At 41.0% G+C, this 72,089-nt stretch overlaps 1 protein-coding gene across 2 annotated transcripts; it reads left to right on the top strand.

The window, feature by feature from the left end:
• The first annotated feature begins 46,771 nt into the window (after positions 1-46,771).
• On the top strand, positions 46,772-70,228 carry CLDN18 (claudin 18). Of its 2 annotated transcripts, XM_003895060.5 has the most exons (5): positions 46,772-47,233; positions 60,164-60,328; positions 61,154-61,271; positions 66,373-66,483; positions 67,541-70,228. In XM_003895060.5, the coding sequence occupies exons 1-5, from the start codon at positions 47,014-47,016 to the stop codon at positions 67,710-67,712; spliced, it is 786 nt and encodes a 261-aa protein (XP_003895109.1). In that variant the 5' UTR covers positions 46,772-47,013; the 3' UTR covers positions 67,713-70,228. The 2 variants fall into 2 exon arrangements, with proteins under 2 accessions (XP_003895109.1, XP_017811347.1); XM_017955858.3 differs by lacking the exon at positions 61,154-61,271 and having other exon boundaries at positions 47,011-47,233.
• The last annotated feature ends 1,861 nt before the right edge of the window (positions 70,229-72,089 follow it).

Below are 72,089 nucleotides of genomic sequence, written 5' to 3'. Positions count from 1 at the left end.
AAACTAACTACATAGGCTCAATAAGTATAAAAAGTTATAAAATTGCAAACAAAATTAAAGAATCTATAATCACACCTGGAAATGTTAACACAGCTCTATCAAAAAGAATAAATCAAGCAAATTAAAATATTATAAGAATAAAGAACAACAAAATTAGCACGTTGATCTAATCAATATAAAGAAGGATTTTGAACCCATAAAATAAATAGTACTTTTTTTTCACAAATTCAAATGCAACATTTCCTTTAAAAATTATTTTTTGCAGCCATAAAAAAGGATGAGTTCGTGTCCTTTGTAGGGACGTGGATGCAGCTGAAAAACCATCATTCTCAGCAAACTATCGCAAGAACAGGAAACCAAATGTTCTCACTCATAGGTGGGAATTGAACAATGAGATCACTTGGACACAGGAAGGGGATCATCACACACCGGGTCCTATTGTGGGGCGGGGGAGGAAGGGATAGCATTAGGAGATATACCTAATGTAAATGACAAGTTAATGGGTGCAGCACACCAACATGGCACATGTATACATATGTAACAAACCTGCACGTTGTGCACATGTACCCTAGAACTTCAAGTATAATAAAAAATAAAATTAAATTAAAAAATAAATAAATAAAAATTATTTTTTTAACTTGGCCTTGACCTTATATTAGATAACAGAAGTCTCAAGTAATTTCAAAATCAATGCAATGAATTGATTTAAATAAACAATTATTTCTATTTATATTATATTTATAATTTATATTATGTTTATAATTTATATTGTATATAATTTTATATATAATAATTATATATAATATATTTATATCATAATTTATAATATATATAATATATATTATATTTATATCAAAATTTATTAAATAAATAAATAATGATTTTAATGAAATAAAATCAATGCAATGAAGACAATTCAAGCCTGTAATCCCAGCACTTTGGGAGGCCGAGACGGGCGGATCACGAGGTCAGGAGATCGAGACCATCCTGGCTGACACGGTGAAACCCCGTCTCTACTAAAAAAATACAAAAAACTAGCCGGGCGAGGTGGCGGGCGCCTGTAGTCCCAGCTACTCGGGAGGCTGAGGCAGGAGAATGGCGTGAACCCGGGAGGCGGAGCTTGCAGTGAGCCGAGATCCGGCCACTGCACTCCAGCCTGGGCGACAGAGCGAGACTCCGTCTGAAAAAAAAAAAAAAAAAAAAAAAGAAAGATATAATACAATTAAATCAGAAATGAACAATAAGTTGATAACATTTAAAATATGTAATATTAAAATATGTAAAGTGTGTGTATATATACAAATGCATCACTAAATTTATTGTTTAAAGAGGAAATTCACAATGGAAATGAAAAAACTGTTTAGAACTAAACAACAATAAATGTACTACCTGGAAAATTAGTAGGATAGAGCTGAATTACTACTGAGAGGTTCATTTAAAACCTTAGATGTATTTTTTTTAATTACAAGAAAATTCAAGTATATACAAAAGTAGAGAAGAGAGTATAATGAACCTTTATGTACCTATCATCCAGCTTCAACCATTATCAGCATTTGATCATCCTGGAATATTTTGAAGCAAAATATATCATACATTTCATCTATAAATACTTTGGTATATATCTCTAAAAGATATGCATCTCTCTTTTTTAACCAAACAGCAATTCTATCATCACAACTAAAACAACTAATAATAATTCCTTTATAATTTTTATACAGCTTGTTTGAATCAGGATTCCAAACAAGGTCTGGTTATTATATTTGGCTTGTATGTCTTTTAGGTATCCTTTAATCTATAGATTTTACTCCCTCTTGTTTTTTTTTTTTTTTCTCCTTGCTAATTGTTTGTTGAAAAAGCCTGCTGTTTTTCATGTGGAATTTCCCAGTCTGGATTTTACTGGTTCCATCCCCTTGGGGTCATTTAACATGTTGCTTGGTTTCCAGTGCTTCCCATACACTATTATTTAGATGCTGAAATCTGATTCAATCAAGGTTTAAATTTTTGGCTAGAATATTTCATAGGTGGTGGTGTGTACTTCCCAAGGCATCAAATCAGGAGGCTTTAGCAGGCATTAAGGATTATTGCCTACCTTCGTATATTCACTGAGGACTGCAAAGGGATGGTATCCTAAACATACCATTCTTTGTTTATCAACTAAACTTATTCTAAAGAGAACTTTCCCTCAACTACTTAGTTACTCCTAGGAAGAGTTTATATAGGAAAAGCAGGATAAATACTGACAATTTCCCTTTGTAATGGGTTTCTTAATAATGAGTTAATACCCTAATACCAAAGATTACCATGAGGGATATTTTAGTATCATTATGGGCTCATGGATTTTAATATACATGATGCATTTCAATTCTCAGATATTATTCTTTTTGATGGTCATATTGTCCCATTTTTGGCCAGTGAGAATGAACCTCTTTAATTAGGCTTCAGAGTCCTATTGTTATGACCCTGGTAGTCTTTGATAGCTCCTTTGTTATCTATTGTGACAGATGTTCTGGGCTCATTTTGTATAGTTTCTGCCCCCGATCTCAACTCAGCCGTTCTTGAAGTAGTCCTAGTTTCTTCCAATGGGAATAATAGAGAGATGTACTTTTTAATTGGCAGATTGGAAATAAATTAATTATGTGATCATTTCAAAAAGCTGGAAACAGAAATTTTTGTAAAAGAACTATAAGAAAATAATAAAGGGCAGAAATTAAGAGCTAAAAGGTGGCTCCTTGCAAACACTAATAAAATGAGTTTAACAATAACAAAATAGATAAGCCTTTAACAAGACTGAGCAAGTGAAAAGGCAGAAATAAGCAATGTTATGGGCAGAGGGGAAGGACAAAGCTACATCTACAGTTGAGATTAAAAATCATAAATTAATATTATAAATGAATTTATCTCAATACATTAGTAAGTATACATATTAGAAAAGTTCCTAGGAAAAATCTAAAAACAAAAAACTGAAGAAAAATAGAAAGCCTGAATAAACCAAAAAACCATGAAAGAAATTAAATTGGAAATCAAAAGACTCTTCCACACTTCCAAAGACCCAGAGCCAGGAGACTCTTTTAAATGTTAATGGGACCATTGCTTGTCCATTGTTACATACCAGTGACTAGAAGTGGGCCTGGCACATAGTCAGCACTCAATAAATGTGCACCAAATAAATGATCTTGATCACACACAAACTGCTCCAAAGAATAGGAAAAGATGAAAAGATAAAAATCAACTCAGGGAGGGGGTAAGCATACCCTTAGTGGAAAGACATGGAAGGAAAGAAGGGAGAGAGGAAGACAGGGAGGGCAGAAACTACAGGTCGATCTCATTTATAAAAGTGGATGAAAAAATCTTAGGTAAAATATTATCAAACTGAATTCAACAGTTTATCATGACAATGTAGGGCATATCCCAGGAATGCAAAGAAAGTAATATAATATACCATGGCACGAGACCGAATAAGAAGGACTGTGTGGTCATCTCAATAACTACAGAGAAAGAACTGATGAAGGTCAATCTTTTCAGAATTAAAAATAACTTCTAGCAAATTAGAAAGAGAAATAATTTATTTAACCTTAGACAGGCGTTTATCAAAACCTAAAGCAAATAATATACTTAATAATGAAACATTAGAGGTTGTCCCTTTAAAACAAGAACAAGGAAAAAATGCCCACATCATTGCTTCTATTCACTGTTTTGTTGAATGCAAGCAATTCATTTCTAATACACATATAAAAGTTGAAAAGAAGAAACAAAACTGTCTTTATTTGCAAATAAGATAATTTAGCAAGCTCGCTAGAGACAAAATTTATATACAAAAATCAACTGAAGTTCTATACAACAGTAATAATCAATTGAAAAAGATAATAGAGAAAAATTCCATTCACAACACAAAAATGTAAAAATCTGTAAGGAGCCTTGTAATAAATAGATGTGCTTTGTGGGAAAAAGATATTAAATTTTATTAAAGTACATGAAAGAAGATCTGAATAAATAGAGATACTCCAGATTCACAGACAAAAAGACTTAATCTCAGAAAGATGTCAAATCCTCCCCAAAGTAACCTATAAGTTTAATGTTTTTCCAATCAATATTCAATCAGTATCCCAACAGGGGTCTTATTTATGGATTTTGACAAGCTCATCCTTAAATTCACAGAGAAGAGTAAAAACACAAGAAAATGGACAACTGATTTGAAGAAAAGGAACAGGTGCATGGGTAAGGAAAGAAGGAACCATGGGGCAGGACTGGGGAGGGAGGTCCTTGTCCTACCATGTATCCAATTTTCTATGAAGTCATTATCGTTAAGGAAGAGTGGTACTGATGCTAAGACAGACAAGTAAATCCAGCTCTGTCACATCTTAGGTATGTAAACAGGAACAAAATTCTTAGCCTCTCTGAACAACTTCTCTAATCCCATCTGAAAACTTAGCTTGTGAAACATCTACATCGTAGGTCTGTTATATAAACTCTAAAATAACTGATGTAAACTGGTCAGTTTAGTAGGAAATAGTAGAGACATTTTCAAAAGGCAGATATATAACTGAAAATCAAAAATAGTGATTAAGCTATAACAAGCTTTCTCAAAAATACTAACAGGGAAAAATGCACTTCCAAATATTTCAGCTTCTCTCAGTCATCAGGGCCCTATTTGCTCTGCTGCCAGCCCTGCATGGCCTATATATTAAAGAAAAAAAAAAAATCCAGAGTCTCTTAACCCAGCTCCCTGCTTGCTGCTAGGTGTTGACTACCATTCTTGTTTCTCATGCTGGTCTGCACCAAGTTCAATTCCTCACTCTCCTCTGAATCCAGAGGTTCTCATAGGTTTCTTTGTCTTGAGCACTCCCTACCTACCCAAACACATAAAACTCAGTAGAAACCTGGGTCCTTTCCCCTGACCCTGGCTACAATTCACACAAGAAGGATAACACGCAGCTCATCTGTCCTGTGGCTATGGGCCAATCAAATGTTCAAGCGATCTAACTTTAATGAGAAATATAATAGTAGGAGGTATTACATGAAATCTTCAACACTGGTCATAGGTAATTTGATTTGATTTGCTTTTTTCCTTAGGTTTATTTCCCAAATTTTCTATTCTTCTACAATTAACATATTGTATAAGCATAAATGTTAAGGGTACTTTGGAGAAATAAACAATAGCAGGTGACATTTTATTTTCTTTTTAAAAAGGGAAAAATATATTGCTATAGTACATCTCTTCCTTGCAAGGAGGGGCCATAAGTTTTGTCTGAGTTACTTGGACAGGGTCTGGTCCATAGTACAGGCTCAAGATTTCATTACAGCGATCGCCTTCCATTTCCTTAGACATAATTTTCCTTCCTTGTGCTATAACTGGGTCAGAGAAACCAGGACATTATTACTAAGGAACAAGAATTATAAATTTTTTTTTAATTGTGCGATTCTAAAACTCATTACATGCAACATGCATTCCTTCAACAGCACGGAACAACACTGACGTCATTAACTCAGAAGAACCAGTTAAAATAAGAGTCCAAGGTTGGCCAGTATCAGGATAACAATTAACACCTTCCACTGCTTCTCTGAACCCAAGAATCGCTTCCACAAACCTGGTGCTCACTAAAGTGGGTGAGCAGAGCTCCATAAAATAGTCCTGATTGGAACCTCTAGACCCTAAAGATTCCCAGCTCTTTTCTCCACCACCACACACACAACTGTGATGTCTCCATGAGGGTCATAGTCCCAAGAAGCTGCTCTGATTATGGCTGGCACCAAGATAAAATAAGCCATGGTATAAGCATCATTCCTAACAATTCCTTTCTCTACTCCTCAAGAAAGAACACTGAAGGCAAATGGATTTACAAGGAAAACCCTGAAACTGCTCTAGTTTTTAAACAAAGCAAATTGCTCAAAATGTCACACTTTTCTTAGAGTAACTCATTACTGTCACAAGACCACAGCTGAGGTTGCTGCTCTAAATATTGGACCTCAGGCAGCAGCTTTTCTAGTGACACTACCTTACGATGACAAGGACACCTTTCTCTTCTCAGTAGTCACAAATTTCTCGGGCCACCCCAAGGAGAGCCTGGAACTGTCTGTCTCCTCCGCACCCATGAGGTGATGGTGATGGTGGTGATCACTTCCAACAGGCACTGCAAATTTTATTGCTTGTTAACTTTCATCACAATGTCTAAATTTAATATAACTAATTCCAAAGGCTGGAAATCAAAATCCTATCTGGATTGAGTTTAGGGTTTCCTGGCAAAAGAGGCAACAGGAATCTTTTAGTTCAGTGGCACTTTTAAAAAGAAGTTTAATTGAAGTCTGAAATGTTGCATAAATGGAAGATATAAGTTTTAATTGAAAAATAATTATAACCACTTAATCATTTTTAAATGAGGGCTGTAATTGCAGTCAGCGCACAATAGCCACATACAGACACTGAGATTTCCGCAATAAAGCAGGGATGGTACAGCTTGATTTGCTAATAGCACTTCCACTTCTCCTCCCTTTTGTCTCAAAGATTAATTCAGGCAAGGGCTATTAGTGCTGTTAATTGGTTCTGCAATTTAGACCTTGTGCCTGTGAATGAATGACTGATGCAGTCGCTCAGCCAATAAATGGGAGCACTTCGTCAATGCTCCCCATTGTCCAGCAGGGCATCATCCCGGCCGCTCAGGCTTCCTCCCACCAGTCCTTGGGGACAAAAGGCCCAGCGTCTCTTCTAGGTCACAGCTTCAGCAGGACCTGTGATAGGTGAAGATGCCTTTGAAATGAGGCTGACTTATCAAATCTAATGGATATTCAACTAGCGCTCTTCCCTTCTTACCAGAAGGAAGATTTTTTTTTACTCTCCTCTCACTGTTATGAGGCTGTGAAGGAATAGGAGGCCCAGTTGTTTTGAAGCTTGGCAAAAGGAAGCACCAACTGTAACATTAGCTTGAAGATAAATATACCCCAGAGCTCAGGGAGAAAACCTTCTTTAATTGCTGCAGTGCCTTCTTGGCATGGGCACCACACCCCAGGGAGGCCTTGGAGAGTTATCAGGCCCAATGGGGAACCATACTGATTGTGCCTCCCACTGAGGACTTTCAAGATAATTGCATGCTGACACACCACCAAAGAGGCATCCTGATTGAAGACTCACACTCACAGCGGTCATTTGCAAAGCCACATTGGATTTCACCATTCAGAAAAATTTCCATTGCTCCGAGAGAGCACCTCCTCTACAATAGCAGGCCCCTCTCTCTCTGTCACAGATATTCAGATCAGTGCTTTTGCAGAATTAAGATATTTAGAATCAGTGGCCTATTTGCCATTTGAGGTTTCTGGAGCAGCCTCAGGCCAGGAATTGTCGAAGATGAGGGTAGTATGGAAGGCCCCAAACAAAAGCATTGTGGAGGGAGTGAAAAAGACTCTGTGACCCACTTGACAATGAACGTGGACGTCCCCTGAATTATGTGCAGACTGTGTGCTGGAGCTACAAATTCATGCCTCTGCCCAGGTGGCATCCATGTTCGGTTTGGATCCCATTCACAGAGTGATTCTTCTCTCTAAAATAAGAGTTTAAAATCTCTTCTTTTCATGCAAGAAAAACTGCACCATACAGAAAGAAGACCCAGTGTTCAGATGACAGCAAGAAGGAAAATCACACTGATGCACAGCAGATAAGCCCCCAAATCAGGGCTTATTCCGGGAGGGTTCTTGGCTTTGCCCAGGAAAGAATTCAAGGGTGAGCCAGTGGTATCAGACAGCAACTTTTATTGAAGCAGCAGTGTACAGCAGCAGCAGAGGTACTGCTCCTTGCAGAGCAGGGCTACCCTGTAGGCAGTGTGCCCAGAGTAGCGAACAGCTCAAAGGCAGTTCTGCAGTCATATTTACACCCACCTTTAATTTCATGCAAATAACAGGGCAGATATGCAGACATTTCTAAGCAAAGGGTGGTAACTTCTGGGTTGTCAGGTCATTGCCAGGGAAAGGGACAGTAACTTCTGAGTGTTGCCATGGCAATGGTAAACTGACTTGCCACACTGGTGGGCATGTCTTATGGAAAGCTATTTCCACCCTGTCCCTGTTTTAACTAGTCCTCTATTTGGCCCAGCGTCCGAGTCCTGCATCCTACCTGCCTCAACAGCACCAAGAAGCAGTTTCTATTGAACAAGTAACTGAGTACTAATCATCAACTACAAACTCAGATGTTTAAGAAAATAACTCTTCATTTAATAATTGAGGATTATTTTTACCTTGAGCCCTTTTCACTCAATGACAGAAACTGGGCCTTCTGCTCATGTTTTTCTGAGGTTGAATCCAAGTTCAGGAGCTTACATGGTACCAAGGCATCAAGGATGAATCATCTGTGGATACTTTAAAAGCCGTGATTAAATTCACTCAAAGTTAGTCTGCTTTTCATGATCATTTTGCAGCATTTCTATATACTGCCCATGATAAATATTCCTCTCCAAAATATATTTTGTTAGTTTAATGTCTAAACAATTGCTGTGGTAAGTTTCAAATTAGTACATTGCTACTATTCCCCTTTGAATATTTTCTACAGAGAAGCTAATTCAGAAAGTTCCCAGCTGTCCAGTTGGTCCCAACACACTGGGTCTTAGCTACATACATTTGTTTCAAGAACAAGTTCCTCAGGGTTGAGAATCATTCATGTTTGCTTCAGGCACAGTTTACTATCTCCAGCTCCTGTGGTACTACATATTTCTGCATTTAATCAAAAGATTTGAAATAAGCAATGATAGCATGGTTACTGTAAAGACAAAGAACAGAGTGTCACTTCAATTCTGTCATTCTATGAGACAACTTGGAGTTTTTCTTGTGTTTAAATTGTAAAAGAATGCAGATTGCAGTGTAATTTTTCCTTTAAAAAATCCTAGTATATGTACAAAGCAATAGTTCATTACTTTTCTCCTTTCTGTATGATATTTTTATTTTTATTTTTTGTTTACCTTCATTACTATACAGAGAAGTTTAATAAAAGAAAAATTTAACTGTCTATATTTCTTCTTTGGCCATTATTATGATTTGCTTCATTTTATGATTATTACTGAAGATAATGTGGTCGTATAGAGGGAGGAAATATGAACAATCCTGTCGGATTGTCAAATATAGCCAGATACACCATAGTTAGATGGGACATGTTGAGGTGTGGCTGTGTTTTGGTTACTCTGACTTAAAGGACCTTTTGCCATCTAAGAATGATTTGGAAAGATACTGGGCCTACTTAGAGTGTAGTCATCCGCAAGCAAGGAAAAAAATACCCCAAGGCTGGGTTAGGGTGGACCATGGGCAAGGAGAGCTGTCTTGGGCTTGCACCTTATGGATTCAGTTCCCTCACTGCATTGTGTAAAACATACTAGAGGGAAGGAAAAAACCTGAACTTTATTCTGATTATGCTGAACTGAAACCTGAGGAAAACAGTACAAAATTGGTGTTAATGGCAAACGGTGGGCTTAGTGTAAGGACATGCTGCTGAGACATACAGAGAAGGTCCCCAGAAACCTGGTCACTGCAAACAGACCAGGAATGGGCATTCCAGACATCATTGCAAGTGAAGTCTTTCAGAAACTCCTCAGTGAGGAAAATTAAAATTGAGCAGATGTATATATTTATTGTTAATGATACGGTGAAAGAGTAAGCTGTCTCACTAACAAACTTCTTTGTAGTTTTTATAAACATCCCGCAAAATTATATCAGATCGACTTGGATTGCCTGACTTTGAAAATCAATGAGTGGGTACCCACAGAGTGCCCAACTAGGTTAGCAGCACCACCCTCCATCCCCCACCGAAGTCCATGTTAACAAGCTTATTTCTGTCTGAGTGAGCTTCATGCTACACTCACACTCTTTAAAAAATGGAAATACTATAAAGCCTTGAGTTACACAGAAGATAAGAATCACGAAAGTACTCTAATCTAAAACAGTAATTGGAAGCATTAATTTTATATATAATTGGGGGGTAGAGACCTCTGCCCACCAATTTGACATTAATTTCACCAGAAGAAGATATTAAAACACAACCTTGTAATGGAATTATTAATCAGATTAAAACTTTCTTCACCAACATGAACAAGAAAATGAAAAGAGAAGAAATTTAAAATGCCTACAAATGCAGAAAAAGGTGCTTATCAGCAGACAATAATCCAAGAACTTATAGGTTAAACTAAGACATTACTTCTACCTATTCTGTCTTGAAAATAATAAAAATACTGATGATCTTCAGTTTTCAAGGCTATGGAAATTTGTCAAAGCATAGTTTGTTAGCAAGAGTGTAAGCTGATCTAACTTTTTGATAGAATAATATATCAAAATTTTAAACATGCTTTTTAAATGTTCATACAAAATATTTCATTTTGAGAAATATATCCTAAGAAAATAATGAAAGAAGTGGGGGAATATTAAGGGTTTAAGATACCAATATCATTATTCTTTATAAGAAAAAACATTGGAAAGGACTAACCATACATTAATATGGAATTGACTGAATAAAGAATAGAGTTACATGATGGAAAATCTTTTTTATTTTTTATTTTTTTATTTCAATAGGTTGTTGGGAAACAAGTGGTATTTGGTTACATGAATAAGTTCTTTAGTGGTGATTTCTGAGATTTTGGTGCATCCATCACCTGAGCAGATTTTGGTGCATCCATCACCTGAGCAGTGTACACTGTACCCAATGTGTAGTCTTTTATCCTTCGCCACCCCTCACCCTTTCCCCCATGTCCCCAAAGTCCAAAGTATCATTCTTATGCCTTTGCATCCTCATAGCTTAGCTCCCACATATGAGTGAGAACATACAATATTTGGTTTTCCATTCCTGAGTTACTTCACCTAGAATAACAGTCTCTAATTTCATCCAGGTTTCTGCAAATGCCATTATTTCCTTCCTTTTTGTGGCTGAGTAGTATTCCATGGTGTATATATACACCACATTTTCCTCATCCACTAGTTGAATCATGGGCATTTGGGCTGGTTCCATATTTTTGCAATAGCAAATTGTGCTGCTATAAACACAATTTGTGTGTGCAAATATCTTTTTCATATAATGACTTCTTTTCCTCTGGGTAGATACCCAGTAGTGGGATTGCTGGATCAAACAGTAGATCTACTTTTAGTTATTTAAGGAATCAAAAGTTTGAGGTAAATCTTGATGTACTTGAATTTTTAAAATTCTGTGGCATATTAAGTAAAAGATAAAAAGGTTACAGAATACTGGGTGTGATCGATACATTTAATAGACACCACTGTTGACATAATAAAATACAGTTTTACTTTGGGTCTTTTATTGTCATTTTAAAATTTGTTCAGTGGGTGTGTAAATTTCTTCTGCAACTAGATGAAAACTCCAGCAGGTCCATGATTTTTCTGCTCACTCTTAGTTAGTAGACAATCCTACAGTCATTTTAAGTTATGATTACAGTCTCAATGCAAAAATCAGAATGGCTGTCCATGATATTAATAAAAGCTCCAAATCTGATTTAATGTTATTTATATATGAGACTGATTAAGATATTAACCCTTTGCCTATTTGCCCCAGTTTGTCATTTGTCTTTTGGCTTTGTTTTTGATGTTTTGCTATATAGCAAACCTGTTTCAGGCCAGAAGCCTATAATGGAAAAGGAAGGTAGAGTTGTTGTTGTTGTTGTTGTTGTTGTTGTTGTTGTTTTAGACGGAGTCTTGCTCTGTCACCAGGCTGCAGTACAGTGGCACGATCTCAACTCACTGCAACCTCCGCCTCCTGGTTTCAAACGATTCTCCTGCCTCAGCCTCCGGAGTAACTGGGACTAGAGGCGTGCACCACTATGCCCCGCTAATTTTTTTTTCTCTTGACCTCGTGATCCGCCCATCTTGGCCTCTGAAAGTGCTGGGATTACAGGCATGAGCCACCACGCCCAGCTGGTGGAGTTTTTTTCTTTATTCTTCTCCACATAGAATTTGGACTTACCCCATCCCTAGGTAACCCATCCCTTCCCACAACACCCTGCAGGACTTTGACTAGTGAGGAGATAGGAAAGGCGTTATATGAACTGGTCCAATGGGAAACTCCTTGTGGCTCAAAGAACTTATATCAGAAACCAGGAGTGAAACAATAGGACACCAAAGACAAAATCTAACCTGAAGTCAGATGGAAGCCCATGAGGCTGTTGGTTTAGCAACCTAGCTCTGGTAACTGAGGGAGAGAAGAAGGGAGAACATGCCAAGTGGAGGAAAGTGATGAACAGTTGTGGGTAGGTGAGAAAGAATGACCTGTGCAAGGAACAGTCAGCCACACAGGGAATTAGGAAAGAGGGAGAAGATAGCGAAAGGGAAGACCAGAGCTACCCAGTCCTTCCTCTGCCAGATGCCTTGTATATATTACCACTTCCTGAGCAGAGGGATTAGTCTCCTTTAATAAATATCATAACTGAAGCTCAGAGAAACTGAGTGAACAACAAAACAAGAAGTTAAACCCAGGACCCTGAATTCCAAATCCCCTGTTCCTTCCACTTTCAATGGTTTCCAAACAATACCCTGCAAAATCAGTATCAGTCTGGCTGCTCAGAATCACCTGGAGAACTTCTTTAAGATTCATAGTTCATAATCCCTGGCCTCATCCTAGTCCTACTGGATCAGAATCTCTGGGAGAGAGGATCAGGAAACAGGATTTATTCATAAGCTCCTTAGGTGGTCCTGTGTTGCAGCCAGGTTTGAGGACTAATATATTAGGAGTATCACATCGACTTCAACATATTTGTAGGGGAGGGCGGAAATGAACTGCTATTTTCCGAGCACCTACTTTGCTTTACTTTATTACAAATACTTCCTGGGCACAGTTCTAAGTATATTATCATGCATTGCGTTTCCTCGACATGGTTGTCAGATTGGCATCATCTTCACACTAGTGAGGAAGCTGAGGACAGTTGTGTGACGCCCTGAAAGACTTTAGGTAGTAAGGATCAGAGCTGGAATCCAGACGCCAATCTACTGGACTCCTGGTTCCTAGTCTTAGTACCTTCCCACACCACTAAAGGGGGAAGACCTTATGATAGTGGGAGGAGGAGGAAGGGATCAAGATACTGCAGGTAATAGGAATAATTGTGTAACAATTTAACAGAAAGATCCACAGGAGTGGCCCAGACTGTGGAAAATGTTAACTGGGAAAGCGAGTGTGAGGGAAGCTGAGGAATGGGTCCAGGGGCATGTGGGCTCGCCCAGCATTTCCTGATCCCTGTCTAGTGAGACTTTAGCTGACTTCGAGAAGGGGCCTGTATTCCAAGGGGCTGGCTCCCTCTTGTGGCAGCTGCCGCTCATCACCAAACGCTGTGACCAGGTAGCCCCGCCAAGCAGTGGTGGCAATCTGGCTGCACACTGGAATCGCCTAGGAGCTTTTAAACTTTGCCATTGCCCAGGCCCATGAAAGACAAATACCTGGGATGATCTAGACCTGTGCTGTCCAATGCACTAGGCACTAGCCACATGCAGCTCTTTAGTACATAAAATGTGGCTACTTCAAATTGAGATGATGGAAGTGTAAAATACACACTAAATTTCAAAGACTTAGTATAAGAAAAGAATATAGAATATCTCATTAATAATTTGATATTAATTACATGTTGAAATAATATTTTTAATAAATGGGATTAAATATATTATTTAATTTATCTGTTTTTACTTTTTAAAATACAGATACTAGAAAACAGAATTACATATGTGCCTCACATTTATGGCTAGGATTATATATGTAAGATTGCCAGATGTAGCAATTAAAAATACCGGATGTTCAGTTATATTTGAATTCCAGATAAACTCAAGTACTTTTTGGTATATGTAGTAAATTTTCAGTATAAATGTGTCTCATGCAATACTTGGGATATGCTTATACTAAAAACAAAATTCATGGCTTATCTAAATTTCAAATTTAACTGGGTTTCCTGTGTTTTTTCTGGCCACCAGACAGCACCAATTACACTCTCGCTACTCAGAGTGTGGTCTGAGGACTAGCAGCATAGGTCTTAACTGGGAGCTTGTCAGAAATGCAGAATCACAGGCCTCACCCATAGCCACCAAACCAGAACCTGCAGTTTAACAAAATTCTTAGGTGATTCATGTGGACACCAAGTTTGAGAAGCCCTGAGTTTGAGAGCCACTAGCTAAGTGGAGGCATACAGGAGAAGAAAGATGGAGCTCTCCAGCACCCTTGGCCAAGGCAGGCAGACAGCCCTGAACTCCAAACCCTGAACCTATCCACCTCTCTCCTCATCCCCACAATGCCCAGCGCAAAAAGGTTGGTTGAGTAAACAAATAATTTGTAAATGGGTGAGTGAATGAATGGATAAATTCATTCAAATGAGTGAGTGCCAAATTAATGAATATTTGGGATGGTGATTATTCAAGAGCAAATAGCCTAAATGGAGAAATTCCCAGTGAACTCTGGGAACTCTGGCCTACTCAAGGGCCAGCAGAAGGAAGCAGATGGCTCAGATGGAAAAGCGAGCCAAAAAGCTGTCCCTTCCCTGGCTCAGGACAAGCCCATGAAAAGAATTGCACTTCTCCTGGCCCACCACCATCTGCAGCCCAGGTAAGGCAGATGGGAAGGACTTTCCTTCCCTACCCATGCCAGCTTACTTGGAACTGGTGAGACCTGAGTGCATATCCCCTTGCTCACCCAGCCCTGGTCCACTCTGTCTCCTGGAGTGGCCTACTACCAAACTGCTCTCTCTCAAACCCATCAGAAGTTGCAGGAAATGTTTTAGATTTTCCTTAATTATATAAAATGGGTCAGATTTTAGTGAATAAATGATCATTTCTTTCTTGATTTTTATTTGCATTACAAATGTAGTACCTGTTCACGTAGAAAGAAAGCCCCACTACTGTCCTTCTAGACATTTTATACATTTATCTATCTATACATAAATATTTTTATATAAATGATATCATGCCAAACATTATTAATGACCTCCTTATTTACTAAACAGTACATCTTTCATATCATCCAAAGTATACACATCTATCTCTTAAAAATGGCTGCGCATTCTTTTCTCTTTTTATTTTTTATTTATTTATTTTTTTGAGACAGAGTCTCACTTTGTTGCCCAGGCTGAACCCTCCGCCTCTCAGGTTCAAGCGATTCTCCAGCCTCAGCCTCCCGAGTACCTGGGATTACAGGTGCATGTTACCATGCCCAGCTAATCTTTGTATTTTTAGTAGAGACGGGATTTCTCCATGTTGGCCAGGCTGGTCTTGAACTCCTGACCTCAAGTATTCTGCCCACCTTGGCCTCCCAAAGTGCTGGGATTATAGGCGTGAACCACTGCGCCTGGCCAGGCTGCACATTATTTTATCATGTGGATGCACCATAATTTATAGAAAAAAAAACCCATTGTTGGACATTTTGGTGTATCTAAAGTTCATTCCTATTACAGACAATACTGTTTGCTTCCAGCCACCTACCCCTCTTTGCCTAGTGAATATCTGCTCATCTTTCACATCTCAGCTCAATTTCCACTTTCTCAGAGAAGCTTTTCCTGAACTCTCCAGACTAGCGCAAACCACCCTATTATATGCTATAACAGCACCATGAGCCTCTCCCTTGTGCCTCTTATCACTGTTATAATTTCAGGTTTATAATTGTGGTGTGATTAATGTCTCTCTCCCTATTATTCTATCAGCTCAATGAAAACAGGCTACAGGTGTTTTATTCACCATTGTATCCTCTGCACCTAGCACAGAGTCTGGCTCAAAGAAAGTTATCAATAAATAAATGATGGAAGAAAGGAAATAAAAGAGGAAGGAAGGGAGAGAGGGAGGGAGGGATGGAGGGACAAGCAAATAGAGAGGAAACAGAAGGATGATTAAATGAGGAAATGTATGGTGGATTCTGAACTCCTCAACAGCTTCAGGAGGCAGATGGCTCAGAAAGAAAATAAATTGAATGAATGAATAAAAATGAATTGTCTGTATGAAATTTTTTGCTGGCCTAAACTCTGGCTTAACCCCATCTATTTTCTCAGGGACCTCAATCTCTCAATTATCGCTCTCTTTTCTGAATCTGTCTCTTCTCTCCTAGTTTCTCATCACCATTTATACACTGTAGCCATGCCTTCCCCCCTTCACCCCCAATTTTCCTTCAACCTCATGCTCCTTTCCACTGTTGTTTCTCCTTTCATGGACAAACATATGGGAAGATACATCTTCTATTTTCCTCTTCCCTTTCTGACATCCTATTCACTCCTCCACTCCCTATATTCTGGCTTTCTTCCTTATCACGCTATTAAAATTATGCCCTGAAGAGTCACCAATGACCCCCTTGTCATTCAATCCACTGGACATCCCTCAGTCCTCTACCTGCTTGACCTCTACTGGCATTCAGCAGTGTCACACTCACTTCTCCTTCAGGCATTCTTTTATCTTGCCTTCCATGATCCCACTTCCTCAATCTCCTCCCACCTGGGAGGATGCCTCTTGCTCTGTCTGTCCTCTAAGTGTTGGTAGTATTCCTAAAGGTTCTGTCCATGACTCTCTGTGCTACAGATTCTGCGGTCTCTTCCTACATGATTTTGTTTCTCTAATGACCATCTTGTCTCTCTCAACATATGACATTCATATGTTGATGACTCAGAAACCTACACCTCCAAATCCCTACATCTAACTATTTATGCGACACTTCTATATACACAGACCAAGATACCTCATAGTCATACCATAGCCAACTGAGCTCATCCCTCCCCTTTCTCCAACCTCCAAAGTGGTTTTCCTTCTCCCATGTTTTTTTCTTATTTCAATATAATCTACCACAATCCCCTCAGATACCACACCAGAAGTTAGACAGCTTTCTTAACGCCCTCTTTTCTCTTACTCTTCTCAACCACCAAAATCTATTGACCCTGCCAGCTCTGGGACATGTACTGCAGGCTGGTTCATTCAAAACCATTCTGGTTACTTTCTAGCATTCCTTCCTGTACAAAGGTTGTATATTTCTCTTGCTTCTTTGTCATTGGGGGTATGTATATGATTAAGGTTCTTCTAATTAAATGAATGTGCATGAGGCTTTTATTATAACTGCATTAGGCAGAGCATGGGGCATTCCTGTTGCTGGTATGGATAGTAGCAGAGGCCCTGTGGTTCTGGGTTTTGTAGTCACAGGGCAGCTTTTTGACCATGACAAAAGGATTTCTCTACCATCCCCGTTAGAGTATTTTTCCAAAAGCTCAGACTAGAGTCTATTGGGTGAGCCTTCCTAATGTTCTGTCAGCTACCTAATATCCTATAATAAATCTCTTCCCGATTAAATCTCCTGGAATAGATTCTATTTTTTGCAACTAAGAACCCTGACCAATACAACCTTCTGAGTATATTTCAAATCCATCTACTTCTCTCCATTGGCATTGAGATTTCTGGAGTCAAGGACACCATAAGTTCTTGCTTGGCCCATGCAAAGCCTTCTGGGTTTCCTGCTGTTAGTTTCCCACTAGTCCATTTCATCCTCCATATGCAACCAAAGTAACCTTCTAAGATGTAAATACGATCATGTCCCTTTTCTGGCTAAACCCTTCATTGGCTTGCCATTACCCTTGGGATGGAGTCTAAAATCTTTAACAGGCCTATAAGAGCCTCCCTGGCCTACAAGGCCTCTATGTCCTTGCTTTTGCCCAATTCCCTCACCCCTCTCACCATTCACCCCCACCTCATTCTGCTGCAGCCACTCCAACCTCCAACCACATGGCCTCATCATACTCGCCCTTCATTCTCAGCCTTTGCACCCACTGCTCTCTGGTTTTCTCCCATTTTCTGGCTCACTTCCAGTCATCTCTCAGGTTTCCATTAGATATCACTTCATTCAAGAAGTTTCCACAACTACAAAGATTAAATAAAATTATCTGGAGTACCAGTCTGTACCTCACCTAATTCATGTTTTTGATAATTTCTTTTTATAATTTTGTATTTTAATTTTTGTGGATATATGGATCTATATACAGCAGATATATATATTTATGGGGTAAATAAGATGTTTTGATACAGGCATGTAATATGTAAAAATTACATCATGTAAAATGAGGTATCCATCCCCTCAAGTATTTATCCTTTGCACTATCAACAATCCAATTGTGCTCCTTCAGTGACTTTATAATGTACAATTAAGTTATTATTGACTGTAGTCACTCTGTTGTGCTATCAAATAGTAGGTATTATTCATTCTTTCTGAGTATTTTTTTTTGTAGCTATTAACTATCCCCACCTCCCTACTCCCACCCTCCCACTACCCTTCCCAGGCTCTGGTAACCATCTTTCTGCTCTCTATCTTCATGAGTCAATTGTTTCGATTTTTAGATCCCAGAAATAAATGAGAACATGTGATGCTTGTCTTTTTGTGCCTGGTTTATTTCACTTAGCCTAATGATCTCCAGTTCCATCCACGTTGTTGTAAATGATAGGATCTCATTCTTTTTTATGACTGAATACTACTCCATTGTGTATATGTACCACATTTTCCTTATCCATTCATCTGTGGATGGACACTGAGATTGCTTCCAAATTTTGGCTATTGTGAACAGTGCTGCAACAAACATGGAGGTGCATATAACTCTTCGATATACCGATTTCCTGTCTTCTGGGTATATACCCAGCAGTAGAATTGCTGGATCATATGATACCTCTATTTTCAGTTTTTTGGGGAACCTCCAAACTGTTCTCCATAGGGGTTATACTAACATGCATTCCCACCAACAGTATATGAGGGTTTCCTTTTCTCTACCTCCTCACTAGCATTTGTTATTACCTATATTTTGAATATAAGCCATCTTAACTGGGGTGAGATGCTATCTCATTGTAGTTTTGATTTGCATTTCTGTGATGATCAGTGATGTTGAGCACCTTTTCATATGCCTGTTGCCATGTGTATGTCTTCTTTTGAGAAATGTCTACTGAAATCTTTTGCCTAGTTTTTAATCAGATTCTTAGATTTTTTTCCTATAGAGTTGTTTGAGTTCCTTATATATTCTGGTTGTTAATCCCTTGTCATATGGGTAGTTTGCAAATATTTTCTCCCATTCTGTGAGTTGTCTCTTCATTTTTTTGATTATTTGCTTTGCTGTGCAGATGCTTTTTAACTTGATGTGATTTCATTTGTCCATTTTTGCATTGGCTGCCTGTGTTTGTGGGGTACTACTCAAGAAATTTTTGCCCAGACCAATGTCCTGGAGATTTTCCTAATGTTTTCTTATAGTTGTTTCATTGTTTGGGGTCTTAGATTTAAGTCCTTAATTCATTTTGATTTGATTTTTGTATATGGCAGGAGTCTAGTTCCCTTCTTCTGCATGTGGATATCCAATTTCCCCAGCACCATTTATTGAAGAGACTGTCTTTTCCCAAGTGAATGCTCTTGGCACCTTTGTTGAAAATGAGTTCACTGTCGGTGTGTGGATTTGTTTCTGGGTTCTTTATTCTGTTCCATTGGCCTATGTGTCTGTTTTTGTGCCAGTACTATGCTGTTTGGTTACTATAGCTCTGTAGTGTAATTTGAAGTAAGGTAATGAGATTCCACCGGTTTTGTTCTTTTTGCTTGGGATCGTTTTTGCTATTCTGAGTCTTCTGTGATTTCATATAAATTTTAGGATTTTTTTTTCTATTTCTGTGAAAAATGTCATTTGTTGTTTGTTTGTTTTTTGAAATGGAGTCTCACTCTGTTGTCCCGGCTGGAGTGCTGTGGCATGTTCTTGCCTCACTGCAACCTCCACCTCCCAGGTTCAAGTGATTCTTCTGCCTCAGCCTCCCAAGTAGCTGGGATTACAGGTGCACGCCATCACGCCTGGCTAATTTTTGTATTTGTAGTAGAGATAGGGTTTCACTATCTTGGTCAGGCTGGTCTCGAACTCCTAACCTCAAGTGATCCACCTGTCTCAGCCTCCCAAAGTGCTGGGATTACAAGCATGAACCACCATGCCTGGCCTGTCATTGATATTTTGATCAGGATTGCATTGAATCTGTAGATTGCTTTGCGTAGTATGAACATTTTAACATTATTGATTCTTCCAATCCATGAACATGGAATATCTTTTCATTTTTTGGCATCCTCTTCAGTTTCTTTCATCAGTGTTTTATAGTTTTCATTATAGAGAGCTTTCACTTCTTTAAGTAAGTTAATTCCTAGGTATGTAATTTTATTTGTGGCTATCGTAAATTGGATTTTTTTTTTTTTATTTCTTTTTCTGTGACCACCACCACTAGGACTTTACTGGGTCAGACATGAAGCCAGCACATCATTGGGTCTCACCCAAGGCCTGCTGTAACCACTCCCTGCCTATGACCTATGTTGACTCAAGACCCTGGAGCTCTACAATCAGCAGGTGGCAAAGTCAGCCAGACTTGTATCCTTCCCTTCAGGGTGGTAAGTTCCTCCAGGCCCCAGGCATGTCCAGATGTGCTGTCTGGGAGCCAGTGACTAGAGTCAAAAACCTTAGAAGTCTACCTGATGTTATATTTTACTGCAGCTGAGATGGCACTCAGACCACAAGATGCAGTCCTTCCCATTCTTTCTTTCCCTTTCTGAAGGCAGAGGAACCTCACCCCATGGCCACTGCCACCACAGGCCTACAGGGAGTACTGCCAGACTACCATCAATGTTCTCTTAAGGCCCAAGGGCTCTTCAGTCAGTTTGTGATGAATGCTTCCTGGCCTGGGACTCGCCCTTCAGGGCAATGGGCTCCCTTCTGGCCCAGGACAGGTCCGGAAATGTCATCTAAGAGCCAAGTCCTGGAACAGAGGGCCCCAAGAGCCTGCTTTGTGCTCTACCCGCCTGTGGCCAAACTGGCACTTAAGGTGCAAGACAAGATCCCCTTGCATTTTCCTCCATTTTTCTCAAGTGGAAGGAGTCTCACCCCATAGCCACCACATCTGGGAATGTGCTGAGCCTCACCTGAAGCCAGCAAGTTTCATAAGATTCATCCAAGGTCCTCAATGTAGTACCTGGGCATTGCTGCTGGTTATACAGTGCCCAAGGGCTCTTCAGTTAGCAGGCGATGAATCCTGCCAGGACTGCGTCCTTCCCTTTAAGACAGCAGGTTTCTTTCTGGTCCAGCATGTGTCTAGAAATGTCTGAGGACCAAGGCCTAAAAAGTGGGTCTTACAACTCTGACCAATGCCCTAACCTGCTGTGGCTGAGCTGGTATCCAAGATGCAAGACAGTCCTCCCCAAGCTTCCCTTTTCTCTCCTCAAACAGAGGGAGGAAGTCTCTTTTGAAGCTGTGAGCTGCTTAGCCTGGATGAGGGAAAAAAAGATGCCAGCATTCCTTTAGCTGCCCCAGCTGGTGTCTCAGGAGGCCACACCCCCACAACCCCAGTCCACTGGCTCAGGGTGCAGTTCAGCACTCGGACTCACCCAGGAGTTCCAGTCTATGGGGCCTAAACCGCCTTTCAAGTTCATTCAGAGACCTGGAGTACTTTAGCCCATGGAGGCGAGGCTTGGGGGAACTCAAGTTTGGACCACAGGGATCAACAATTCTCCTCTGGCAAAGGCTGGTTTAAATGCTCCCTCCATGGGTGGGTGTCAGCTGAGTTTGGTCCAGTTTTGTTTTCTGTTATCATAGGGCAGCACTGAGTTCAATGCCTCACAAATGCTGTAGTCTCCCTCCCCTGGAGCCCAAAGACACTCTCCACACCACACCGCCACTGCTGGAGGATAGAGGAGGGGTGGCACTGGCGATTCAAGACTGTCTTTCCTACCTCTTCAATGCCTCTTTCAGTGATAAAAGTTAAAACCACGTACTGGGGTGTTTACCTTCATTTTGGTCCTTATGAAGGTGATTTTTTTGTGTCAATATTTGTTAAATTGGTGTCCTTGTGGGGTGGGGAGATGATTGGTGGAGGCTTCTATTCCACCATCTTGCTCTGCCCCCTCTGATGATTTAGTTGTCTGTTTCCTGCCTCTAAACTGTGGGCTTCCTGAGGGCCAATACGATGTCTGTAATTTTCTCCATTGAATCCCCACCACTTTGCAAAATTATTACGATGCTTACTAATCTTTTGAATAAGTGAATGTTTTAGTAAACATACTTGCATATAAATTGTACCTAATCTCTCAGTACCTCACTTTCTTTACCTGTAAAGTTGGAGTATTTAGAATGCCCATCTCATAGGGTTGTTATGAAGATCCAATCGAGCTATGCCTCTGAAGTTCTCCTGGTTCAGTGTAAGTACTCAATAAACGTCAGCAGTCATTATTATTATTTCTTCACATTCAGATGCTCTGTGTGAATTTGTATTGTGGAAATTGAGGAAGAAGCTGGATGTGAGATCTGGGTACACATGGTATGTAACAGGAACAGGTGCAAGGAAGCAGGACCTCAGAGGCAGAGGTGATGAGAACCAAGCTGCTCAGGAAACTGCAGAAATCTTGGGTGGGACTTTGGAGATCCATGAGCTATAGAATGAGTGATAGAACTATCTTATCTAGATCTTAAGAGGCCGAGTGCTCTGGGTAACCACGTATGTACATAGACATGCATAGCCCCATTCAGGAGAACAAGTCTTTCTTTAGGAACAGAGCAGTTGCATTTCAAACTGAGAAAAAAAATTTTTGTTTTACTCCATTTACTTCTTCTTACCAAATAAATAAACATATTCTGCAGAGATACAACTCCGACTCAAGCATATACCAAAAAAAAAAAAGAGAGAGAGAGAGAGAGAAAGCTCCTTACACGTCAGTACACTTGAATTATAAGTAAACAAACATCTACATTATGATTGGATGTAACAACACATTTTCCCCCGAAATCACAAGTGGGTATGTACTTTACATTGTGTAATTACTTCTTCCCATCAAGATTTCAAAAATCAAAGATTCTAATTTTTCAAAAAGTAAACACTGGTAACAACCTGAATAAACAGTGGGAGAAAGGTTAAATAAACATGATACATCCACATGATAACATATTAAAATTTATGCTTGCAATGGGTTTTTAATGAAGAAAATATTTTTGACAAATATAAAGTTAAATGAAAAAACATAATAAAATGTGTACGTGCAGTCTGATCCCAAATATGTAAAACGTATGTATTCAGGGAAAGAAGACAAGAGGTAAATAAAGACAAAATGTTAACAATAGTATCTCTTACAGAGTTTATTCTCTATGCTTTGTTGGCTTGAGGAATGTTTTCCTTTTATTTATTCATTATTAGAACTTGCTTTTTTAGAACAGTTTTATGTTCACAGCAAAACTGAGAGGAAGATAGACATATTTTCCATATACACTGTGCCCCTATATCCCACACATTAAGAGCCTCCCACATTATCAACATCCCCCACAGAGTGGTACCTTTCTTGCTATTGACGAACCTTCATTGACACATCATTATCATCCACAGTCCATAGTTGACTTTAGGGTTTACTCTCGGTGTTGCGCACTCTATGGGTTTGGACATGTGTATAATGACAAATGGGTAATGGATCCACCATCGTAGCATCATACAGTGGTTTCACTGCCCTAAGAAACCCCTGTGCTCCACCTATTCATCCTGCCTTTGAATGTGTTGGAAATTTTTTATTCTTTCACTTTTATATTACCGTTTATATTACTTTTGTGAAAATAAAAAACTAAACATTGTAACTTAAAACTTTTGTGAAAGAAAATGCAGGTTGGAGTCTTAATTTTCCCCATGACTCAGAAACCATTTGAGTAAGTTTTTAGCTCCCTGAATAAAAGAACCTAAAGGTGAACCTGCAGTTGATGTGTTGAACACTGGGAGGTGGCAGGAAGGCAAGCAGGCCTACAGCTAGTCAAACAGAAACCAGTCCTCCCTACCTTGTTTGCTCTCTTGCTTCACTCTCCTCGTGATTCCTGAGAGCAGGAAACAGAGTCCACTCCTGATACTGAAAGTCAGCTTAGATAAAGCATATGTGGTGGTTAAATTAAAATGTTTATGGCCATCAGCCCTAACACTTCCCACACGGGGGATTTCCTCCCATCTTAGTGTCATTACAAAGTTAACTTATTATATACGTTAACTAAAGGTTATTTAATTTTATATTTAAAAATTTTTTTGAGACAGGGTCTTGCTCTGTTGCCCTGGCTGGAGGGCAGTAGTGCCATATCATGATTCATTGCAGCCTCGACCTCCTGGGCTCAAGTGATCCTCCCACCTCAGCCTCCCAAGTAGCTAGAATTACAGGTGCATGCCACCATGCCCAGCTATTTTTGTATTCTTTTGTAGAGGCTGGATTTCGTCGTGTTGTCCAGGCTGGTCTCAAACTCCTGAGCTCAAGCAATTAGCTCACTTTGGCCTCCCAAAGTGCTGGGATTACAGGTGTGAGCTACCACGCCCAGCCTAAAAAAAAAAATTCTATGTAATCTAAGAAGTCAGAGAGGAAGCTCCTCCTCCATTCATGCACTTAAACACTTTGGTTTGGAAAACGCAGTCCCTCTACAGGACCTTTACTACGAGTGTTTTGAAGCACCACTGCCTGAAACTCAGGGGTTTTCTGGGACCTGGGACTTTCAGTCACATAACCAGGACAGTCCTGAGCAAACCAGGATGACTGGTCACCCCAGTGCTGTTATCAAATGACTCAAAAAGCTAACACTGAGTCACAGTGCCCTGTGACCTACAAGCCTATCAGAATCAGCGCCAGATTTCTCCATCGAGATTTATGGGTTTCTCTCTTTCCAGTCTCACATAAGCCCTTCCCACCCTGTACTCTGCAATTGAGCACAAGCCATCAGTCATCACTGTATGACTATGGGGTGTACCTCGTATCAACAGTAGGTAAGTCACAAGCTAGCCTCATGCTGCTCACTTAGCCGAGTCCACATAAGCCAGATCCACTGCAACCAGAGTTTCTAGCTCCCTTTCTCTCCATAAGCTCCACCTCAGTGAGCACTCACCAGTTTTTTTAATCACCCTATTTATTCCCCCAGCCCCAAGCTACACATCCTTTCTTCTCTTTGTTTTGCTTCATTTCCACTCACTGCATTGCTTTTCCCTCTTTTCTCTCTGGTCCTAAGAAACTCGTGCCACTCTCTCTTTGAGCCCCATGTCTATGCCTTAGCCTCATGGCGCTATTCCTTTCCCCAAAGTCATCAGCCCTCCTGCTTGCCAGTCTCCCTCTCTCAAGTTGCTCGCACCTCATTTGGCCAACAGTCTCCAAACAGGGAGTGTACACAGCCCAGGAAAATAGTCCACAGGAAGATAATCTCAGAACTTCTATTTATAATCATTTTTGTATTATCCTCATTTAATTTTCATGTCAGGGTATGTTTTATAACGTATCTAATACATAAAATATATTAGCACATATACAGTCATGTATCACCTAACGATAGGGATACATTCTAAGAAATGCATCATTAGGTGACTTTGTTGTTGTGCGAACATCATAGAGTGAACAAACCTGTATGGTATAACTTACTACACACGTAGGCTATATGGTATAGCCTATGGCTCCCAGGCTACAAACCTCTACAGTATGTTTCTGTAATGAATACTGTAATCAATGTAATGTAATGGTAAGTATTTATGTCTCTAAACATATCTAAACATAAAAAGGCACAGTAAAAATATGGTATAAAAGATTTTTTTTAATGCTACACCTGGATAGGGCATTTACCATGGATAGAGCTTACAGGACTGTAAGTTGCTCTGGGTGAGTGGGAAGTGAATGTGAAGGCCTAGGTCATTACCATACACCACAATAGACTTTACAAACACTGTACACTTAGGCTACACTAGATTTATTTTTTTAATTTTTTTCTTCAATAATAAATTAATCTGAGCTTACTGTAACATTTTTACTTTATAAGCTTTTTAATTATTTGTAACTTTTGGACTCTTTTGTAATACTACTTAGGTTAAGACACAAACACATTTTGTCCAGCTGCATAAATACTTTTTTATATCTTAATTTTTCCTTTTTTTTACTTTTTAAACATTTAAAAAAAAAGAACTAAGACACACATGCATTTGCATAGACCTACATAGGGTCAGAATAATCAATATCATTGTCTTTCACCTCCACGTCTTGTCCCACTGGAAGGTCTTCAGGAGCAATAACGCTCAGGGAGCTGTCATCTCCTGTGATAACAATATAGCCTTCTGGAATTCCTCCTGAAGCACCTGCCTGGGGCTGTTTTACAGTTAACTACTTTTAGTAAGCAGAAGGAGTACGCCCCAACAATAAAAAGTATAGTATAGTAAATACATAAGAGCAGTAATATAGTCATTTATTATTACTATCAAATAGTATGTATTGTTTTTTCATAATTGTTATATGCTATATACTCTTATACAACTGGCAGTGCAGTAGGTTTGTTTACACCAGTATTACCATAAACATGCGAGCAATGCATTATGCTATTATGTTTTGATGGCTATGATGTCACTAAGCAATAAAAGTTTTTCAGCTCTATTATAATCTCTAGGACCTACCATCATAAGTGCCATTCATCATTAACCAAAACATTGTTATTCAATGTATGACTGTATACCATTTGTAATAATTATGCATATCTGAGGACAAATACTGTACCTTATTAACTTCCATAGCCCCAGTCCTTAGTGCATTACCTGACTCAACAATTGCTTTTTAGACAAATACTTTCATGAATTAATCAAATGAATCTCATGCAATCAATCAATCAATCAATCAATGTTCCTTAGTCCTTGTCCACAGAACATTCTAAATGAGCCCTTGTGAGTTCATAGTCATGGTTCTTAGGGACTTTTCATTGCTTCTCTTCTCTTCGGTCCCTGATGTGAATTACTTTTCACCAGACACCCTGTCCCCACTTCTACCCACCTCAATCCATGTGCCCTCAGTCAGATCATCTGGAGTCCTCAAAATCTTCTCTCTTTTCCTGTCTACATATTCTCCCAAATTCAGCATCTTTCCTCAAGATCACCTGATCTCAAGAGTCACATTTCTGGCCCCCCTATCCTGTTGAGGCTCCTCCTCAACAAACATATTAGCGAGCATCTCACCAGCTGAAGGTCAGCTACTAACCCTGCAACTCCAAGCATCTGCACCCATGCTGGTTCATGGACTATAATGGTCCATGATGATGGTTTCCTCATATGAAAAGAAATTAGATAAAAAATGAGGACAATGTTAAACATAGGTACAAATGATATATATATATATATAAATGATATAATGATACATATAAATGATATGTCATTTATATATGATATATATCATATATATCATTTGTACCTGTGTTCAACATATATATATGATGTATATATATATATCTCTTACCTGTTGAAGACTGTCTTTTATTCTGAAATTGTGGTTTTCTATCATTTCACATTAAAATATTATTTGTCTTATAAATGATGTGATATGGCCATTAGTTATTGTCCTTACTTAACAAAATAATGGTTTGCCAGTCCTCTTTGAGTCCTGGAATCTTTTATATAAAATTTACTCATTTATAAAATCCAAAAGTCTAGGGATTGCCAAACCGCCAGCAAACAGAAAATGTTTTGTTTGATTTGTTTTTAAGGTGGAAAGAGAAGTTGATTCCCAGAGTAAAATATAAATAATTCAGAGGAGGTTGCAGACAAAGCCTTCCTGATCATGCCTTAGCACATCTCTTTCCTATTGGCATATTTTAGAGATGTGAGAGCACATGAGGACCTGGGGCAATGAGCATCCATGAGGAGGAAAGGTCTCAGAAAAAGACAGACAGGTGAGGGTCGGGGAGCCTAAAGATCATGTGTGGGTCATCACGCCCTTGCCAACGGATGATTCTGTCTTAGAATTCTTGTCCTAGAAAGACCTCCTATGTCTCAGGGTACATCTTAACATGGACATGTGCTGGCAACCGGGAAAACATGGTATCATGGATAATGTTCATAGTTCTGCTGCATCTTGCTTTATGTCAATGGAAGCAAGGTTTGAGTTTACCAACCAAAACCCTGCTTGGCAAACAAACAGATCTATTTCATGTCTAGCCTGAGAGAATACACATTGTTCAAATTCTTTCCAAATATGCTTGAATTTATGAACTGATTTTAGGTGTATTTTTTATTGAAAATCTATATGCTATTAGTCACTCAAACTGGGTCTCAAAAATATAGCGAGAACTAGGAAGCCAATGAATAATACTGGGCATATTTCAGTTTGCCTTGCTTTCTGGCTTTAGAATGGAACCTTGAGTCTGCAAATCGGGGAGGGTGCTTGAGCCATTTATACCTCCTGTCTACAGTCAAGGGAGCGATGCCTTGTTACTCCCACAAACCAAACCAAGTGGAAATGAGTCACTACTTAGCTGAATGCTGTCCTTGGAATGCCCACATTAGGCTGAAACTTGGGGTTCAGTGGTCATTTTTCTGAGTTACGTCTGACCTAGCAGCATGAGCTTATGATAAGAACATTCTGAGTTTCCCCTCCAGAATCTGGGATGGGCATTTTTCCTGGAAAGAGCAGGTGGGCTCTCTCTTCTGGAAAATTGAATATTTTTTTTTTCAGAGCCCACACTTAGTGCTGGAGACTTCTGAACATAGTGGTATTTAGACTGTTATTTTTCAAACTGTTCCTATACTGTAGGTGATAAATATTCCCTATGTGCCTGGGAATCAGACTGGTAAAATAGTACAAATAAAATCCCTCAACACCATTAGAGTTAGCACATGAACTTCTCCACATGTGATTATACTTACTGAGATTGCTTTGCTCCTGATTCCCAGATCTGGCAAAAAAATTTCTGCAAGTGTCTAAAGCATCCTCGACCACTGACAAACAAGACAAAGGTTAAATATAAAAGGTGTTCTCTTGGCCCCCAGGCTAAGGTGTACATCTGGAGGATCATCTGGGACCTTGACAGCCAAAGAGGCAGAGCTACAAGGAGCCAACCTCCCAGTCACTGGAAGGTATTGTGAATCTGAATTCTCTCTTCCCATTTAGGCCTCACAAGTGGCCCATTACTGGGAGTTTGAATGTATGCACTGACTTCAGTCCTTTCCATGACTGAGAGCTTCACAAGATAGGACCCCTATTCCTTTGGCTTGTCATGTAACAGATTTCCTCTAGGGCTTTCCCCATGCCTGAAAAAATCTAAATAAGATTGGATTGAGCCCACATCCTGAGAAAGCCTACTGCCCTCCCCAAGATTTCTCAGAATACCCAGGAATTTTATATTTTTATGGACACCTCTGATTTCAACTCCCTGCCCCTACTAAAGTCTGCCCTAATGATGTAAGATGTTGGGCATCCTTTCATATGCTCATTTGCGATCTGTATATTTTCTTTGGTAATGTGTCGGTTGAGATATTTTACCTATTTTCTATGATTATTTTTAAGGTATGCAACATGATGTTTTCATACACATATACTTGGTAAAACGATTACTACAGTCAAGCAAATTAACATATCCATCTCTTCACATAGTTACACTTTTGTATGTTGAGAGCACCTGAAATCTACTCTCTTATCAAATTTCCATAATTTCTTTTTCCATTCTTCCATCAGCAGATGCTTAGATTGTTTCTGCATGTTGGCTATTATAAACAGTGCTGCAATGAACATGAGTGCACAGATATCTCTTTGAGGTTCTAATATCATTTCCTTTGCATATATACCCAGAATAGGGACTTCTGAATCTTATGGTAGCTCTATTTTTAATTTTTTTGAGGCAACTCCAGAATGGTTTCCCAGAATGGCTGTAACAATTTACATTCCCACCAACAGTGTACAGTAATTTCCTTTTCTCCACATCCTCGCCAACACTTGCTATCTTTTATGTTTTTGACAATAGTCTTCCTAACAAATGTGAGGTGACATTTTATTATTGCTTTGATTTGAATGTCCCTGATGATAATGATGTTGAGCATTTCTTCATATATTTGTTGTCAATTTGTATGTCTTCTTTGGGAAAATGTCTATTTAGGTCCTTTGCCCATTTTTTTCATCCAGTTGTTTGTTTATTTGCTATTAAGTTGTGTGAGTTCCCTATATATCTTTTATATTAACCCCTTATCAGCTATACTGTCTGCAAATATTTTCCCCAATCTCTAGGTTGTATTTTCATTTTGTTAATTGTTTGTATTGCTGTGCAGAATTTTTTAGCTTGATGTAGTCCCACTTGGCTATTTTTCCTACTGTTGCCTGAGCTTTTGGTGTCCTATTAAAAAAAAATTATCAAGACGAAAGTCAACAAGCTTTTTCCTGATGTTTTCTTTAAGTAGTTTTATGGCTTCAGCCCTTATGTTTAAGACTTTAAAACAATTTGAATTTATTTTTATGTATGGTAACGGCCTGATTCTATTCTTTTGTATGTGAATATCCAGTTATCCCAACACCATTTGCTATCCTTTCTTTTTGTAAATTTTTTATGCCCTTGTCAAAAATTAGTTGACTGTATATTGCTTGGAATTATTTCTGTCCTCCATATTTCGTTCCACTGGTCTATGTGTCTGTTTTTATGTCTGTGCCATACTGTTTTGATTGCTATAGTTTTGTAATATAATTTGAAATCAGGAAGTGTAATGTCTCCAACTGTATTCTTTTTCCTCAAGACTGCTTTGGTTCTTCAGGGTCTTTTGTGGTTTCATACAAATTTTAGAATATTTTTTCATTTCTGTGAAAAATGGCACTGGAGTTTGATAGGGGTTATGCTGAATCTGTATATCACTTTGAGTAGTATGGACATTTTAACAATGTTAATTCTTGCAATCCATGAACAAGAGACATCCTTCCATTTATTTGTGTCTTCAATTTCTTTCATTGATGTTTTACAGTTTTCAGGCTACAGATCTCTCACCTCCTTGGTTAAATTTACTCCTAAAAATTTTATTTTATTTTTTTTTGATGCTATTATAAATGGTATTTTTTTCTTGATTTCCTTTTTGGGTAGATCATGACTGGTGTAAAAACACACAACTAATTTTCGTGTTTCTTTTGTATCCTGCAACATTACTGAATTCATTTGTCAGTTTTAACAGGTTTTTTGTGGAGTCTGAAGGAGTTTTTATATATGGGATCATATCATCTGAAAACAGATCATTTTACCTGTTTCTTTCCAAATTGGATGTATTTTGCTTCTTTTCCTTGTCTGATTGCTCATGCTAATTCTTCCATTTTAAAATCAGCTTGTTTTTTTTTTTTTTTATTGTTGAGTTTTAAGAGTTCTTAGTATATTTTAGATAAGAGTCTTGTACCAGATGTCTTTTGCAAATATTTTCTCTCAGTCTGTGGCTTGTCTTCTCAATGTTTTGAGTTAGTAATAATTTTTATTGTCAGTCTTTAAATATATAATTCTATCCTTCTGACTTCAGTTGTTGCAGTTGATGTAATAGCTGCAATGCCTTTCTTTCAGAGTTTTACAGATATAATTAAAGTTACTAATCAGTTGACCTTAAAGGTTGTAAAGGTTTTTCTCTTTGACTTTGGTGTTTTTCAATACTACAACACATCCAGGTGTGAATTTGTTTTTATTTACCATTCTTGGAACTCATTTAACAACATTAACATGGAATTTATGCTTTTCACTCATTCTTGAAAATCCTTAGCCAATAACTCATCAAATATTGTTTTTCATTCAATTTATTGTCTTCTTCATATACTCCTATTAGACGTGTGTTGGAATTTCTCATTTTTCCATTCTTACTACTGTTTCATGTTTTCCACCTCTTTATTTCTCTGTCTACATTTTGCATAATTTTTTCAGTTCTATTTTTTACTTTATGAGTGCTACCTTCAGCTGTGTTTAATCTGTTATCTGTTTTTAGTTTTCTACTGCTGTCATAACAAATTTCCAGAAACTTAGCAGCTTCAAACAACACCCATTTATTATATATCAGATGTCTAGCATGATATTGATTTTTGTGTATGGTGTAAGATACAGGCCCAATTAGTTTTGGGATATTCTGTTTAAGGAATTGCTGAGCTTCAATTAAGGTATTTGCCATGCCTGTGGTTCTCATACAGGACTTGGAGGCTTCTTCCAAACTCACTGTTGATTGGAAGAATTCAGTTCTTTGCAGTTGCAGGGCTGAAGTTACTGCTTCCCTGTCATGTGATCTCCTTTCATCTTCAAGCTAACAATTGTGCATCAAATCCTTCTCATTCTTGAGATCTCTCTAACTTAACTTTCTGCTACATCTCTCTCACTCCATGTTCTACCTTTTTCTGTTGCTTTTTAGGGTTTATATGATTACATTGGGCTTTCCTGGATAATCTAAAATAACCTCTTTATATTAAGGTCAGCTGATTAGTAACTTTAATTACATCTGTAAAATTCTTTTTGCTATGTAATATTTTATAGCCATGGGAGTAACACGAAGGCCAGAGATCATTGGGGAAGAGGGTAAAATTGTGCCTACCACACTATCCATTGAAGTTTTGTTTCCTTATCTATATCCTTAATTTCTAGAAATTCTAGTGGGGAAGTTGTCAGATCTTCCTGTTCTTTTTTTATGGTGACTTTTATTTACTTATGGTTTTAGTTCCTTCTTTTATGTCTTTAACTGTATTATCTGATTCAAGAAGGGGTTTCTTGTAAGCATTGGTTAAGTCTCATGATAGTATTCATAAGTAATGTGCTGTAGTCAGCTTGCAAGAATTGATACCATGCATCTCTTCCCAACTTTGCATTTAGTGACTTTACATTCACATTAGTAGCTTGAAATCAGTCATGGTAGGAGTATTTATACTATGAGAATTGGCAAAGGCTACAAATCAGAGTAATTCTTTTTTTCTTTTTAGAGTTGGTTTACTAGTATACCACTGTTTATAGCAGATTTTGAATTTTGGGTTTCGAGCTCAAGTTTGACAGGACTTTAAATGTTGAAATCTTATGCAACCTGTATTGAGGGTTTTGCAGTTGCCTCTGCAAATCATTCTAGATGTGTTATCAGCCTGGAATCACCTTTTAAAGCTACTTTCTTAGTGCAGGAACTCCAGGGCCATGATGTTCAGGGTACAAATTCAAACCCCAGTCACATTATAGAAAGAGGCTTTTGGTAATATAGTCTCAGAAGATTTTTTTCCATTTTTTTCACACATGGACCAGCTCAGGCAAAGCCTAACAAGCTTCCTTGTTTTCTCTCTGGGCCAGTGAGCTGATTTTTCTAGTTCGTTTCTTCACTGTATGAATTTTTTAAATAGATTATTGAGGGAATCTAAGTCAATGGTTTTCAAATTATGTTCCCTGGATCCCTGTGGGATTCTAATAAATGATCTTAGAGGCTACTTCATGGAGCAAGAGAAAAGTTTCTTCATCCTATAAATCAGAGTAGCATGCCCTTCCTCCTGCCCTCCCACTGCCACACAAGCATATACATACACACACACACGAAGGCACACACACACACTTTTAATCTAAACGATATATTTGTCTTCCTGACAATATCATAGTCAAAGAAAGGGATACCTCTTTTTAACAATTATGAACTTTCTAAGATATTCCAAAATCTTAACTTTAGAAATGGAGAGACTAGAACACAGAGATGTTAGCCAACAACGTGTAATATAGCTCTGTGAGTTGGTGAAAAAATTTGAGACTTGAGTCCACGTTCAAAATAAGTAGGAATAATATTTGGACCAAAAAAAACCTTTAAGCCTTTTTTTTTTTAACTAGAGACACTTTGTGTGAGTAAGCTGCAGTTTAATTTCTGATAAATGTGAAGAAACACAATGTGAGAGTGATCATCAATAGCTACAGCTTTCAATTATATTATCTGTCTGCCCTAGTAATATTTGCTAGTATTTTCTGAGTACAGTGCTCCACATGTACTGCTCAACATTTCACACGTATTTTCACATTTAGTGTACAAAACAATCCAGAGAGATAAGCACTATCATTACCTCATTTTACATAGGAAGATAATGTGGCTAAAGAGGATAAGTATTTAGCTGTTCCCCCTCCACAGCTACTAAGAGAGGAAACTGCAGCCTCTGCCTGGACACCATGACAGAGACTGCTAGCGGGGGAGGAACTGTGATTCATGTTTGACAGGGGCAACAGCCACCAGCACCAGGGTGGAATTGGAGGACAGGAACCTTAGGGAGAGGAAGAGTGGGGCTTGAACCCGAGCTGTGTAGTTTCAGAGCCCAAAGGCCTTCTTGCTTCTTACCTCTGCTGTCTTCCTTCCTGCACGGTTTCTCCACTGATTAAGGCAGTCAGTGCCACAGAAGCTGCAAACACTTAACCACATTAACTAGTGAATTCTGTCAAATAACTACTGCAGCCGATTCTCATTAACCATGTGTACCATATTTTCAAATTTGCCTACTTGCTAAAACTTATTTTAACTCCAAAATCAATACTCGTGGCACTGCTGCAGTCAGAACAACACGTGTGGAGGGTGAAAAATTTGCATTGCCCAAATTGCATGTTCCCAGCTGAGGCCCAATAAGGTGAAACTCTGCCTTCTTTTTTCAGCTCTCATACTGTAAACAAGTGTCCTTTTTGAAGTGTGTTTACCGCCACATTTTTCACATGTTTGTGCTTTTTGTTGATTTCACTGTTTAAAATGGCCCCCAAGCATAGTTCAGAAGCACTGATTACTGTTTAGAAGCACAAGCAGGCTGTGCTGTGCCTCATGGAGAAAATATGTGTGTTAGATAAGCTTCATTCAGGCATGAATTTCACTGCTGTTGGCTGTGAGTTCAATGCTAATGAACCAACAATTTATATTAAATAAGCTGTTTTTAAACAGAAATACACATAAAGTAAGGTTATCTATTGATGATGAAAATGTTGTGAGCACAGGCTTGCGGGAGCCTGACCCTGTACTTCCCCTATGGGCAATGATTCAGTATTCACTAATTCGGTGTTCTTTGTGACTTTATAGAATGTAATTACCATGATTAATGAGAATCAACTATACTTTATTATGCCTCATAACCGGCCTTACCTAAGATTTGTAACTAAGGTGGCAGCATGTATCTCAGTCCCCAGGGCCACATGGATGAAGCCCTTGTGTCTCCAAGTATCTTGTGGCTTAACTACTGGAAGCCCTGCCTGATCAATCTACCATGCCTTCCAGACAATCACCTCTGCACTTGCTTTACCCTCTACAGAGGGGAACCTGGTTAATCAGGAAAGAAACTCCCTCAAAAGGTAAACAGTGAGTAGAGTGTACATATGGCGGAAAACAAATGACTCTTGGTACCATGTTGTGGGAATTATCTCGCTTCAATAGATAAAGGAGTAGGGCAAGCCCAGGTGGCACTGGTGAGTAACCGCCTCCATTACATTGTCCATTCCTGACGTGTGCACCAGCTTCTCGGAGAAAACCCCATCCGTACACTCGGCAGTCTCAGAACCGCGCTGTCCACTTGTCGTGTGGCTCTGTGTCGACACTGTGCGCCGCCATGGCCGTGACTGCCTGTCAGGGCTTGGGGTTCGTGGTTTCACTGATTGGGATTGCGGGCATCATTGCTGCCACCTGCATGGACCAGTGGAGCACCCAAGACTTGTACAACAACCCTGTGACAGCTGTATTCAACTACCAGGGGCTGTGGCGCTCCTGTGTCCGAGAGAGCTCTGGCTTCACCGAGTGCAGGGGCTACTTCACCCTGCTGGGGCTGCCAGGTAAGGGCCAGGTGCCTGGCTGGCTGGAGGGAGAGATTGGAGGTGGAGAGGAAACTGCAGTCTCTGCCTGGGCACCATGACAGAGACTGCTGGTGGGGGAGGAACTGTGATTCACGTTTGACAGGGGCAACAGCCACCAGCACCAGGGTGGAATTGGAGGACAGGAACCTTAGGGAGAGGAAGTTTCTGGAGCTGTCTGAGCTCCTGTTCCCCTAGTTGGATGGTGCCCAATTCTCCCAAAGGAACTTATTTTTTCAATGACTCCTATGTGAGCAATGGCATAGTCTCAATACCCATAGGAACAGGACTCAGGAGGCCCAGACTTCGGGCGCTTTGTTCCTTCAGCCCCAGAATTCCCCCTCACTGAGTTGGGGACTGCCTATCTCCTGAACCGAGTTCCAATTTCAGGCCTCCTTGTGCCTGACCTCAGCTTCCAGGGACACCTAAGTAAGCAGCAGCGATAGAAATGGGGCAGAGGAAGAAGGCAGAGAAAAAGAACTAGGTGGCTGTGTTTCCCTGGGACGTCAGATGGGCCCCTGCTCTGGGGCTCCAGGTTCCTGACCTCCAGAAAATACTGGCGACAAGGAACCAGACTCAGGGCGCTCTTTGCACAGGGGCTTCTGCTGTGGCAAATGGGTTCTGCCATGCAGGGAAAGGTGTTGCAGGCTGTAGTGCCGCCTTCCAGGGACTGGCATATTCACTACACAAGGATTGTGTTTACTCGCTTAGTAGATTGGTCATTTTAACTAAGAGAAAAATTCAAGTCACAAGAGTAGAGAATGTTAAAAATGTCTTTCACTCAGAGAGTAAGACAATGAATAAACTTGTTTTTAATTTTGCTTATTTGTTTCTTTCACAAATACATATTGAAGTCTTGAGAGGGGCATTCACCTAAGGTTGGCAATGTAAACAGGATCAGAAATGGAAAAGATGGGGCTTTCTCCTCCAGGAATTTGCCATTTGACACCAGGGTCAAGACTTAGACACACAAAAAAGGTAACAAGAGAAGACTTGAATCATACGGTGATTTATTCTTTTATACATTCAACACTTATTTATGGAGAGCTTCCTATAGCCTCAGGAATCTGTGGGCCTGCCATTCCCAAAATATAAAAGAGTGCACCAGGCTGGGTATGACAATATGCCAAGTGAGGGGAACAGAGGGCCAGTGCAGCAGGAGAGGAGGGTGAAACTGCAAGACTTCGTCAAGGTGGAAAAACCACAAGTGTCTTGTGAAAAGGAGTTAAGATTTGGAGATAGCAGCAATACAGAAAGGAAAAACAGCATAGGCAAAGTCATGAGGGTGCCACCACCCAAGTCTTACTCAGGGGCAATGAAAGAATGACCTTGGCTGGGGAGGAAAGTTTTTGTGGGGACGATTATGGAGAGAATGGATGCCAGGCTAAGGCGTTTGGAAGTCATTGAGAGGTTGGTTGGTTGGTTGGTTGGTTGGTTGGTTGGTTGGTTGGTTTGGGATTGTGGTATTTCAAGGATATTAATCTGGCAAGAAGATGCAAAAGAGATTGAATCAGTAGGACAGTCGAAGGCAAAGGCAGTAGAACCAAAGTGAGCCAGATGGGTGGGTAACTGGCAGCTGGTCAGTGGGGTCTCCCTCCACTAGGGACCAGAAGGAAGGTGAACCACTTCCACATTCCTATGTCCTGCTGACCCCTCCTTAGCTCTTGGTCTAACCACTTGCCACTGAGATTCTCCCTCACTGCAGATACAAAGTGCCCAAAACCTGCCCAGTGGCTAGGACTTGGGTCCATGCAGTTACAGGCCATAGTGGGGAGAATCAGCCTATGGCTGACCTCATGCCACACACAGCACCCACAGTGACATCTGAGGGCTTCATTCTGCTTCACAAAGGAGAAATAACAATGACAAATCATGCACTAGCATTTGAGTAGGCAACTGCCTTACAATATTTTGTATTATCTCTACAGCCACCTTGTTAGTTTGGTACTACAATTATAACTTTTTAAGACAAGAAAACTGATTCTGAGTAACTTGCCCAAGGACACTGACAGATGTAGCCAGAGCTAAAACCCTGTCCTGTCTGCACCTAAGCCCTGGCTTGCAGCCCTAATAGCGAGCCCTAAGACACAAAACAGAAATCTCTCCTGACCCAAGGTAGAAATTCCCAGTGCAGAAGCACCTTCCTGTTCTCATCGCTTGCCTGAGTCTGATGCTGCAGGCCCATACAGAATTCTCCTTGAATGGGGTCCTGGACTAACAACAGCTGTCAACATCCCCCCATTATATATATATATATATATATATAGAATATATATAATATATTTTATATATATAATTCTATATATAGAGAGAGAAAATATATATATTTTTTTTTTTAGTAGAGACGGGGTTTCACCATGTTAGCCATGATGGTCTCCATCTCCTGACCTCATGATCCACCCGCCTTGGCCTCCCAAAGTGCTGGGATTACAGGCGTGAGTCACCACGCCCGGCCACATCCCCCCATTCCTATGCTGGAGAGATAGAGAGATGGAGGCTCAGAGGAGCAAGGTGACTCGCCCAGGCTCAAAGATCTAAAACCGAACCAGACTGAATCTACCTGTTATGCCTTCTCTTAAAACGTGTGTGTGTGTGTGTGTGTGTAAAATAAAACTATTTGACTATTTAATAGATAGTTTATAGAAGTATTTTTCAAAGAGAATATTATAGATTATAGAGTCCCTTTTAAAAGAAAAAATTCTTACATACCATCAAGGTTGATCTAAAGTATACTTATTTTAATGTTATTTTAATATATACAAGTATAACAATAGACTTAAATTCCTTATGCGTATGTCTTATACAAGTACAAAAACCACATTTGCAAATGTAAGATACATAATACTAAAAAACTAATAAGCCCATATGTAAAATGCAACTGAGTGTGAGAGATAGTGCTCATTTTCATTTGGGGTGAAACAGGACAAAGATACAGCCTCAAACAAGTGGATTTTTTTTTTTAATTTCACCTGTTTTAGTGTTCAACCTTGATATTAACAACATAGATTCTCTATTCACATAGAAGTGTTTTACAAAATAATACTAACTTTAAGGTAATCATGCCTCACACTTAGCCACCACCCTCTCAGCAAAGCATTCTCTCATGTCTGGGGTAATGAGGTGTCTATGACTTGATAGTTCTCTGCAATAGTGTTGCTTGTTTAAGGAAAGATTGTATTGTGGTGCTCCTGAAATCCAGCTCTAATGGCTATCTTAACCCACTTATTTCTAGAATTAGACAAAAAAAAGTTGTTTGCTCTGTATTTACTACCAGTAATTGTAGCAATCAGGTCTGACCAAAGACAGGCCTGTGAAATGCTTGCAGGTGATGCTAATGTACTGACCGCCAGCGTGCAGGCATTTGAGTTTGGAGTTCCCCCAATTCTATTTTCTGTTTAAGCTACATGACTCCGTTCATTAGCAATTGAGGATGTCATTTGGCTGTCCTCTGGCGCAAATATGATCATAAACACCAACACAAACATAATCCGTAAGTAGTCAGCCAAAGGATCTGGAACATTCTTGTTTTAATTTGTTTCTCATTTACGTTGAAATGAAAGTATGGAATTTTAAAATTTTCATTGAGAAGCTAACATACCCTGAGGATGGAAACACAGACCCTCAGGCTCAGAGGGAAGAAGACAGATACTACTAAATCCTCCAGAGAAACCCTAGGCATAGAACTGGTGGTCACCTTACTGGGCAAAGTCATTTCACTATGCCCGTAACCAGTAGTCAACCTTTTCTGGACTGACTGGGTTTAGACAAGGTCCCTTCTTGGAGGGATCAAGGAACAAAAAGCAAAGGCCTTTGGTCCTTTCACACACATGGAAATAATAAGGAAATAAACAACAATATAGAAATTGTGGCATTAGAAGAAATATTTATTCATTCAACAAACATTTATTGAATACCTACACTGTCCCAGGCAGTCTGCACATGGGGAATATAGGTGTCAAAGGACTCATGAATCTAGGAAGACAGACATACAGTAAACAGATCATTGCAACATAGAGTTTCTCAACCTCAGCACTATTGACATTGTGGGCCATATAATTCCTTCCTGTAGGAGCCTCTCCTGCACACTGTAGAACATTTAAAGGCATCTCTGGCCTCCACCCACCAGATATGAGTAGCATCAATACCCATCCACACCAGTTATGGCAACCAAAAATGGCTCCTTACATTGCTAAATGTCCTCTTATGGGCAAATCATCCCTGGTTAAGAACCACAGCAATAAATTGTAGTAAGTGCCATGTCTGGTACAGCGTGCAGACCATGAAGAAAGGGAGGGCTTCCAAAAGGAATGACAGCTGCACTGAGTCAATAACAACAGATATGAACTACCCAAGAAGATAAAGAGACAAAGGGGTTTCCAGAAAGAGAGACCATCATCTTGGAAAATCACAGTGGCATGAGAGAGTGTACTATGCTAAGAAAATTAAAAGAACTTAGTTCTGCTTATGTGTGATATGGGCTGGGGAAGGTGGAGTGCACAGTACAATGATATCTGTTAAACACTTAAGACTAATATGTTTAAATAGTTGGCAAAATCAAAATGAAAAAAGTTTTACTAAGAAATTTTTTAAAGACTTAGTAGAAATATACAATACAAGTTTCTAGATGGGAATGTTATTAAAATGTAAATTTGTCTCTAATTAACATGTAATAATAATAATAGAATTTATTAAGACCTTGCTATGTGCCAGGCATTGTTTTAAGAAATTAACATATGCCTGTTGTGATTTAGCTGGAGAGTCAGAATAATAAAAATTTATTTAAAGAAATTAATATATGCCTGTATTAATATACATAAGTTAAATAATTATAAAAATTTAGGCCAGGCATGGTGGCTCACACCTTTAATCCCAGCACTTTGGGAGGCCAAGGCGGGGGGGATCATTTGAGGTCAGGAGTTCGAGACCAGCCTCACCAACATGGTGAAACCTTGTCTCTAATAAAAATACAAAAAAATTAGCCAGGTGTGGTGGTGCACGCCTGAAGTCCCAGCTATTCAAGAGGCTGAGGCAAGAGAATCACTTGAACCCAGGAGGTGGAGGTTGCAGTGGGCCGAGACTGCACCACTGCACTCAAGCCTGGGCAACAGAGTGAGACTCTGTCTCAAAAAAAAAAAAAAAAAAAAAATTTAGATAAACTACCTATACATACTTTAATCTTTGCAACTACCCTATGAAGTAAGTAGTAGTATTATCTCCATTTTGTAGGTGAGGAAACAAGCACAAAGAGGTTAAAATATTTGCTTAATGGCACTGTGGTAGTAAATGGCAGGAAGAAGATTCAGACCATACAGGCGTTCTTCAGAGCCTGAGCTCTTCTCCTTTACAAGAATTCTTATCAAAATACCGGTAAGAGTTTCCCCATGGGAACTTGACGAAGTGTCTAGGTATAAGAAGAAGCAGACAAAAAAACAAAAGTTTTTTTTTTTTTTTTTAACGAATAATAAAGTGATGGGCTAACGCTGCCAGATATTCAACCAAATATTAAAGCTTTGAAAGTTGAAAGTATGCTTTGGCACAAGGATGGACAAAGAGATTAATGGACCAAAATCTAAAATCAGAAAGACATATATGTGAGTTGAATATAAGATAGAGAAGATTTTACAAAGCAATGAAGAAAAAGGAAGTTATTTAGTTAATGCTGTAGAAGTTATTGACTAGCTTTTTTGGAAGGAAAAAGTAATTACAGTATGACTAACAAATATACCAAAATAAATCCTAGATTAATTAAATATTTTAAAATATAAGATAATTTTAAACATTTTAAAATTACAAAATAATTCCAGAATAACTATCTCCTAAATGGAAACTATTCTCTCAGCATAGAAATAGTGAAGGAAAACACAAAGAAAAAGTAAACTGATTTGACTACATCAAATATTTATTGAGCATACTTTATGTACCAGGCACCAGGAAGCACATAGAATAAAATACATTATATGTTTTTTCCTAAATCATGAACGGAATTTAAAAGCAAATAATCAATGGGAAAAGATGTTTTTAGTAATTACAGCAATGTATTAAAATCCTTAACAAATACGTAGCTCAGATAAACTGACAGAAAAAGTGCTAAAATTCTAGTAAATCAGTGAGGAAGGAATACAAACTGACAATTCAAGAAAAGAACAAAGATCAAATGCTTCATACAAACTTGTTGGGTTTTTGTTTTTCTTCTTTTCTATTTTTGATGATAAACTTTTTTTTTTTATTTTTATACTTTCAGTTCTGGGATACATGTGCAGATGTGCAGGTTTGTTACATAGGTATACATGTGCCACGGTGGTTTGCTGCACCCATTAACCCACCACCTACATTAGGTATTTCTCCTAATGCTATCCCTCCCCTTGCCCCCCACGCCCCGACAGGCCCCGGTGTGTGATGTTCCCCTTGCTGTGTCCATGTGTTCTCATTTTTCAACTCCCACTTATGAGTGAGAACATGCAGAGTTTGGTTTTCTATTCCTGTGTTTGTTTGCTGAGAATGGTTGTTTCTACCTTCATCCATGTCCCTGCAAAGGACATGAACTTATATTTGTTTTTTTTTTTTAAAGACTCAAACTCAGTAATTAAAGAGATGCAAGTTAAAACAAGTAATCGTATACATATATAACTTGCCAAATTCACAATGTAGACTAGGATGTAAAGAGATAAGAACTTTCAAACACTGCTGTTAGGATAAAATTCATAGAAAGCAATATGGTTGTGTATAAAAAAAGATTTTTTAAAACTTCACAGTTTTTGACAACTTAATTTCACTCGTAGGAATCTATCCTAAAAGAGTCATCAGAAATGCTGACAAAGAGTTATCTGTAAGATGTTCATCATAACACTGCCTTTTATTCAAAAAAATGGGGGAACGTACAATCTAACTATACAAAAATAGGTGAATAATAGCACTTCTATATAATGAAATATTAACACACTCATATTAAATGATGTTTACAAGAGCTTTGGTGAAACTAATACAATTAAGTGAAAAGAGCAAAACATCAAACTATATTATCCTTTAATTATGTAAAAAATACATACAGAGAATTGATAAGAAGTATGCCAACTATTTTGTCTAGGGTTTAAAATTGTGAGCAATTTGTTCAAATTCTCTCCAAATTTTCTATTATGAACACCAAAAGGTGAAATTAAAACTTAGGGATATATAATGTAGTAAGATTTTTGAAGAAAAAAATTAATAGATGTGTCAATTGTTTTTCTCACTAGTATATTCATTTTACTTCTTCCTAATTCCTAGCTATAATCTTTTCTATTGTTATCTATGCCACCATTTTTGCCTAATTACCATAGACAGTGTTATAAAAAGTGGTGGAAATGTTTTCTCCAATGTCAGTAAAATAATATAAGCTCCTGGAAGCTTACAACCTGAAATGACGCTGCCAGGGCCGTATTTAAACCTGAATGTAGGGATGATTTCCCCTAGGAAGTCAGCAAAAAAATTAGCTCCATTTTAAAGGTGATTAAACAAAGTTGTACCAACCCCATTATTGTTAAACAGAATCAGTCCTGGACTTATCTGGTAGAGATACATCGATATGTTTCAATAAAGCCTATTGCCGTAAATGAGAAAGTCATATTTTCCTCTGCAGACCCCCATTCATTTTTTGGCTGATTTGGCTAAAATAGTAGTCTGCTCAGAGCCCAGAAAACTTACCAGGAAGTAAAAAATCCTATCCTCCCGGTGTTTTAAAACACGTCAATATTTATTTCACACAGAAGAAGAAGTCTGTAGATTTACAATTTCCCTCCTCTCGTTCAGTCTTCTGCCTAGGAAGAGATAGTCTTAGTTTATCCTTTAAAATTAACTTTTGCTATTTTCAAAAAAGTGACACTGTCTCCATTTCAGCCAAGAAAGAAAATTTAATTCATTGTTATCTGAGTAACATTTTTCCCTATTTTGAAACTCTGCAGGAAAACATTTGCATAGGGAAACTGGGGGAGGAACTGCCACAGATGAAAAATAGATATCTTTAATCAACTATTGTTTTTTATTTTTCCATCTTCAATTTATGTTTTTGGTGGTATTCTAACACATGTACATGTATTGTCGGGGTAGGGTTAGACAAATGTCATAAATTGAACATCTGAAAATCAAACCGATAGAGCTTTTTAAGAATAAAAAGAGGCCGGGCACAGTGGCTCATACCTGTAATCCCAGCACTTTGGGAGGCCGAGGCGGGCGGATCACGAAGTCAGGAGACCGAGACCACGGTGAAACCCCATCTCTACTAAAAATACAAAAAATTAGCCTGGCGCGGTGGCGGGCGCCTGTAGTCCCAGCTACTCGGGAGGCTGAGGCAGGAGAATGGCGGGAACCCGGGAGGCGGAGCGTGCAGTGAGCTGAGATTGGCCACTGCCCTCCAGCCTGGGTGACAGAGTGAGACTCCGCTCCAAAAAAAAAAAAAAAAAAATTAAAAAGATACCATTTGACCTAGCAATCTCATTACTGGGTATATACCCAAAGGAATATAAACCATTCTACTATAAAAACACATGCACACGTATGTTTATTGCAGCACCATTTATAATAGCAAAGATGTGGAACCAACCCAAATGCCCGTCAATGATAGACTGGATAAAGAAAATGTGGCACATATACACCATGGAATACTATGCAGCCATAAAAAAGGAATGAGATCATATCCTTTGCAGGAACATGGATGAAGCTGGAAGCCATCATCCTCGGCAAACTAACACAGGAAACAAAAACCCAACACCACATGTTCTCACTCATAAGTGGGAGCTGAACAATGAGAACACATGGACACAGGGAGGGGAAAAACACACACTGGGGCCTGTTAGGGGTTAGGGGGATGAGGGGAGAGAACCTAGATGATGGGTCAATAGGTGCAGCAAACCACCATGGCACATGTATACCTATGTAACAAACCTGCACATGTATCCTGGAACTTAAAGTAAAATAAATTTTTTTAAAAATGAAATAAATTTTAAAAATGAGGATAAAAAGCCTGCCTGTTGGTTGAAATAAAAGTAAGATAGACTCTGTCCATGGAAACAGTGGTAGAATCATTCCTGAATTATTCCAACAACAGTTTTCAACCTAATTGGTCAATCTATGCCCACCAGCAGAAACCAGTGTCACTTCTGGCTGTCCCTTTCCCTCCTTTTAGAACTGGCCTTGTAACTCAACTCAAGGGATACACAGCCATCAACACTCCTTCACTGTAAATCATGTAACTGTTGCTTACTGTCTTCTTTTAGGCTTTCTGGCTCATGCTTCACTCTCTAGAAACACTGATCACGGAACCTAAAGTAAGGTGTGCAGTGAAGGGAAGTGTTGCCTCCATTCAAATTATGGGTAGTTCTTCCCTGTTTGCTTTCTGTGTTTGCTGGGAATAATGCTGTGGGAGCGGTGGCTGGGTGCACCCAAGATAACAAAATGTCCAGACACAGAGGCTCGTTTCCTGGAGAACCTGTAAAGATCTATATAGGTTAAAGATTGGAGTATGTATGTGGGTGGGTGGGTGGGTGGGGGTGTGTGTGTGTGTGTGTGTCTATTTCAGGGCCTTGAGGTCCAGATTTTGGAGAGTCTCATTAAAATGTTCCTGGAGGGCCGGGCGCGGTGGCTCACGCCTGCAATCCCAGCACTTCGGGAGGCTGAGGGAGGCAGATCATTTGAAGTCAGGAGTTCAAGACCAGCCTGACCTACATGGTGAAACCCTGTCTCTACTAAAATACAAAAATTAGCTGGGTGTGGTGGCAGGTGCCTGTAATCTCAGCTAGTCAAGAAGCTGAGGCAGGAGAATCGCTTGAATCCAGGAGGTGGAGGTTGCAGTGAGCCAAGATCACGCCGCTGCACTCCAGCGTGGGTGGCAGAGTGAGACTCCCTCTCAAAAAAAAAATAAATAATTAAAATTTAAAAATATCTCTGGAGGCTGGGCACAGTGGGTCACGCCTGTAATCCCAGCACTTTGGGAAGCCAAGATAAGCAGATCACTTGAGCTCAGGAATTTGAGCCCAGCATGGGCAACACGGTGAAACCCTGTCTCTACTAAAAATACAATAATTAGCTGGGTGTGGTGGTATGCACGTGTAGTTCCAGATACTCTGGAGGCTGAGGCATGAGAATTGCTTGAACCCGGGAGGCAGAAGTTGCAGTGACCCTGACGACACCACTGCACTCCAGTCTGGGCAACAGAGCAAGACTCCATCTCAAAAAAAAAAAAAAAAAAAAAAAAGGCCCTGGATTCAGAGGCCAGACATACCTGACCCCCACATCCATCAACCAATTCTGTAGCAAAATTTAGTTGTATAGACAAAACACAACACCTGATGTCTTCAGCCAAGTCTCTCTACTGTGATTATACAATTCCTAATATTTTGACCAATTCTAGTGAAAACTTTTCTGCAAAATGTAGAAGATAGTGTATGAGATCTGAAAAGGCTCTGGAGTGTTCTAGTTTAGATCTCACATGTTATGGATGAAGAACCTGTGACCTACAAGGGCTTAGGAGTTTGCCCCCAACATGCCCAGCGCATGGCAAGTTAGGGGCAGCGTCAGGAGCAGATCCTAAGCCTCTCGGTGACCAGGCGGAGGACTTCAGTCCAGCTAGCCCTGGTCCCTCCTCTGGCCTTTGTGGGACCTTCTGTGCCAGCCACAGAGTCCTCATGTGGTTGTTGTGGCACGAGTGAAAGCATGAGATGGAAACCAACGGGATCCCTGGCTTCCTCTCATCCCAGTTCCAATGCTTGTGGACCAAGAGCATAGCTCTAGGATTTGGCTTCGTGTTCTCAAAAGTGGGGATAACTTTGCCTGCCCCTGCTGCTCCATATGGAAATAGAGAAAGAGCGCTGGACTGGAAGCTGAGGTGGGAGCCCCACCCCTGCCCGTTTTTAGAGTATCTGTGGTTCCAGGCACTGGGACAAGTCCCTTAACTTATCTGTACTTTTCTTGACTCACAACCCAAAAATGGGGATAATAGTACCTACCCTACCCATTTCTGTAAGATCAAAATGGAAAAAAGTAAGTGAAAAGTCGTTTATGAGTTGTGAGGAGAAAATGTGAAAAGTCTGGTTTAAAACAGAGCACGGTGGGTGCTTCCCAGGGCCATGTTAAGCAAGGTCAGCCAAAGTGGTCTGCAGTCACGTTCCCAGTGGTGGGGATACGTCAGCCTTTTCTCCAGAAGACGGCGCTCTCCGAGGAGCCAGAGCTGGAGGGAGGCCGGTCCGGCCTGGAGCAGGGAATTCTGCGCCCTGGCACGGCTCTGCGCTGAACCCACCCGGCATGTGGAGCGCAGACAAGTGCCTCTTGGGCCCGCTTCTCTAACAAATGTAAAAATAATGCCCTTGAACCAGGAGTGAAACCGAGCTATCTAAGGAAAACACTGTGAGCAAATACTGAGAGCCTAGGGAAACCATCTGATTAGAAGAGCTCCCCTCAGGAGCGCGTTAGCTGCACACCTTCGGCAGCAGGAGGGCGGCAGCTTCTCGCAGCGGCAGGGCGGGCGGCCGGGATCATGTCCACCACCACATGCCAAGTGGTGGCGTTCCTCCTGTCCATCCTGGGGCTGGCGGGCTGCATCGCGGCCACCGGGATGGACATGTGGAGCACCCAGGACCTGTACGACAACCCCGTCACCTCCGTGTTCCAGTACGAAGGGCTCTGGAGGAGCTGCGTGAGGCAGAGCTCGGGGTTCACCGAGTGCAGGCCCTATTTCACCATCCTGGGCCTTCCAGGTAGGCACCGCACACCCCGGGGCAGGGCCAGGTGAGCCAGGTGAGCGCAGGGAAGGGGGCGTTTGCGCTGAGCCCCACTTCCGCCTCTGGGTGAGGACCCTGGCAGCTCTGGCTCAGAATAAAAGGTGTGAATAAAAGGAGAAGCTGGCTTGTGTCAAATAGGGCAACAGTCATGCAGGAGAAAATCGGAGGGTTAATACTGAAGGTGACGGAATCGCTAGTAAGGAGGCAGGCCTCAAGAGGAATGGGTCTACTGTAAGGGTATGTTCATGATACCTGGAATAAACTCGTGTTTCTCAAGGAGAAAATAAATTGTGTGCATTACATGCACGTGGCTTGCTCCTGCCTGCACATACATGGCAGCAGGGAAGCAGGATGCTGAGTATTTTGTTATATCTGGAAAAGTTTATTGAGAGCTAATTTCATTTTCTTTCCATTTCAATTAAATTTTTCAAAGTTGGAGTCTCTGTGGGTACCAAAAAGAATGTTGCCATTAAATTATAAATATTCTTTCTCTGCATTTGTATTAAGAATATCTGGTATACTGTCCTAAAAATCAATGTATATCAAAATATAATTACAGAATTATAATTATATTGTGTCAAAATATAAATATAATTACAAATGTGACATCTTTTCACCCCTAAAGATGAAATAAACCCCTGCTTTTAATACAGATAATTACTTCAAATATGCATCATCGCAACTTTGCATTCTGAATAATATGGGAGCTCTATTTATATTTTTTAAATGCAAACAAGAAAATAATAAATCAAGCTAATTAGTGGCTCTAAGGGGTGGCCAAGATGTGAGTGTGATGGAGAAAGGAGAACAATGTTAGGTTTTGCCTCTCTGAAACAAATACCTTTTATAAACAAGCGGATGGAAATAAATTTGCAAGAAATTGTGAAGAGGCTGCAGAGCCCTTGAAACTGAATTGAATTGTGAAAAGCAATTCAACTAATCCAAGTTCATTTTCAGAAAGAAATAGAAGATGGGTGTCAGAGTAGAAGAACTGGATTATTTATTCTGTTTTTTGGAAGCCACTCATTGCAGGACCAATAGGATCACTGACTCTGTGGAAAGACCTGCTTAGGGAAGCAAGGGAGGTAGAACCTGGCCAGAAAAAAGAGAACCAAACTGAGGAGGGATTATGCTGTAGTGGGAGGGGAGAGGTGAGACTCAGGAAATGTGACACGGAGTGTTGAGTTGCTAATTATGTCTAATTTTAACTATCATATAAAGGAAAAGATTGTCCTCATATTCAAAATTAAGGCATGATATCTTATGACTTCATGTTCAATAACCTCTCCCCAGGGCCCTACTACATATTATCAATCTCTTGCTCACTCTGTATCACAGTCTCCATACACGGGGCTCCTGAATATTCCCACTCTCCTAAATGGGCAAACTCCATTGCCTCCACTGTGCTTGTCACTCCTATTCTATCAACAGATCCTGTCTCCATGACACCCTGTTAGAATAGCTCCACCTCTCCCCCTTGACAGAACAAGATTCTCCTCCCTGCTTTCCTGCTAAGGTCAAACTCTCCTGCTAAGGTCAACCTCCCCAGCAGGGCTCTGAAGGCCTCATGCCACCTGTCTGGGATCATGCCCTGTTGGTCATCCCCTCTCCTCCTTGCCTCTTTCATCTCTTCTCCTCACTTATGCATACGGCCTCCTTTCCGGGGAAATCTGTTGATCCTGATCATTGTCAAGTTCTGTCTCTCTCCTGGGTCACTGACAAACCAAATTAAAAGACTAAATTTTTCCACTACCTCTCACCCTTAGCCTTTCTCAGTCTGGTTTCTATCCTTCATCTCTTTAGAATGTTTGCTTTTTTGACCATAGCAGAGGATAAAGAGGAGTCTTTTAGTCACTAACTCCTAGTTCTCAGTTCTCATCTCCTTAGACATTTCAAAACCCAACCAACTTCTGTGGTTCCCCATTCCCAGCTTAATTAGGTACACACATAACAGCCTGACACCAAACCTTCCTAACCCCTCACCTAACTTCCGTGGCGGTCTCTTACCCCCCATCCTGTTTCTTCTGTCCTTTCAGTACCCTGGACTTGGTCCTGGACACCCATTGCTCCTGCTCCCCTGAATTCCCCCCTCCACCACCCCAACTGTCCTCTCACAAATCTTCCCCCACACCTCCTCAAGCCCCCAAATTGAATAAAGATTCCACAAGTCTGTACCAAACCCAGAGCATTCTCATAGCATTGAGCATATTCGCTCCTCGTGACACTGCTCTCAAATCTAAGAAGCATTTATTGCATACCTACAAAGAGTACACAACACAAAACTGGTCTTGTCGGCACCGTAAATTCCAGCGGAGGGGACAGGCGTGTGCGTGAATATCAAAGCAAAGGCAACACATGGCATGGGGCTTTGACACAGATGTTTGGAGCACCAGAAAGGAAGTGGTTATTCAGTAGGAAGAGTCAGGAGGGGGGAAAATCAGGACAGTTTCAGTGAGGGAGTTCTGTCTGAGTCAGAACTTTAGCTTATTAACTTGGTTATTTTTACATTTGTCTCATTCAGCTTCTATGTGGTGGTTCCCTTCACTAGATAAGAATTATTTCCCCAGTTCCCAGAAAAGGGCCTGGTAGAGTGAGTATTCAGCAAAGGATTGATAAACTAAGTTGAATTAAATAGTACGAATAGTTCATTTTAAGTGTTTATGCAAGCCATTGAACTAAAAACAGGTTAAGGTCTTCCCCCAAAAAGGACAGTAAATCATTTCTGTACTGCAAACTTTTTGTTATTATGGCTCCATATATAGAAAAGGACCTGGTCCTCCTCCTGCCTGGAACAGATCCGTTTGTTCATCCAATCATGTATTTAACAAATATCTCTTGCATGCCTACTGTGTTGCAGAGGCTAGAGTTCAGAGACTCTATTAGTCAGAGTAGTTAATGTCTGCTGCTGCAACAAACAAACCTAAACATCTCAATGGCTTAACACAACAAAAGTTTACTTCCTGCCCACATAAAGTCCACTGTAGGAAGAGCAGCCTCCTTGTAGCTACATTATTCAAAGTTGCTGGGGCAAGAGAGTAAAGGCTTGAAGGAGGCACAACAGTTCTTAACTGCTTCAATCTGAAAGTAACACATGTCACTCACAGTGCATTGGCCAGAACTAGCCATATGGCCCCAGGAGCTGGGAGATGTAGGAGCACATAGCTATTCGGTGAGCACCTACTGTCTCTACCACAGGGAGCATTTGAATCGTAACTGCCTGGGCTGCAACACATCAACCACACTTATTTCAGTTCTGCCAGACAGATAATTCCCTGAACATCAAATAGTCAAAACCAATGAGATTGCAGAAGAAGATATACCATTAATTTATATTCAAACAAATATGATTGAATTATATGTGTAAACTATCATCTGATACAAGATAATATATAGTGTGTAATTCAGAGCTAGACATTTTGGTGGGGATGGCCTGGAATCAGGAAAGAGGAGGGGTTTGAGGTAAATTTCTACAATGTAAAAATTCCCTAGCATTTAATAACAGAGGAATGTAAATATGGCCATGGGCGGGGGACGGGTAAAAGCACATTTTTTTCAAAAAGCAAGGAGGAAGAAAGGAACAGTGGATGAGGGAGAGAGGAAGGGAAGGCGAGAAAGAAGAAAGTAGAGAGGGAGAGAGGAAGAGAGGTGGGAGAACTGGTGATGCTAGGTACTTTTATTCCATGTCAGGCCAGACCTCTTAGAAAGGGAACCCAGTTGCCACTCATGGAAATCTGAGATGTTTCAGACCCACAAAAGGAGAGGTCCTTGGCTCTCTGAGAAGGATTTTAGGGAAGCTGGAAGAAATGACTTCCTCAAATCCCATCTGGAGGACAGCAAATGTGAATGTCAGGGCCAGTAGCAATGCATTGAGGGCTCTTGGAAACTGTTGGTCACAAGACCATCTGTTGGTAAGCTCTGTCGGTGGTAAGATTGTGGCCAGAGGACTCTGATATGCCTGTCTTTCATCGCCCACAAAACCCAGCATGGCCCACAACAAGCATAGGGGGTTGGAGAAGTAGGAAGTGGGTGCTGCTTTGTGTCCTGTCTCCTAGTTGTGCTGTGAAAAGTCAAGCTGGGCTGAACCACCATGGGAACTGGGGGACAGTTCCCAGCAGCCACCAGAGAAGTGTACCCCAGTTCTGCCTATCTGAGTTGAGGGAAGAGGATTTCACCAAAAGCCAGAAAAAAACACTTCTTGGGATTGAGTTTGCAGAAAAGGAGGTACTTTAAATCACTGAAAATCTGTGGCCTTCAAGAAGAGTGTGGACTTAAAAGCAGACAGTCCCCATGCAGCAGGAATGGCTGCGCTACAAATTGGCACCCCAAAATACAAATATCTATTTGATGACTTAGATAAGGAATGGGCAGGAGCTGGGAGTGGTGGCTTACACCTATAATCCCAGCACTTTGGGAGGCCAAGGTGGGAGGATTGCTTGAGGCCAGCAGTTCAAGACCAGCCTGGGCAACAAAATGAGATCCCATCTCTACAGTAAGTTTAAATTTTTTTAAAACTAGCTGGGAACAGTGGTATATGCCTGTAATCCCAGCTATTCGGGAGACTGTGGCAGGAAGATCACTGGAGCTGGAGTTAGAAGTTGCAGTTAACTGTGATCATGCCACTGTACTCCATCTTGGGCAACAAAGTGAAACTTCATCCATCTCTAAAAATAAAATATTTGAAGAGCGTAAGAATGGGCAGGAAGATTACCAGGAGGAAAAGGCTCGAAAGAAACTCAAAAGCTAAAGGCAACAATGCAAGGAGATAAAACAGCCCAAGAGGACACTTGTGGGGCTCCTAAAGGAGCTGGAAGGAATAACAACCAGCCAGGACCTAATGCCTAACTTCCCATCAGAAACAGCTGTGTAAAGTATTTTCTTGCGCTTGACGAGGAACTGGGGAAGACAGACCTGAAGCAGAGGAGCTGGATGAAATGCCTGGAGGGAGAAATGTAAGTTTGCAATGATTCTCCCAGAGAGTTTAATTTTGACCTAGAACCCAGAAAAGTATCACTTTTTAGCACAGAAGTAAGCCTTAAAGTGTTTACAGAAAGGCAAAAGGCAGATACCTATAATACTTTAGTTAATAATCATAATTATCACTGGGCACAGTGGCTTGCACCTGTAATCCTAGCAACGCAGGAGGCTGAGACAGAAGGATCATCACTTGAACCCAGGAATTCAAGGCCACAGTGATCATGCCACTGCACTCCAGCATGGGCAACAGAGCACGATCCCACCTCAAAAAATAAATATAAATAAATAATTATAATAATCATTACCAGTTATTAAATTCTTCCTAAGCACAATCTCTGTTCTTGCAATATCTCACTTAACTTTTCATTCATCTGACAAAAATGTATCATGTCTCTTTGGAACTTACAGTTGTAGAAGAATGTAATTCAATGCAACAGGCTGTATTGTGTAAACTAAAGATAGATTAATGAAGTAAATGGTGGTGGTAGCAGGACTGCATACTTGTATGTTACCAGCTCTGTATAACTGATAGCTCAAGATTCAATCTCATTGTATTCCACACAGTTGATACAGCATGCAGTGCTCTGAGGACAGTGCCAGAAGTAAAATAACTACTATTTATTGAGCTGCATATTGGCTCTTCAGCTTAATCTTTACAAAAATCAGGAAAATGTGTATTAGCTTTAGGTTTAAAAAGTTGAAAACTGAGGCTGGGGGTGAGGGAAGGACATGCCCAAGGCCTCATGGATAGAAGATGGCAGAAACAGGATGTGAACATAAGGCAAAGACTTCCAAGTCTGCATCCTTTCCCCCTGCCCAGACCCTGTTTCTAAATGCAGGAATGGGCTGCCTTTAGAATTGAAGAGCTTGGTCTCGGCTTGAGCACAATAAGCGCAGAGGGTATATGGGCGTTGACCCATTTGTAACAATATCATCAATGATGTGAAATTAGGAGTATGAATTAAGTTTAAAGCATGGATGACTTGCATCCCATTCACACTTGCCTTCCCTGGAAACAGTGGAAAGGACGAGTAAAGGGCCAACAATAAGCAGAATGGAGAGGGGGCAAAGATATGGCAAACTCATGTCCCTGGCTCCATAATGTCCCTGGCTTGACATCACAGTCAAGTAATGCTTTTTCTAAAGTGCTTGCAAACATTTTGACTAAATTTGGTAAAGTGGTAAGCCTTACAGTTAGAGGGAAGTGAGCTAGAATCAAGGGCACAGCTTGGCCACCTACATCTCTGGACCTCACTTTCCCCATTTGTGAAACGCCTCACAGTAAGACATTTATATGAAAGTGCTGGGCCGGGCACGGTGGCTCACTCCTGTAATCCCAGCACTTTGGGAGGCCAAGGTGGGTGGATCACCTAAGGTCAGGAGTTCAAGACCAGCCTGACCAATATGGTGAAACCCTGTCTCTACTAAAAATACGAACAAATTAGCCGGGCATGGTGGTGTGCGCTTGTAGTCCCAGCTACTCGAGAAGCTGAGACAGGAGAATTGCTTGAACCCAGGAGGCAGAGGTTGCAGTGGGCTGAGATCACCCCACTGCACTCCAGCCTGGCTGACAGCAAGACTCTGTCTCAAAAAACAAACAAACAAACAAACAAACAAAGTGCCCTGTGACCCATTTACAAGATCTAGCTCTTGGCATCACTAAATCATCACTGCTGTGTCTACATCACTCAGGGCTCTCAAACACTTAGGACATTTGATCTTCTAGCCTTTTTTTCCTCCAAACTCAAAAACATTTTATGAATTCAAATATCCAAAGGAAAGATCACTTAAGGCCCTGTGTTCTCCCTTCCCATCCCCATCCTACCCGTGTTCTGCGTACTTCACTATATCTCAGCCCCTTTGCAGGCACTGAGGGTTTTGATTTTTTTTTTTATATGACTATCTACATTTTCCCCCTTCTGCTTCAGTGTGTAAAAACAACAGCCACGGGAGAGTTACAGAGTTTCCTATCAACCTATAAATCATATTTACACACACAGGAGTGAAGTTTTAAACCAGACCACATTTAATCCAGAGAACAGTTTCACAAAACCTTCACAAAATCTAAATCAAAAATCCATAAGGGAAAAAAGTGAGACTTCTCATAAGTATCCTTTTGAAAGGAACTTGTCTGTTTATTTCTTGCTATTGGCTGAATGGTTTCACTGGTTATGAAACCAGTTTGTCTTTCCCCATTTTCCGGTAGAAGAAACCAGCCCTAGAAGGTGAAGTGATTATAAGTTAGTTATAAAGTTGGGGAGTCTATTGGTGTTCAGTAAAGCTGCTTTCTCTCTCTTCAAAAGAGAAAGATATTTCAGCATCAGCATGCCTCTTCAAATATGTGGACAAACATCTAAAAGTTACACGTTATTGTGTATGATGAAGATACCACAGGGAGCTGAGAACAGGTCTACACAGCTCAAGAGAACCTTCAACCTAGGTAAATGAGGCTGCTTGCCCTGATTTCTCAATGAGAAAAGCTAGGAACCAGAATGCCTGCTCAGCTTGCAGCTGTGGTGGTCCCCATTTAGATGGCAGGGGCAGCTACCACAAAGCATCATGCCCTAGGATGGCCTAGTCAGTGGTGCAGCATCATTTCTTGGTGGGGAGACACATCATCAGAGTTGTAGGTGGATCTCACCTTAAAGGATGTCTTAGACAGTTCCTGCTGCTATAACAAGATTATCTTAGACTGGGTAATGTATAAACCACAGAAATTTATTCTCACAGTTCTGGAGGCTGGGAAGTCCAAGATCAAGGTGTCAGCAGATTCCATCTGGTAAGGGTTCATGCTCTTCAAAGATAGTGCCTTTTGCTGTGTCCTCATATGGCAGAAGGGACAGAAGGGCAAAAGAGACAAACAGGCTCCCTCAAGGCCTTTTATAAGGGCATTAATGTCATTCCTGAGGGTACCTCCTACAGACCTCACCTCGCAGTAGTATTGCACTGGGGATTACGTTTCAACATATAAATTTTAGAGGGAAAGATACATTCAAATCATAGCAGAGGTGAAGAGGAAGGTCAGTGAAGATAGAAACCACCTATGCCGCCTCTCCTGTCAGCTAGCTCCCCTGCTCATTGAGGGTCTTGTGTTCATTTTTCCTGATCTTCCCCACTACTAAAGGCTGCTAGGTCCAGGCCTTTCTTTTCTTCCTCTTTTCAAATTGTCTTCCCCTCTTGCCCATAGCAATTCACACACATGGCTGTTTCAAATCCTCAACCATATTTCATCATCATGTGAGAGGATTCACATTTGTATACAGTTAGTACAAGTCAAAGCTATGTGGATTTGCCAAGGGATACGTTGTTTTTAGAGAAGGAGAGGAAACTGATATTTATTGAGCCTGGCTTAGGTTTATGCCAAGTAGCATCTGATCCTCACATATCTATGCAAGAGATATCTTTGACTCCCTCCAGAACTGAGGACTCGTTTTCATTGAGCTTAAATGACTTACCTAATAACACTCACCTGGTGTCACATTGTTCTGTAGAATTTTACAAGGTACTAAGGACTTCTGTGTTGATTCCCTGGAATCTCTAGAGAATCTAGCCTCTCCCATCTTATTCTCAAGAGCCTTTCTTCTGGGGTCTGGCCTCAGACTACCGTCTTCTGAGCTCCCCTCCTTTGGGCTCCTCCATTAGCCCTCTTGTCTCCAGTCTAGGACCAAGCTATGCCTGAAGGTATGGCTCCTCCCATCCCCCTACTCCACCAGGGCCCCGGTCCAGGCCTTTGGCTGCTAGTGAACTGCTGTCCCATCACCCTCACTCCCACTTCCACTTAGTGATGCCAGCCCCTGAGAACACTCTTTCAGCCCAACTCTCCACTCTGAGTACCTCTGCTGAGCCCTTCTTGAAAGCTGTTGTCTCGCATTATTCCTTGAAATTTTGTTATTGAATAATTAAATGAAAATCTCTGGGGGTGAGAACAAACATTAATATCTCTTTAAAAGCGCCCCCAGAAGATGCTCAGGTGCAGCCTGTGTTGAAAAAAACCACACCCGAGAGCACCTCACCTGTCAGCTCACAGCTACTTGGGGAATTAAGGTGTTTTGCAACAGGGAGGGAACACTGAGTTCCCATTTTTCTGTTTGCTTCTTTCAGCCCTGAATCCTGCCCACCCTTCAGGTCTGATAACACTTCATTGTTCATTGGGAAGAATGCTGTAGTCACACTTTTGGTGCAGGGAATCAGTCTTTAGAGCCTGTTGACTCACCTGTTATCAGCTGATAAGCCTCTTGATCAGAATATCAAGTAAGAGAAAAAATGGCTAAGAGAGAAACCTACCTGCTACCTGCTTTGTGGCAGTTTTCTCTGTTTACTTATCTATAGAGAAGATTAGGATCCCAGAGGGTAGGACCGTGCAGGTGGAGGGGAAGGTGAGTTTACCACCATGAATCTCCATGTCATTACTAGACATAGGAGGTTTCTAGCCATAAGCAGGGGAGCCAATTTCCTCCCACTTACTGGTACCTGCCCCCATGACAGGTGCCAGTGGGACCAAGACTGACGATCGTTGTTTGTAGAATTCTCTTCCCAGCAGAGAAGCAAAGTTAAAATCAGAAGTTTCTTTAGGGAGAAGAGAATCAGAATCAAGTATATAGAGATCAATGGGATAGAACTAGAATAGGTGGACACTGTCATTCATACTTCAGACAGATATCTGGTGAGAAGGCTGCTAGGGCCTCTGTTCCTCAGACATTGCAGGAGGCACTTGAACAAGTTCTACATTATCTAACTCTCCTTTTTCAAAATTTCTCATTGATTGCCGATTTTTCTGGCATGACAAATTGCTTTATGATACAAACACACCTTAGAGTGAATATGCTGGCAGCTCCACTGATGTTTGACTCAGATGCCCATGATGTTGGCTGTTGTAGGAGAGGGAAATCTTCCCAAGGTGACTGGAGAGAGTTCTCTCCCAGGACTGCTGGAGGAGATGGGAATGCTGTCATCTTGAGAGTCACATTTATAAATAATCTACCAGGCCAGGTTATTCCCTAAGACGATTTGGAGAGTGCTTTCTTCCACATTCTTAGCATCCATTTCGGAACATGATTGTTTATGGTTGCGTCTCCAAATTTGGAGGATACATTCTGTAAGAGTTTACAGATCCTTGTACCTTGATGGAAGGCAGGACTCTACCTGTTTTTCCAGAATAAGGTGCCTCAAAACAATGTGCTGTGATGGAAAAATAATGATTTTGAAGCAGTTTTGGATTTGACTCCCAGTTCCGCCTCCTTTCCCTTGATGTGTGTCCTTGGGCAAGTTACCTCACCTGAGTGTCCATTTCTTCAACCATAAAATGGGTGATAATTATATTATCTGCATCGTAGGGTTTTTTTTTCCCATGGATTATATTTTTTAATGTCTGAAAATTCCTTACTAGCTTTCACTCAAAAGTAGCAACTGCCTGTGAAAACTAAGGCAGGACAGAACTTTCTGTTTTGTTCACAGTTTCCTCTGAGCCTTTTGCCTATAGCCCTATAGGCAGATTCCCTCAGTATCTCCTTCAAAGAGAAAAAAAGTGATAAGCATTTCTCCTGTTTCTTTTCCATTTCCAAATTTCAATTTTGCCTGGGTATTATTAACTGGTCTCACTGAGGGTAGGAATGACACCTCCTTTGAGTGTACCCCACAATCCCCTTCTAGTTAAAACTTGGCAAGGTCTCCATCTGCATTTCTAGCTGGCTCCTGACTTGCTCCCTTGGGTCCAGGTGACAGGGGGAGCCTCATGAGGGTTTTGCTTCTCCTTTTTAAAAAATTCCTTCCTGGAAAACTACCCACCAGGATGCTAAAGGTGGCGATCTCCAAGAGTTGGAATAGCAGGTTATTGTTTTTTATTTCCTATTTATAGTTTTCTATACATCTTGAAATTTTTATATTGAGCAGTTATTGTTTATATAACTAGGGAAAAAATCAGCAATTTCCCAAAAAAGAAAAATGATGCCCTTTACTTCTTCTCTGATACCACACTGCGGAATGCGATGTCTTTGCAGCTGTAAGACTTGGTGTGAGAGGTCCCCTCACATCTGCAAGGGGCTTCAGCAGCACTCTGGTCATGACTTTGAACTTGGAGGGGTGGAAACTCTCCAAAAACAATAAGACTTTAAAGGTTAGCATGTCTAGACACTGATGAAACCATCTTTCATAAGTTAGAACCACTTGATTTCAAGTAACAGAACCCCAACCTGAATTAGTTCAAACAGGTAGGGATTTAAAAAAAATAATAATAATAATAATAATAATAATAATAATAATAATAATGGTGCTGGGATAGCACCTGAAACCTAAGGAAAGAATGTATGTGGACCATAGGAAAAGCTGGAGTCAGGAGCTCAAACACTGACTGTCAGGGCTCTCTACCTCCCTGTTGGGTTTGGTCTGCTTGCCATTATACAGCAGCTCACCGCCTGAAGGAAACGTTGGACGCCCAGGACAGCATCTTATACTTTCAGTCCCTGGAGAGAGACTGGCTGGATGCTCTCTGTGTCCAGCACAGACATTCTGTGTAAGTGTCTCATCTGCCCGGTTTGACTCAGATGCCCATGCTGGATTAATTTGCCATGGTCAAGGCACCGGGTATAAAGTCAGGGCCTGAAAGATCGAGGTCAGTATCACTACTCAAAGTAGGGCCTGTGTACCAAGCTGGCGCACAAACTATGTGTTACCCACCTGAACAGTTCTGGTACCGAAATCAAGAATAAATATTTCTAAACATTTATAACAATTTGACATGTCTGTGACACTCAAGCAGGTGATTTTGTATTTTGCCAGGATGTCAATTTGTGACAGATTGGAAATTTAAATTTTTAAGTAGTTTGAAAAACAGTGATTGAAGACATGGCAACTCCTTCAAAAATCATGGACTTAGGAAAAAAGGGGATATACTGGAGGAATAAAATAATTGGTGTCTAGCACATAAGTATCTCCACACAGTTTTGCAGTTCAGCTCCACCATACCAACCCACACTAGGGGCCTTGCCTACTGGAATACATGAAGGACTAATTTGTCTTCCTTGTTAAATTATTTATACTTGTAATAGGCACGCTTAGTGACTGTCATTCCCCACTTTGGCATAAGCTCCATGACAACAGAGACCATGTCTGATCTGTTGTTAGCTACTGTCATCCCATGGCCAGTCAGGAGGGCTCAGTAAACAATGGTTGCGATGAATCACAGCAATTTAAGGATGCACTAGAAACAACTTTGGATATATCTGGAGGTAAAGGCACTGCAGAAGAGTCCCTGTAGGGCCTATACGTACGACTGATTCCTAGAAAGGGAACTGCTGATAAACTGTGGTCCAGTTGAAAGGCCTAATATTGTTATACTGATCTTTTTATATACATCTGAAACCTACAGCTCACCATAATCTTAGTAGTTCCTTGTGGAAAGGGACAAAATTGAGTATCCTTGGTATATCACTTAGCAACCTTGGCTTCATCATATGCTATAAATGAATTCTCGGTTTCCTAAAGTGGACACAACTATGTAAAACTTTTATCACATACGGAAGCACAAGAGAAGAAAAATATTTGGGTTAGAAGTCACAGCTATAAGCTCTATCAGTAATTCGAACTCTCACCTTAGACAAACTATTTTCCCTTTCCGGATCCCAGATTATCAAGCTGTAAAAATGAGGAAGCTGAAATAGGTACAATCCAAGGGCCTCCCCGGTTCCAACCATCCATAATTCTCTGATTCTGTAGACATCTGAGTGCATGTCCTTCATCAGTCAGAGAATTGTAAGTGATGTATTTTGTATTTCCCACAATTCCACATCCTTTGACAATGGCAAGGTTCACAGTTTATGGACTTTGCTGTCTCTCAGGTGTTTGGTGCAGGTTAGTTGTGGTTTATTAAACCAGAGCCGAATCAAGTGTGCTGAGCTGGTCTGATTCGTCTGCTGTGTCTTGCCCCTTGTCCCACAGCCATGCTGCAGGCAGTGCGAGCCCTGATGATCGTAGGCATCGTCCTGGGTGCCATTGGCCTCCTGGTATCCATCTTTGCCCTGAAATGCATCCGCATTGGCAGCATGGAGGACTCTGCCAAAGCCAACATGACACTGACCTCCGGGATCATGTTCATTGTCTCAGGTAAACACAGAGCCTGGAGTTCCCACTTCTGGAATGTCAAAGCCAAATCATTCTGGTAGAGAAAACGTGACTCCTCCCTACTCCTGAATGTGGTTCAGAACTTTTCATACTGAGATTCACGATCTGAGTGTGGAGGCCCAATTGCGTATCATGAGTGCTAAGGTCCGTCTTAGCTGCCACTCCAACCCCAATAGAAGAGGTTCTTAGCTGGATGCAGTGCTTCACGTCTATAATGTCAGCACTTTGAGAGGCCAAGACAGGAGGATCACTTGAGTCCAGGAGTTCAAGACCAGCCTAGGCAGCATTGTGACACCCCATGTTGATTAAAAGAAATGGTTTTTTATTTAAAAAAAAAAAAAAAAAAAAAAAACCAAAACCAAAAACAAACAAAAAAAAACACTTAGTAAGCTTTTGAATCTTAAATTCAGCTGGAAAAAAAAGGTTCTCAACCCTAAAAGAGTCATGTGACTTGATCCCTAAAAGGCATTTTTTTGGCAAGGCTTTAGAAAGTGATTTTAAGGGAAGATATCTTGACATTACCAAAGAAACAGACCAAAAATATTTGGACTATTGAGCCTTGGTCCCAAGATGTATGAAAAATTTCTTTCTGTACACACACATATCCTTCCACAATTAGCAAGATAAAACATTCTAAGCACCTATCACAATGTTTAGCACATAGCGAGAATTCAGTAATCAATGCTTGGTTATAAGGATACAATATTCTGCAGCCTACTCATCTAAACTCATCTAGGCATAACCTGCCTCAGAAACATTGTAATCCCTTGAAACTAACTCTGGAGATTTCTTTTTGTTTGCCCATAGGTCTTTGTGCAATTGCTGGAGTGTCTGTGTTTGCCAACATGCTGGTGACTAACTTCTGGATGTCCACAGCTAACATGTACACCGGCATGGGTGGGATGGTGCAGACTGTTCAGACCAGGTAACCTCCTAATCTAGGTCTCGTCATTCACCATGATGAATATTGTTATAAGAATCTGATTAAACACATGCGCCTAATGTGACTGTCAGGGCCTGAAATACCAAAAATTTATCAGAGACAACCATGCCATATCATAAATCAACAATCACCTGTAAATTCATAAACTTCATTTCAGTGAAATATCCTTGGTGATATGACTTGAGGCTGATCTGACATTTGCATTGAAATACAGTGACAGTTCATAGTATTTATCTAACACTCTTACACAAGCCCCATTGTGGTGGCGATGAAACAGGCACTATTAACCCAGGCAAGTAAATGAACATCAACTTACATCTACAGTCCATAACTGGAACCTGGCTAGGAACAGGTAAATGTTTGAATAGAAATTAGCAAGGTGCGGTAGGGGTGAGAAAAGTGATGTTCCTTTCTGGTGTAGCTGCCTCTTTCTCTCATTCATTAATTCATTTATTCTACAAATGTATTGATCACCTGCTGTAAGCCAAGACATGTTCAGAGTGCTGGAGATACAAAGTCCCCGCTCTCACAGGGGGTACAGTCTGGCAGAGGGAGCTGAAACCCCACTACAATTTGGTGTCTGAAGGAGAGTAGAACTTTTAAAAGACGGAAAAACAATACCAATGCCCATATTCATGTAGTCACTTTAAACGGATATATCTCATAGCAAGAAGCTGGAGCAAATTCCTGAAAAAGAAAGATCTTGTTCTTGGGAAGAAATATAAATATGAGACCTCAGTGACCTGCATCTCTGGATGCATGCACTTGGCATTTTTTCCGGCCACACCAACATGAGGTACAGACGGAGAATGAGGGTGTGATAAATCCATTACCCTCCGGCTCCCTGGAACTCCAATCCCCATTCATTTTTCTGCTTTATTTCAAGAATGTAAAGGAAGTGATCCCCAAAAACTTCCCCAATCCTACTCTATGTTCCTCTCATGGTCTCTTAGTTACAGGCGCAACTTAGAAGTAGGTTGACCAACTCATGCCAGTCTGCCTGAGACTTTCCCAGGTTTAGCACTGCAAGTTCCACATTCTGGGAAACTCCTCCATCATGGCCAAACCAGAATGATTGCTCAGGCTACTTAGAAGAGCCCACCTTTCCCAGAGCATTTGGGTACCTGGGGTCATTGCGCTTGCCCAGAGGAGCCATCTACCAGCCACTTTGCACTTAGCACTAATACCTGCCATCACTCTCTCACACCATCTCCCTAGCACCGGCCCCTGTCCTGTGGGCAGGGAGCTTCAGTCCTGGAATTAAGACTACAGAATTCTGAAAGGCCTCCTGAACTTCCCCCTCCGTGGATGGGCAGCTGTCTTTCCCTTTCTTTTGTCTTCTCCTTTTCTCCACCCAGAAGTCTTACAAGACAGCCCAGCTGCCAAGAAAGACCTTGGCAGTCACCTTGATGGAGCTTTGGTTCCAGTGCTCCACTTGGTCCTGGGACCCCCCTCCTTCTCCTGTTCCCTGACTCTGTTATTGCCATGTTGTATGTAACAGTGGCAGAGCCTAAGCCCCAGACTAGAGCTGCAAACTGCCTGCCCTCACACTGTACATAGACTGCAAGGTATTTTGTATAAAACATTTCATTTTATAATCTGAACCAATCACCAACTTTTAAAAATTAGAAGGGTTAGGCCAGGAGCGGTGGCTCATGCCTGTAATCCCGGCACTTTGGGAGGCTGAGGTGGGCAGATCACCAGGTCAGGAGTTCGAGACCAGCCTGGTCAATATGGTGAAACCCCGTCTCTACTGAAAATACAAAATTAGCTGGGTGTGGTGGTGGGCACCTGTAGTCCCAGTTACTTGGGAGACTGAGGCAGGAGAATCACTTGAACCTGGGAGGCAGAGGTTGCAGTGAGCCGAGATCGCGCCACTGCACTCCGGCCTGGACAACAGAGCGAGACTTCGTCTCAAAAAAAAAAAAAAAAAAAGATTAGAAGGGTTAAGGACTGGGTCCCTCAGAAACAGATCCTGAGAAGAGGATCCCAGTGCCAGAGTTCATTAAGAAAAGGGAGATGGGTTAGTAGGAGAGGGAAGCAGGGCCGGGAAGGAAGGGAAGCCAAGCATGGGCGTGATTTCAGGTGAAGCCCTGGGACTCAGCCTGATCCTGAGGAGAGCTGTGCAGTGCAAATTAGACGCCAGAGTTGTCTCAACCCCAAACTAAAGAGCTGAGCTTTCATACCTTGGTGCCAGTCAGTCCCTGTGGGCAGAGTGGCTTCAGTGGCTAAACCAAAGCTAGAATTCCAGAGGCAGCCACAGGGGCCAGCAGGTAAAGGCAAAGGAATACACAAGCAGTGGAAGAGACCCACAGAAACAGTTAAATGGTAGAGCACCACTAGGGCCTACGACAAGGAGACTTCACCGCCCACACACATACGCATACTCTGTTTTCCAGCTTTGTGTAAAAACTCAGAAGATCTGGCAGCATTGCCCTGGGCCCTCATTCTCATATGACCTCCATCTCTGCAGCTGAGAGGCAGCTGCCCTTCTGGCTAGGACTCATTCTGTCCAGTTTACCACAGTCCCCACTCTGCCCGAATAGCCCAACTCATGCTTATAGGGATTTTTCCATATATTACAGTTGAGAAAACAAAATTATGTTCTTCTATCTAGCTCACTTCATTCATTTAAGTTTCTTGCCTGTCCCAGGTAAGTATTTAGGTTTGCTAATCTTGACCCAGAGTATCTAAGTTGAGGAAAAGGACTTCGTCCCTCATGCCCAGAAGATTCATTAACAATGAGAGCTTTGAAGGCAAAGCGACCTGAATTTGAATCCTAACAATGTCGTATCCTTCCTGGGTCATTGGAGAAGTTCCTCAGCCTCGCTGAGCTTCAATCTCTTCGTCTGTAAAATGCGAGTGACAGATACTATCACAGTGGTTATTGGGAAAATTAAACAAGACAGTGGTAAAAAGCGCTTATCACTGTATCAGTAAGAGCTTAATACATGGTAGCAATTGTTGTTATCATCATTAGCATTAAGCAATCACTCAACCATCCATAGGGGTATCAAGGACAGGGGCTCTGTCTGTGTCAGGGCCCACGGACCAGGGCTGTCACCAGGAAATCACCTAGGGACCACCCTAGGAAGAGCCCCAGGAAAAGATCTGCTGTTCAGCCCCCAGCCACATGGGGTAGGATGACGGGGCAGGGCTCTTCGTGCCAAGGCAGAAGCCCTTAAACCAAATTTCTGTCTTTTTCCCAGTCCAAGGAAATAAAAATAGCCTATAGGTAAATTTTCTCCCAGAACTTTTTCAAGGACTGAACTCAGTCAACCAGTTTTGCTCTACATATTAATACTACACTTGGTCATGAAGCTTACATTGTTTACTTTAATCCTGCTAAATGTGTGTGCTGTTTTTTTTTTTTTTTTTTTGAGACTGTTGCCCAGGCTGGAGTGCAATAGTGCGATCTCGGCTCACTGCAACCTCTGCCTCCCGGGTTCAAGCAATTCTCCTGCCTCAACTTCCCAAGTAGCTGGGATTACAGGCACCTGCCACCACGCCCAGCTAATTTTTGTATTTTTAGTAGAGACGGGGTTTCACCATGCTAGCCAGGCAGGTCTCGAACTCCCAACCTCAGGCGATCTGCCTGCCTCGGCTTCCCAAAGTGTTGGAATTACAGGCGTGAGCCACCACACCCAGCCAATGTGTGTGCTTTTAAAGCACATCTAAAGTATTGTATTTTCTTAGGTTGCAGAGGTTTGCACACATATTACTTGTCTTCCTATTGTTGGTATAACGTTCTTAGCTTGTGTCGTAGACTTTAAACATATTAGTAATTCATCGAGTTCTACAAACAGTCCCTGTGCTCTTTGGGGAACGCAAAGGGAAACTTCCAAGGAGAGGCACTCCTTTTCCGTGCTGAGCTCTCCTTTTCTGCAGAGCTCGTGGAGCTGGAAATCAAGTTATCAGCTGGCATTAAAATATGCACTGACATCCTAACAGTTTTTGGTCACTTGAAGAAGGATACTGCTCTTCACCATCCAAAGATGTCCATTTGGGATCACAATTATTTTATTCTCAGGAGATTTTGTTCTCAATCCTGATCCGATGTAACTGAGTCCCATTGGAGGCAGGCCCCCTAGGCGAAGGGCACCAGCTTTGGGGTCAGACCACCCCAAGTTAGAATTCTCTTGTGAGCTGGAACAGAAGCACCACGAGCATCTCTGTCTACCTTGTTCGCCCAGTGTCCCAGGACCAGGGCAGGGCTCTGCACATTGTAGGAGCTCAATAAAGACTTGTTGAACAAATAAGTAAAGACATCAATAAAAGAAGGAATAGTCACTTCAACTTAGTTCCTTCTGAAGGTAATAGCTCTGCCTGCATGGATGGTTGTAAGGGTTATTTGAGATAAGTTAAGATGACTGCTTATTGGCCCATACTGAGAACTCAAGGAACTAAAATTCCTTCAGAAATAATAATTTGAGATTTTTTTTTTTTTTTTTTTGGTCAGAGTCTCGCTCTGTTGCCCAGGCTGGAGTGCAATGGCACAATCTCAGCTCACTGCAACCTCCACCTCCCAGGTTCAAGCAATTCTCATACCTTAGCCTCCTGAGTAGCTGGGATGAGAGATGTGCACCACCACACCCAGCTAATTTTTGTATTTTTGGTAGAGACAGGGTTTCACCATGTCGGCCAGATTGCTCTTGAACTCCCGACCTCAGTTGAACCTTGGCCTCCCAAAGTGCTAGGATTACAGGCGTGAACCACCGCGTCCAGTTGGGATTGATTTTATATCTCTCAAATTTCTCTTGCCAAGCCTTCAAGACACTTTCTTTTGCCAGTAGAGAGGGGAAGGAGATTTCTTGAGATGTTTCACAAAGATTTATAATATTATGGTTGAGTGATGCTGGAATCCCCTGCTGTTTTGCCCCCTCGGTTTAGTCCCAATTCTACTCTCCAGGGTACCTGATCGATCAGTTGGCTGTGACCCACAGGAGTGTGTGTTCAGAGGCATGGGCAGGGATGGATGTGGAATCCAAAAGTGGGGACAGAAAGAACAGGCACAGCCAGGTGCAGTGGGCAGAGCCTGGAGAGTTGAGTCAACCATATTGACAGCCACCATCTCCCCACCCAGGTACACATTTGGTGCGGCTCTGTTCGTGGGCTGGGTCGCTGGAGGCCTCACACTAATTGGGGGTGTGATGATGTGCATCGCCTGCCGGGGCCTGGCACCAGAAGAAACCAAGTGAGTCTCCCTGTTCCGCTGCAACCGGACGTTTTATTTGTTCAGGGTCTATTTTAATGTATAACTTGCAGCCAAAAAAAAATTAATCTAGGTATATGGAAGAACTTTATTTGACTTAAGGATTATCGAACTTTCTCTTTTAGGGGAAACCTAAAGGATAGAATGGGAATATTTCAGCCTAGATTGATTTAAATGTGATCCTATTTGTAAGAAAAATCCATCCCTCTTGGTTCCTTCTGAGATTGTTTTGTAACTCCATGGTTCTCAACTAGGAGCAATTTGCCCCCCAGGGGATATTTGGCAACACGTGAAGACATTTTTAACTGTTACAATTTTGGGAGGGTGGGGGAAAGTGATACTGGCCTCTGGCAGGTAGAGGCCAGGGATACTACTAAACACCCTACAGTGCACAGAACTGTCCCACAGCAAAGAAGCATCTGTTCCAAACCGTCAACAGTGCTGCTGCTGAGAAACTCCGCTGTAACTCCCCACATTGAACTGGTGTGGGGAGAGCTGGATTCCAGTGTGGTTCTGCTGCTGACCAGCCCTGTGACCTCCAGCAGGTTATTTGCTCTCTGTGTGCCTCTATCACCTCATCCATGAGATGAGCAGCTTGAGGCAATGAGCTGAACGTAGGTACCTTCCAGCTCACAAATTCTATGATCCTTTGATGTAAAATGTTCCCCTGGACATTGTTTCTGGTTCAACTTTATTTTTATTGATTAACAGAGGGAACTCATTAGTTACTGAGGATTTGGGGATACCTCTCTCCACCATCCAGAAATGTCCATTTGGAATCACAATTATTTTATTCTCAGGAGATTTTGTTCTTGGCTCAGCAAAGCTCTAAAGTGCAAGAACTTCTGTTCCACTGCAGAGGCAGAAAAACCAGTGTACCAAAAACCAGGGTTACTAACTATCCTGGTTTGCCCCGGACTGATGGGTTTCCAGGCACACTGTACTTTCAGTGCCAAGACTGAGACAGTTTAGGGTAAATAGGAGGTTGGGCCTCCTGACAAAGACATCTACAATCTTGGAATGTTTATTTTTCTTTCAGCTACAAAGCCGTTTCTTATCATGCCTCGGGCCACAGTGTTGCCTACAAGCCTGGAGGCTTCAAGGCCAGCACTGGCTTTGGGTCCAACACCAAAAACAAGAAGACATATGATGGGGGTGCCCACACAGAGGACGAGTTACAATCTTATCCTTCCAAGCACGACTATGTGTAATGCTCCAAGACCTCTCAGCACGGGCAGAGGAAACTCCCAGAGAGCTCACCCAAAAAACAAGGAGATTTCATCTTGACTTCTTATTGCTTTTGACTCACAGCTGGAAGTTAGAAAAGCCTTGATTTCATCTTTGGAGAGGCCAAGTGGTCTTAGCCTCATGTCTCTGTCTCTAAATATTTCATCATAAAACAGCTGAGTTATCATTTATGAATTAGAGGCTATAGCTCACATTTTCAATCCTCTATTTCTTTTTTTAAATATAACTTTCTACTCTGATGAGAGAATGTGGTTTTAATCTCTGTCTCACATTTTAATGATTTAGATAACTCCCCCCTCTTCCTCCTAGTCAATAAACCCATTGATGATCTAGTTCCCAGCTTATCCCCAAGAAAACTTCTGAAAGGAAAAAGAGTAGATCGACAGACATTATTTTCTGCTGTTTGACTTTTGCCTCCCCACCCCTAGCTTGGCTACTAATAAACACTTACTGAAGAAGAAGCAATAAGAGCAAGATATTTGCAATCTCTCCAGCCCATGATCTGGGTTTTCTTACGCTGTGATCTTAAACATTACCAAACCAAAGTGATCTTCAGCTTGAGGCAACCAAGCCTTTCTACTGCTGTTAGCATCTTCTTATTCCAGCAAGACCATTCTAGGAGTTTCCTGAGCTCTCCACTGGAGTCCTCTTTCTGTCACGGGTCAGAAATTGTCCCTAGATGAATGAGAAAAAAATTTTTTTTAATTTGAGTCCTAAATATAGTTAAAATAAATAATGTTTTAGTAAAATGATACACTATCTCTGTGAATTAGCCTCACCCCTACATGTGGATAGAAGGAAATGAAAAAATAATTGCTTTGACATTGTCTATATGGTACTTTGTAAAGTCACGCTTAAGTACAAATTCCATGAAAAGTTCACTGATCCTAATTCTCTCCCTTTGAGGTTTCTATGGCTCTGATTATACATGATAATAAGTGTAAGCTATGTAAAAACTAAATAATGTCTGGGCGCAGTGGTTCATGCCTGTAATCCCAGCACTTTGGGAGGCTGAGGAGGAAGGATCACTTGAGCCCAGAAGTTCAAGACCAGCCTGGACAATGTGGAGAAACCCTGTCTCTACAAAATACAGAGAAAAAATCAGCCAGTCATGGTGGCATACATCTGTAGTCCCATATCCCGGGAGGCTGAGATGGGAGGATCACTTGAGCCTGGGGAGGCTGGGGCTGCAGTGAACCATGATCAGACCACTGCACTCCAGCCAGGTGACATAGCGAGATCCTGTCTAAAAAATAAAAAGTAAATAATGGAACACAGCAAGTCCTAGGAAGTAGGTTAAAACCAATTCTTTTAAAAAAAAAAAAATGTTGAGCCTGAATTAAATGTTATGTTTCCAAGTGACACATATCCACATTGGCATGGTTACAAGCCACTGCCAGTTGGCAGTAGCACTTTCCTGGCACTGTGGTCGGTTTTGCTTTGTTTTGCTTTGTTTAGACATGAGGTCTCACTTTCCAGGCTGGCCTCAAACTCCTGCACTTAAGCAATTCTCCTACCCTGGCCTCCCAAGTAGCTGGGACTACAGGTGTGTGCCATCAAAACTGGTCAGTTTTGTCACTCTGAAAGCTGTTCCTTTCTCTGAATTCACCTAGACTGGTTGGACTGTCAGATGTTCGGGCAAAACTAGAAGTTCTTTGCAACCACACACCTTACCTGAGCTTACATCACTGCCCTTTTGAGCAGAAAGTCTAAATTCCTCCCAGGACACTAGAATTCCATCCCAGTTCCAAAGCCAGACAGACCCCCTAGGACACTGAGGTAAGAGCAATCTCTAAAAACTACCCAGAGCAGCACTGGTGCAGGGGAACTTGGCCATTAGGTTACTATTTGAGAGTGAAGTCCTCACAACAATAGCACATACGAAAGTGACCTCCAAGGGGATTGGTGAATACTCATAAGGGTCTTCAGGCTGAATAGACTATGTCTGGAGAAAGAACGGATTATGCCCCATTAAATAATAACAAGTTGTGTTCATCAAGAGTCAGAGCAGTGAGCTCAGAGGCCCTTCTCACTGAGACAGCAACATTTAGACCAAATCAGAGGAAGTATTTGTGGAACTCACTGCCTCAGTTTGGGTAAAGGATGAGCAGACAAGTCAACTAAAGAAAAAAGAAGAGCAAGGAGGAGGGTTGGGCAATCTAGAGCATGGGGATTGTTAAGTGCTCTCTGGATTTGAGTTGAAGAACATCCATTTGAGTTGAAGGCCACGGGGCACAATGAGCTCTCCTTCCTATCACCAGAAAGTCCCTGGTCAGGTCTCAGGCAGTGCGATGTGGCTCAGCTGGGTTTTTAATAAGCCCATTCTCCATCCAACACTTAATTGTTTGAAAGCCTCCATATAGTTAGATCGTGCTTTGTAATTTTGTTGTTGTTGCTCTATCTTACTGTATATGCATTGAGTGTTAACCTGAATGTTTTGTTACTTAAATATTAAAAACACTGTTGTCCTACAGTTGAATAGCTTCTGCTCTGTTTTCGTAAGTTTTGGGAAGTGGAGGTGGGAAGTCCCAGCACCTCAATGCCGGATGCGTCTTCATGGGAGATTTTCTGCTTTCAGAATCCGCTTCTGCTCAGTAGCAGCCTAGCTGCCTAGAGGACAGCTAGGTGTTGGTCCAGACCAGTTTATGGTTTCTGCAAGTTTGGAAGCCTTAATGAAAAGGAGTTCCCAGAGCAACCAGGCATGCAGCATGGGGTCCTAGGATCCAGTTTAGCCTGTCTGACCCTAAGTGCACCAGCCCGAAGTGTCTAACGTCATTGGCCTGTTTGTGGGCCAATAAAACAAGAGAGCCAGTGCCTGCCCTCTTGATGCTGCCAAGGGTTGGGTTGACCAGCTCGATAAACTGAGGCAGTATCAAGCTACAAAAACAGCATAAGCTTTATAGTCAGAACAGCCCAACCTCAAATCCAGGTCATACTACTTCCCAGCTATGTTAGCTTGAGCAAAGCCCTTAAGCTTTCTGAGTCTCCGTTTCCTTATCTGTAAAATAGGGATGATAAGGATAATGGAATAATACAAGTAAAGGACCCACTTAAGTGGCAGAAAACCAAGCAGCACAACTTTAAGACAAAGAGGGCAATGTTTATGTAACTGGGATATCTGAGGCCAGGGTTGGCTTCAGACACAGCTGAATCAAGGGTTATGATTAAGACTCTAGTTTTCTCTGCCCATATCTCAGTTCTGCTTTCTTCTCTGTTGGTTTGCTTCTCAAGAAGATTGTGAGTTGTTGTGTTGGCTGCTTATATTTCTAGCCATAAAGCCATGTTTCAGCTATGGGAAACCTAGCCAAATGGAAGCATCTCTTTCCTTCTATCCATAGGAGAAAAATTCTAACAAAATACATTAGATTATTTGAGTAATGTACCCATCCCTAAACCTCTTCCAATAGCCAGAGCAGTGGAATCTAGTTTGGTGAAGCCTGGGTCCCCCAGTCAAAACACGGAGATTTGTCATATGCCATGAAGACTTGTATTCTAAGGACCCAGGGTCCTTAAAAAATCAGGCAAACTCATTGCTTTGCCTCATTATTTCCTTCTTTTGGTTGAAACTGCAGAGCAAGTTTCAGAGATATAACTTCTGAGCTTCTCTGACTGACCAAACAGTATATCGTACAGAAAGGAAGGATCTGAGAGATTACTCTGGTTCTCAAAGCAAGCTGATAATTAAAACCTAAAAACTTAAAAAAAAAAAAAAAAAAGAGAGAGACAAAAAGAAAACACTTTACATTCAGTTTTAAACAAGTGAGATTACAAAAACCATCAGTAGAAAGTTGTCCTTAGTGATGTAATTTTGAGCTATTGACATTTAAATGTTCTAAAACTTAGGGGCATTTTGAAGTCTCCTTGTACAAAGACAGAAATGGACAAACCAAGCCATGGAGTACAGGCTCAAAATATCACTCAGCACTGTTACTCATACAAATCCCTGGGAGTCCCCAGTTCTTTCACCTTTTACTTAGGTAGTATCCAGCCCCTTCTTGCCTCCACAGTCAACTCCATCCAGGGTTGACTACTGCAATGGCCACAATTTTTGCCAAAATGCCTGATATCTCTGAGTTGACGTGTTCCACAGGAGAGAGCACTGGGCTTGGAATCAAAAACCTGGATTTATGGTTCTGACAGCATTGCCAACTAATTATGTGACCTTCAGGATCGATTACAATGATTCACTAACATATTTGCATTATCTGACTTCTGTACTGAGTCCTCATGATAAGCAGTACTGTGCCTAGTGCTTTATATACTTTAACCCTCCAACAATGCTGATCTCACCCCACTAGTGGCCCAGCACTCGTAAACACTCAAGGATCACACACACACTC

Source organism: Papio anubis, chromosome 2 (assembly GCF_008728515.1).
Source record: "Papio anubis isolate 15944 chromosome 2, Panubis1.0, whole genome shotgun sequence".
NCBI lineage: Eukaryota > Metazoa > Chordata > Mammalia > Primates > Cercopithecidae > Papio > Papio anubis.
This window is presented reverse-complemented; position numbering and strand designations above follow the sequence as displayed.

Excerpts from the sequence above, each read along its gene's own strand:
- CLDN18 (XM_003895060.5), top strand. The coding sequence starts at position 47,014 with ATGTCCACCACCACATGCCAAGTGGTGGCGTTCCTCCTGTCCATCCTG. Across the intron at positions 47,234-60,163 it reads CACCATCCTGGGCCTTCCAG|CCATGCTGCAGGCAGTGCGA; the intron begins GTAGGCACCGCA and ends CTTGTCCCACAG. Across the intron at positions 66,484-67,540 it reads CTGGCACCAGAAGAAACCAA|CTACAAAGCCGTTTCTTATC; the intron begins GTGAGTCTCCCT and ends TTTTTCTTTCAG.